Source organism: Xiphias gladius, chromosome 4, assembly GCF_016859285.1.
Source record: "Xiphias gladius isolate SHS-SW01 ecotype Sanya breed wild chromosome 4, ASM1685928v1, whole genome shotgun sequence".
Taxonomy (NCBI): Eukaryota; Metazoa; Chordata; class Actinopteri; order Istiophoriformes; family Xiphiidae; genus Xiphias; species Xiphias gladius.
Window position 1 is genome coordinate 23,714,750 of NC_053403.1, and position 72,089 is coordinate 23,786,838.

Below are 72,089 nucleotides of genomic sequence, written 5' to 3' on the forward strand. Positions count from 1 at the left end.
GAATAGCTGGAACCAGAGACGTCTGGCTGTCTTTTTACTTAAAAAAAAAAAAGAAAGCTAAACAAACTCAAAGTGATTATTGAGTTACAATAGGGGATTGAGATCAATTTTCTGTTCATCAACTAATCAGCTAATCCATGAATTGACTAATCATTGCACTTCTACTGTCTCTGCTTATTCAAAATGGAAAATACATGGAAAGTACCAGTCGCTCAAAACTGTACCACTTGAGTAATCATATTCATTTTAGGTGAAAACATGTTATAATGCCATAAATGAGTCCGTATTAATAACATTTGGCCCCAGTGAGAATCTGCCATATGAAAGCAGTCAAGCTTATTCACACTCTCCCAATTATATTATCCAGGACTCATACAGTCAATTTATTCCAGTTTTATCCAGTATATAATTGATGTTGTTTATGTAAAACCCTACAACCCCCTTATAAATTCATTTGTACACCATGTACTAATGATTACAGGGACACTGGGTGACTCTGGTTCCCTTGGCAGTGCATGCAACAACATTATGTATAAAAGCATTTCTAAAAATCCCGTGTTAGCCTGAGCAATCGCAGTGCTTATATTGATTCAGGGGCTAATAGACCATTGTTCAAGCAGTACAATCTTCCATTTTCTTGACCCTTTAGTTCTCCCCTTGCAAGATCATTTGCGTACTGCGTGAATATCAATGCAGGCGACAAGACGATGCCTTGATCCTCTTTAAACTGAAAATGCATTCCAATGCATCCACTGTGCACTTCAAAGAGTAAGGAGAAAAACTCACACAGAAGATTTAAGATTCTCAGAAAACATGCTCAGGCTACCAGGAAATCCCAGCGCTTGTTCCCGTTAGGAAGCTTATAAGCCCAGTTTCACAACACGGCAGGTGTGAATGCAAAAATCTGCTCCTTTTTTGCGAAACACCCGAGCCTTGGGAGACTGCAGTTACACAGTATCTCGTGTTAAATTAGTTCAACTGGCTGTGAAATGAGTGGGAAAATAAACATGGCTGTAAATTTCTAACTCTCAACGGTGCAGTGGGCTGTGCCAACATCAGTTACCTGCTCAGTTTAATTTCAGTGTCATGAAATTCACTTATGCCATGAAAAAATGTACGTCATTTGCATAAATCTTCCTAGTCTGGACGTAATTAGCATATGATTTTAGTACGCCAACAGTACCGACTCCATATTATTCCATTTTCAAAGTGATCATACTTAAGGAAATCAAGCTTTTACCAAAAGGCAACTCAATCCTTCTTTAAACCCTCCCTACCTGTCTGTAGCGCACACCATACATTTTGAATTTGTACTTTCCAAATAAAAATATGTAGTTATTTGGCTATTATTCTATGTGGCTCTTAATTTCTTGGACTTGACAAGCTCCCTCAGTTCCCTTTAAAATTTTCCAAATGTCTGCCCAGCTGTCTAATAAAGTCCCATCAGTTTTTGTGAATTTATATTTTTTTCCAAAAACCAGAAAGCAAAGAATTAATAATACAAATCTGTGATGGTTAAAATCAAACGACAGATCAGTGAGGAATTGTTTAGGGCAAAACTAACTATGGGTACAATACCTTTATTTTTGGGTTCAGAAACACAAAAGAAACACAAAACACACAACTGGCATCTGTTAATGTCAGTCGCAAATTTTTTGTCTGTGCCGAAGCTCCAAATTTTCCACCTGCATGACCGATGACCGCTGATTTGAGTCGTTTGTTCTCTGGTCTCTAGCTTTAGGGGGATTTGTTACCCTAAAAAAAACAATGAACAATCATGGACCATGAAACAGTGAGTGACACTGAAATGATATAGTAAGAACGCCAGATTGGTACACACAGTAATATAAGCACAAATGGCTCTCTGACTTTATCTTTTCTCCTTAGATGAACATCACTTCATCCACCATCACCAAGCATCCTCCTGAGACATCTGCAAGTTCCTGTTGCTTAGTAATAGTCTTCAGTGCTATGATTAAAGTGAACTTCAAAGGTCTGGGCATGCTCATCACTCACTGGCTGCATAATGAATCCCAGGGTGGAAGCTGATTAAGAACACCATCTTTTATAATCACACGTCTGGAGCAAATCAAACTCGAGCGGTCTCAGCGCTCACCGGATGTATCCGTAGCTGACCCAGCTGCAACAGGTCACTGAGGTCACTGCCGGTGCAGCCAGGCCCATATCTGCGTAGAAAAACGACCTGCTGACCTTTTCTTGACAGGCGGTGATGCTACAAGCTGCCAGCAACCTCATTTGCTCTGCTTTCATGTCTCACTCTCCGCACAGATTAACTTCTCTTTGATGTGTCTTTTGGGCTGACATAAAGGTGGGCAGCTCTTAGAGGCATACTGTTTCACATTAAATACTGACTTACAATCATAGTCATTTCACATGCAACATAACATGGGCAGGTAGTTGTGCCAGCAGGTGTCATTGTAGACTAAATGTAAATTGTATTTCATACCATCGATAAAAGTATTGAAGTTTAATTTTTTCGTTTTTTTTTAAAATAATTTGCATTCCGTATTAAACATTTGTATTTAGAGGTACACTCTGGAGTTGTGCTGTAATCAAGCACATACTGTATCTTTACATTCACTGGAGCTACCAAAACGCATTGCGTGTCTCCTGCAGGCCTAACAAGCACGTGGAATGCATTTCCTCCCTTACATAACATTTGCAAGCCACTTTTAAAGATCTGAAAACCTGACTTTCTTTGAATCAGCTGTTAAATGCTCTTCCCGCTTCCCCCCCTCGTTCTAAAATCTATTTCTAAAGCATCAACCAAATCTAGGATTCGTTCAGCGACTCAAACAGGTCTGATGCTGTGCACATTAGATGCTATTAAGGTGGACAAACAGTTGGCTAATCAGAGTTTTGTAGGCTGGATTAAAAATGGGTAAATCATCTTCCTAGCTAATTACATCCATGAAAAATAGTGAAAGAAAAGTGGTGACGGGCATGGATGAGACTGACACAGGCTTACAGAAAAGACTTTTCAATTGTTGTGAAAGACATTGAGTTAATTGCTCCTAGCTACCGCAACCACTGCTTCTGTTTTGACTGCTAATTAGTCAGATGACAGATACATTACTTGCCACTGATTGGTTAGGCCAAAACAAAACAGCATAGGCTAGTACCCTGAGTAATGACGTGAAAATAAGTGGCAGTTAAGTATGTTTATTAGGCTAACTTCTTATTGGTGCATAGCTATGTTTCTCATCATATCACTGGGACCAACTGGGAAGGAATGTGTGTCCTAGCACCTAAATGCTTGTGCACGTACAATACGTTTAGGACTAGGTTCAGGTTTATTGTCATCTCCCATCTCTGCACAGCATCTCTGGATCTCAGCCAGAGTGACCATCGGGTTCTTTGTCACCAAGGCCCCAATTGATTAGTTTGGCTGGGCAGCCTGCTCAAGGAAGAGTCCTGGTTGTTCCAGACTTCTTCCATTGAAGAATTATTGAGGCCACTGTGCTCTTGGGAACCATAAACGCTGCAGAAATTTTTTGTAGCCTTCCCCGGATCTATGCCTCGACACGATCCTGTCTCCAAGCTCTGCAGGCAGTTCCTTCGACCTGATGGCTTGGGTTTTGATCTGATATACATTGTCAGCTGTGAGACCTTATATAGACCAGTGTGTGCTTTTCCAAATCATGTCCAATCAATTGAATGTACCCCAGGTGGACTCCAATCAAGGTAGAAACATCTCAAAGATGATCAAGAGAAATGGGAGCCACCCGAGCTACATTTCAGGTGTCATAGCGAAGGGTCTGAATATTTAGGTCAATGTGATATTTCAGTTTTTCACTTTTAATACATTTGCAAAAATTTCTGTTTTTGCTATGTCATTATGGGATATTAAGTGCAGATTGATGAGGGAAAAATGAATTTAAACGATACTAGCATACAGCTGCAACATAACAATGTGAAAAAAGTGAAGCGGGCTGAATACTTTCTGAATGCACTGTATGCATGTTACAACAGCAGTGAACTTCTTCAACAGATATTTAGCTGGTCGTGTGTCAAAGTCTGTTCCCCCGTCTGAATGGTGTTTCCCATAGCCCCCCAGGGTAACGTTGAAGTGGCAAAGTGTATTTCAAATTCCTTTCTCCAAAATTTAGATTCAATTTACAAAAAACAAAAATGGTGATACAGTAGCAAGTGCTTTACTGTATAAAATACCGTCGGAAATTGATTGTAGCTCAGGAGTCTGCGGCGTATGCACAGAGCTGATCCACAGAGTAATGTGGAAATACGTGTTTATTGAATTTTTCAAATGTCATTTTCAATGATCATCAGATACAGAAACCCATTCAATTCCACTGTATTGACGTGGAGGTGGAAATCTCAGAGACAGATTCATCACTGGATGCTGGGCTGGACGTATAAAGCCAAAACCATCTGCATGGCTAAGTGTGAAAATGTTTTTCAGAATTACAGTGAACTAACCCTTAAAGTTCCTTTACCTGAATCTGTTCTAGCACAATCTGAAATTGAATTTAGGATCTTTGAATTTTCTAGAGAAAATTACAGGGTCCCAGGTTTATCGCACAGTAGCCTGTTTAACATAAAATAATTTATGAATATGCACAATATAAGCACAATAGCCACAAACTACCAGAAATGAATTACCACAATACATGGAGCTTTTGGGGGTCTGGGGGACATGGTCAGTTGCCCACTTTGCACAGCTAGTAACCCAGCCAGGAAAATATAGAATACACATTCAAAAAAAAAACAATCATTGGAAACAGAGATCAGAGCTAAAGCTTCCTGCACAAAAAAAACAAAAACAAAACTGTGAGACTGTGCACAGATTTGAGGGTGGTTGTCAGGCACAGCACCTAAAACAGCTCCCTGGCATTTCTATTATCAGTACATTCCAAAACACACTGTTGACTTGACCGAAGAGTATGACTGGCAGGCCAAGTCAAAGTGCAAGCAGGCTTAGGGGAAAATCATCGTATGCAGGAGTAATGCATAAATGCACAGCAGGCGTCTGTTGCCCTCGCGAAAGTATTCAGCGGAGAAGATGACAGGAAGTGGAGTCCCTGAGTGGAAAAAGGAGACACAGATGACGCATTGGGAGGAGGATAATTAACGCAGAGGTTGGACAGAGGCATCACAGGAAAACTGGGCTCCCAAATGTGATGCCTTACATATACACTGATGTTTTTTACATGCACAGTGAATGCCATATGCTATCACACCCCAAACCAAAATTCATCAAAAATTAAATTTGCAGTTGATGACTTCCATTGGGTACATGAGCATTAAAACTCTTAATGATTGCTTGGGAACTCATCAAAACTAAAAATATAAGAGTATATGAATCCAACAAGAAATATCCTATAGTCTTGTGTCATACTAAAATAACAGAATTGCCTCTTATTAAAGTTGGGAACACTGATATGGATCGTCAACAACATGAGCTTCTTACATGACTCAGAATCCCGGTTTCTAGAGGTACGGGTTTAACCAAATATTTAGGTATCCCAATTATATTGAGAAATTAATGTTCAAGTAAACACATTCAGCGTTGTATGGAAAATGAGGACACGCAGCAGGATAAACATTTGCCTTTAACAAGGGACTACATTACATACAGGTTATAATACTAGCTGCAAGCCAGCATTCTTTGTCCTGACCTTGAGAAGCTGTTTCAGCTGTATTCACCTGAACGGCCAACACTTCTTTCATTCAAGTAAACTTTAAACGAAGATATAAAAAATGTCTTTAAAAACATGAACTAGGGGTGAGAATCCTTCTATCACAGTTAATTTTACAAATGATGATATGGTACATTTTTCCCCGAAAGAGGCTGTTTTTCCTAAGACATTTTGACATGTCATAGTAGGAAAAGCACAGGTGTAAATTATTAAATGAATGAAGGCTGAATTCCATTTAGCTGCTGTTGAAGTCCTGGTATCTTCCTTGCTGGCGCATTACCGTACTGTCAAGGCTTACTGAGGCACTGGAATAGAACAGAACCATGATGATGAATGATTGAAGCACAATAACGCATACAAACAAAAAACCCACTTCAAACAGGTTACCAAGGTAAGAAATGTCTATTTCTTTATTACATTCAACAGTACAGTACACTGAAATTGCACATTTTCACCAGATATAGCAGCTTTCTGACTGGCAAAGGAACTAATCATTAGGCACATCCAAGACATATAAATTGAAACACACATGTTCAAATGTGTCTCTGCCACTTTTTGACCACATTCACATTCCATTTAAGCCGTTAATTTACATGCCTTCTACACAGCTAAAACAAATTGTCCTTCCCCGACAACTCGTGATTCCAGTGGCAAGAAAAGACATACGGTCAAGTCAAACCCAGCAGCGCCTGGCTCCTTAGCACAATATTAAAAGGAAAAATTAATCCGTGGATACTCTCGCATGGTATGCGCCATTCAGTGTATTCCAGTAGTTATAAAGTGTTTTCATTTATTTTTATGATTTCCTTCAGTTGACAACTTCACTTGAAAGGTTTCTTTTATTATCCAGAATGACACTGTAATGTATAAACCTCAGAAAAGAAGTGTGTACTGTCGGTTGTTTAGGTGGAAAAAGAGCCATAGCTAGAGTGATGATACAATAGCAAGAAAACAATTTTATCCATGTTTGTGTTTCTTGGCATTAAATGCAATGTTGCTGCACTGCATTCTGGTCTAATGAGTAGGCCTTGGTATCCAATTTTAATATCTTTTGTACCAAAAGAAATATGCTGGCTGAACCAAGTACTACAAACAGTCAAGTATTGTCAATAATGGAATATGGAATATCTAACGGTGAGTCCGGTTGCATTTTATGCGTTAGATATTCCATGACCTACTCAGAATCTTCACATGCACCCTGACAGTTTCTGAACCTCAGTGAAAAATGGTAAGTCAGACTGACATTAGCCCTGAATTAAACATTGTGGGGGTTCCTACAAAAAAAATGAAAAAAAGTTGACCATGACTCAATTTTTGCTGCAACACAACATCATCTGGCAATGTACTGCACTGGCCAATCAAATATGTAGCACACACTGGTGGATTACTCTGTAATGAGAATGGCATAACACTACTGTTTACCTCATAACTGTCAAGATACAGGAGATGATTGCTGTTGTGATAACGTTCCAGAGTAGGGACAGGTAATGAACCTGATAACCTTTCAAGACCTACTATATTGTCTCCGTAGCAATGTTATTAAAAACTGGTAAAAAGAACTGGAATGTCTGGTAAGGCTCGTAATGTTGTTTACTTATTCTTTGATCAAATAGTACCTTCAGCTTGGAGAACACATTTGTGATGAAATATTCTAACCTCAAGGTCCGATTCTGACTGCATCCCAAAGTCTGAACAGAGAAAGCGATCAAAGTCGCTCCGCCATATACAGTATAACCACTTGTTACAGAAGTTCCATTTACAGGTCACGAGATTACACCTGAGCAAGTTCCGCTCACTGAAAATGGCCATGGGATACACTGAAAGTTCCAAAAAAGGTTAGTAAGTAAACCTTGAGTTTAGAATATTTTATCCCAAACAGAAAGTTCCTGATTTAGATTTAACACCTGCCAACATGATGGCTTCTTTTGTTAAATGAAAACAGGCTTTTGTAGAAAAACATGTATATTCCTCAAAGTAAGGTATCAAATGAAGTATTGTTTTGGTAGAGTAACTCAGGTACTGTAACAGAACTAGTATCAACCAATTTTGATTAATACCCAGCCCTATTTCAAAGTTGTAAAATCCTGGCTTCTGGCATTATGAACCAGAATAGTGCAGTGTTTTGGTATCTTTTAAGCCTTAAAACTTATGGATGGATGACTTTCTGGGTTGTTTTTCATCTTCAAACTGGTCCCTGTAGCAACACGCCCACATCGAAACTGCTCCTTGCCATTTTTAATGCAGTGCTACTTTTAGTCTGAACACTTGCTAAGAGAAGTATACCGTCACACAGCAAAACAGGCCCACAAATGCAAAGTACATTATGTAAAGATGCGCTTTTTAAAAAAAATATTGTTTAAGTGTTTGAGGATGGATTTTTCCTTTAAACCACAGAACGATGCTCTCCACACACATACACTGCACTCGGCTGTATGCGCCTCTTCGTGTTTCCTGGCAGCTGAGGAAGAAACTTGAAGTACTTGGGCATCAGATCCAGACAGGCATCGCGGAACTTCTTGATCCGCCAGTAGTAAATGAGAGGGTTGAGGGCTGACTTGAGGTAGCACAACCACAGGACCCATGTGCTGATTTGAAAAAAGCTGTCTTTATGGTAGAACCCATCGCTAAAGGTAGTTACCAGACTGTAGGCAGTGAAAGGTGCCCAGCACACTGTAAACACAGAAAAGAGGATGAGGATGGTGGTGAAGGCACGGGTCTTGAAGCTCATGTCTATGTTCATTTGGAAGGGCCTCTGGAGGCTCAGCAGGCCCAGTTTGCTGGCCTGGCTCAGACAGATGCCGTCTGGGTGGCTGTGGATGCGGATCGCATTGTGTCGGATGGTGTTCAGGATCCCCATGAATGTGTACAGCATAACCATGAAAGGCATAAAGAAGAAGACTAGCATTAGGATCAATACATAGGCATGGTAGCCTGACTCAATGCTGTAGCCAAATACACACTGAGGGGCCCGGGGAGGGATCTCTAGGGGGGGGGAACCAACAGCCAGGGGGAAAGAGAAAATGAAAGACAGTCCCCATGTGACCACTATAAGCACTTTAGCTCTCTGTGGGCTCAGCTTATCTTGCTTCTGGACAATAATAAGAAAACGATCTATGCTTATTATAAGCAGCACAGCCACACCTTCCATCACAAAGAACCAGAAGAGCATGGCTGACACTCGACAGAAAAGGTCTCCAAAAATCCAGTTGGTGGTCACGACGGTAACCAGAGCGAAGGGCATGTTCAGGATGGCCAGCATCATGTCTGCAAATGCCAGGCTTGCCAGGAGGATGTTGATGGCTGAGCGCATGGCAGATCTCTGGTACACCATAAGGCACACCACCATGTTTCCCAACAGAGCCACCAGCAGGATGGCAACCATGATGAAGCAAAAGAAGACCTGCAGAGGTAGGCTCACACCCTGCAGACTCTCCGGGGCCTCCGCTGTTGGCGTGACTGGCTCCGGGGGCGATTGGGAGCCCAGGGAAACATTCGCCATGGAGATGTTCTCCATCGATGGCCTCTCAAAAAGGTTCAGCAGGCCAGTAAAGAGGCAGCAGAGACTGGCGTTAATGTCCCTGGCCTCTGGAAGGGGAACAGTAGTGGAGTGAACCATTCTTCCCCAAGGTGAGCAGGCATTGTTGCTGGTGAGATCACTCTGAACATGATGCTGTGGATGCAGGTATTCCCAGCTCAATGCAACGTGGCGTTGTCTTCATGGCTGCGAGACCCTATGACGTACACAAAAATGTAGTGAATGCTAAGAAAATAAAAAAGGGTATGTGAAAGGGCATTATGAAAGCAGATCAAACCGGCATTATTTCCATCAAAATTCCCCTTGAAGTTGCAATGACAGCAAGGTGTAATCCACTCAGTTACACGCCTGCACCTCCCCAATTAATTCACACCACCATATCACAAACCTGCACCAGAGTCCACCAGAATGAAACAAAAAATTGTTTTAATTTACATTTTGTAATTTTCCAATGGATTTACATGAAAACTACTGCCCTTCCTTTCACAGAAGCGAATCACAATTTGTTCCACTTACAGCTACAATTTTGTATGTATGAAAGCATGACGGATTCAATTACAGTGTTATGATTAAAGATCAAATGAACCGTGGAACCTGCGCACTAAAGTCTTCCCTTCCTATCTGCAGACTTCTCTACAACCCTGTACCTGAGAAAACATGGAAATGATGACCTGAGCAACTTGGTCCAAAATTCTACATAAACGTGAATGCTACACACACTGAAAGTAAATTAGGCCGAGGGAATAGTTCAGCATTTTGTAAAACATGCTTTACTTTCTTTCTGACAGTGACATGAAAATATCAATACCAATCATATGTCTGTGTGTTAAAGGCCAATTCATGGTTTCTCTGTTTGTTGTTGAAATAAAATGAAAAAAATGAAAGTAGAGAATAAAAACAAAACGTTTGTCGAAAATAATCTTGTATTTGCCTGAAATGTGAAAAGATCATGTTCAAGTGCTTTACTTACCTGCTGCCAGTAACCAACAGCCAGCGTTCAACGGGGGACAAGTCAAATACTGCAATAAAACCCCTTATCACTTGTATAAACATGGGACACTGTTTATTTCAGACTGCCTGCTATCATTTACAATGACTAAGCGACAAATGCCAAGTAATAAATGTCCTGTAGAAAAGAGTCCATTTGCAAGTACTTAAAATAATGTCCATGTGAATTAAGCTGTTTCATTCATTAAAAAAATAATAATAATAAATAATCAAGCAAATACAATCACAAGCAATTATTATGAGAACAGTGCATGTCAGCCTTTTATGCAGCCATGCTAAAACACAGGTTGGCTGCTGCTTTGATACCCGGATATGTAGCTATTCAACAGACAGTATTATCACGTCACCAGGACAGTCAAGAGAGAAAAGCCGTAGTAAGGAGTAAAACAGGCTGGCAGCAACTAAGCTGGGAAGACTTTGCTTTATTCATTTGGTGATGACAGCTATTGTCTTCTGCTCATCGCTTCATTATAATGAAGACCTAGTGAAAGAGCAAATAAAAAACTAGTCTAATTTTGGCCTACTTCCTGCTCCGCTCACTTCACACACATACACAGTTCCTTTTCTAAAGGACGTGGGCTTTGTGGATAACAGTTCTCAACATACTGTGCAGCAGACTGCCATAATCGGGAAGGTAAGGCCACATCTCTTTCTCTTACTTTAGGGGCGGCGAGACCTAAAAAGTTAAAATAGCCGCTTAAGCCCTCCAAGCAATGGAATAAACCTGCAGTAAAAATGGGTGATCGGGTACTTGGCGTTCTGAAAGACGGGGAGTTGTTCAGGTAATCTATGTTGCAATGCAATTATGCAATAGAGAACTGTAGAGAGAAAATGCTGACACCTTTTCAGCCACATCTTGTGACCTCGAATTGCAAGTAAGAACAATTAGGAGACAAAGGGTTCCGGCCTACTATGCCATTGATGGTGTATAAAAATACTAGTTTATGTCAAAAACAACCTGTCAGTGTGCCGTGTTTATTTGAGGTGCCACTGATGAGTGCCACTGATGAACAGCACTGATGTGTCTGTGAGAGAAATACCTATGTCTGTCACTCTAAATGACACGATTTCTACATATTAAACAGTGTAAGCTTTGATGGAGATGAACGAATATATCATATACTCTAACAAAGTATCTGTGGAAAGAAAATGCTTTTGTAACATGTCATGCACTGACGACTGAATCTGCCATAACACTTACATACAGGCATGGAGAGGTCTTAGTTTCAAGACTTCAGTAATATGGAAGTAGAAGAACTCAACAACTGAATACCTGAGTGTGAAACTAGGAATCTCCCTTTTTATTCAAAATTTAATCCACTGCGTAAAAAAAGGAAAAAAGTAAATAAATATTTGATTAGTAATCATCTGTTTGAATTCAAAATTCCAAGTGTATGAGTGCAACGTGACATGGCCGTTCATCCAGGGAGAAGTGTTTGTAAAATACACTGTCTGACCCAGTGCACGTCCCGTTTCCTTATCAGTATACAAGGCTGCTGTTGTTCTCTCTGCTAACACAAAATGGACAAAAGCAGCAAGCGAGCTGAACAGATAATCATAACCCCAAACCTTTTGAGAAGTACTGAGAGGAAGCATCTGGATTAAAAAAAAAAAAAAAAAGGGATAGAGGCAAGTCTGTTTGCTGACTCTTCAAAATGCAACTGCCTTAAAGCGATGTTAGCTTTTCATTCCAGTGAGTCAGCGGAGGCACAGGGCAACTGTAATTCTACAACCTGTAGTTCAAGATAGGTTATGTGAGTTATGCATTAATTTGACTTTGTTCAGAGTCCGTTTTTTGAAAAAGTGATGGTCCTAGTTGCAACTAACAAGTCTGATCAGTTTTTAACACCAATGAATTTATAGGACTCAGCTATTTGAATTTTTAATCTTTGAATTGTGCTGTCAAAATTGAATCAAATCCAACATTAGCAACAGACGCTTTCCACTAAAAGCGCGAGCTTTTAGGTCCAAAAAGGAACTTGAATACATAGAATTTTGGAAAACCCCATGTTTGAATTTGACAACCCTTGTCAAAAATACTTAAAACCATTTTTTGGAATTTGCAAAACTTATGTTCTGGAGTTTTCGAAAGGGGGTGGTTGAAAGCACACAAATTCAGATAGATGGTTCAAAGTAAAACATATCAGTGCTATAGATCCAGTGGCATTTAAACGTCAACATTTAGTATTAGGTGGTGATTATTCCACAATTAGGTATCCAGCTGTTTCTAAGACCTAAATCCCAACAGCCTGCCTTTGTTTGAATAACAGTCACTTCATTCTCGTGGTTTCTTTTCCATTTGTGTTACCTAGCTAGCCTAGTTATTGCTCACTTTTGGTATTAAGCTTGGTATGTGTTGATATACATTAAAAATATGTCAATAAGTGCATTTTTCTGACTACAAGTTTTACACAATAAGCTAGCTGGTGGCCATATGTTAGACAAATGGGGAAGTGGTCCCTGAGAGAGAGACTCAGACTGCGTTCTACTCAGAAGGCAAATCACATCCAAGCATTTCAAGAGCTGACTGATGGATGCGTCTGTGAGATGAGCTCAGAGGTGCTCAGGAAAATGGATCCAAATGCCAGGCAAATCAATGCCAAGTTAAATGACACTTGACTCCAGATAAGAGCAGTACGTGACAAGTGTGGTGGCTGCTTTCGGGACCGATTCAGTGATTTGAACAGCCTCGACTGCTCCGTTGTTATGCCACCAAAATGGGTGAGTGTTCACGGAGAGTCCGCGGAGAGTTTACATCTCTGTGGACGACGAAAGCCGCGGGTGTTTATGACCAAGCGCCCACTGAGTACGGCGTAATGTCGGGATTTAGCACACGTTTTTGAAAAAGTAATATCTGAATTGCGTTGTCGGCCGCTCCTGGTCGGGTTCGAATGGTTTCCACTGATTATTACCTGCTTCAGTCTCCCATGTTGAAGCTCAGTCCTCCAGACGGTGCATCCCGCCGCTCAAAATGCTTTCGCCTCCTCGTTGCAGTCAAGACATAGAACCGTCGCTTTTTTTTTTGCCAGTGACGCTTTTCTTCTTTTCTTTTTTTTTCTGAAATGTAGACCTGCGGTTGTGTATTGTATCAACAGTGCCACAGCCGACGATGCCACCACCTACACAAGTGAAGCCGTAGAAAAAGTGAAATCCGCATTTGGTTGGTCTCGCTTTGTTTCCAGGAGAGCACGGGAGAGACGGCGGCGATTGTTCACCTTTTTTTGGAGTGGATAAACACTAAGCTCGCGTTTTCCAGACTTCTGTTCCTCCCGATTCTTTCCGGCGTGAGATGCGAGCTGCACATCCTCCACTACCGGACGTATCAGGCTATCTACTGCGAGTCGCAGATATTATCGCTACACTGTTGCAAACTACACTCACTGTGAGCTACCTGCGGCAAGGCAACCATAGTAACGGAGACCACTTCCTATCTGGGTTTTCAAAATTATTGCCCTTAAAAATTGTTCGTTTTTGTGTGTGTGTGGTTCTTTCAGTAACAGACACGGGAGACTGATGCCTAAATGGACATTATTACATATAAGATAAATGGCCACCCACTCTCTGTCAAGGGTAGACTCAAAATGCAATATGAAATGCTTAATTTGAAGAAAGAAGGAGCCTACATGTGGATAAAACTAAGCCACTAAACAAATATATAAAAGTATCTGTTTTTCTGAATATTGGGAGCATATTGTCACAATGAGGGGCCAGTGTAGTATGTATGTATGTAACCGTTATTGTGCTATCAACGGCATGTGGAGGCTACTTGACTGACTGTGCAGAGAACTGAATTCGGATTACAGAGTGTACTTGTAATTGAACATGCTTATCAGAAACTTATATAATTTGATTTTTTTTTAATTCTTACTGTGAAAAAAAATAAATATAACTGTGTACAAGAAATTTCCCACATACACCAACATGCATCGTTTTAAAAATATTTTTATATGGCCTAGCTAGTGTAATTTTTTTATTGAATACTCTAATTTCGAGCTATTTCGATCCTACTTTCTGCGGTTTCTACCTATGTAAAGCATCTGCTTTATTTTGAAAGCGGAACGGCGCAGCTTCCGGCGGCAGTCGCGCGCTCTCTGGCTAGCTTGACTCAGGCTTGTCTCCAGCAATAACTGACACCCAGAGAAGCCAGTTACGTGGGCAAAAGTGGACTTTCTCTCGTCTCATTCCCAGCGTCGTCCGATTAACAGGCTGGACAAGGTGGGACAAGTGGGCGTGGCTTGACTGGAGGAAGTACTGTTTTGGGCGGTGATAAAGATGACAAATGGAGCTTGTTATTGCAAAGTAGGCCCACTGTCTTCAATATAATTTTTACTGTGTTTTTAAAGTGCGGCTAGGATATGACAATTATTTTACTATGATTCCAACACGACATCGATAACACTAGTTACAGTGCATAAAGATTGAGTTGTGGGGCTCTCGGTCGACTCAACAAGACTCAACAAGAAGGAATGAGAAGACAGAATACATTTTATTCTCAAAAAGTGTGCGTATATGCAGCGAAACTGGTGCAAGTGCCACAAGGTCATCCTTATCATTTATGAGTGTACTTCATGTTGTCCGGGTACATCATTCCCATTCCATCCCATTGCTCCGGCTATGCCAGCACTGTCAAAATTCACAGACTGCTTCTGCGACCATATTAATGAATGCATTTCCCAACTACCACATTAATGGCATTATAACATAAATAACAGAACTCTACTGATAGGGGCTGCTTTTCTAACTGACAGCTGTTTGAAAAGAAGGCTCCCAATATTTGAAAGAAAATGAAATTTAAATTCAAAGTAAAACCTGAATGATCATTGGTTGATCACGAGCTGCCCGATCAAAAGCTCCTGTATTCTTGCTATGTAAAGTTGGAGGCATACGGTAAGTATGACATTTGGGCTCATTTGCAAGACTCACAATGCTTTTTTTCACCTGGCTTTTCATTTTATGCAGAAAATAAGGCAATTGTTTCACATGAGCCTGAAAATATTTCACATTTGTTCAACATAATTTTCAGCGGTTAACATCTCAATTGAGATACTGGTCAATATTCTTTTTTTTTTCTTTTAATTTTATTCTATTTTATTTTTTTCATTCAACGTGTAATAGGCCTTCTGTATCAGAGGACATTGTGAGATGTCACAGTGGGCAGAACAGCTGCAGTCTGAATGCTCTCTTCACATGGGGGCAGACCCTATGTATTGGGATTTACACAAGCCTCGTATTTACACTGTCATCTACAGTAGATTTATGACTAATCATATAAAGGTTTTGATGTACACTATGAAAGACAACTTTCTCCAGGGGACCAAATCAATTTGCGAGGAGGCCGGATTTGGCCCAGGAGCCATTATTTGCCAACCTCTGCATTATGTAATAGCTATTTAGATTAGTGGAATAGTATAATCAGTCTGCGTTTACTACAGATCTAATTTCTTTTCTTTATCAGAAACCCAGTGCAGCATATCTATTAGAAATCTGCCATGGGAACCCTGCGTAGAGCTACAGTAGCGTCTGTGTTAGCCTACACAAACGCATCAACACTGGATGAACAGCACACGTCACAGTAACGTGTACAGATGAAACAAAGGGCATAGTTGTTCATTACAAAGCCTTAGAGGTGTTGCTAGGCAAACTTTAGACAGAGCTAGGCAAAATGTTTCCCTCTGCTTCCAGCCTTTATGCTCAACTAGGCTAACCACATCTTGACTCCAGCTCTGTACTCTACGCACAAACACGAGATTAATATCCATCTTTTCATCTCACAAATCTAATAAGTGTTTTTGACAAAATGATGAAGAATTCCTTCAAACTAGGGTTTCTCAACCTTTTTTGGAACTCTCGCATACAGGAATGGGAAAGGGATGATAAAGAAACAATGCTATATCTAAAGATCAAATATTTGTTAAATATAGTTATTAATTCATTTTATTGTTTACATTTTTCCTAGATTGTTTCACAATTACCAATAATTCAACCTTGGGAATATGCCAGGGTATCAAGCAACCCGACATTGGGTCCAAACCCCAAGCTTGAGAAACTCTGCCTTATCAGTTCCAATCAGGTCACTCTGCCACTGCCAATATATTAACGTACATAGATATATCTGGAGATGTTTTGTCTTTTATTTACCATTCACCAACAATCTAGTCCTAAGAAGCCTTTATCTGCTTGGCATCTTCAGTCTTGGGCGGTATGATCTGAACCTGGAAGGGGATGAAGAACTCTAGAAGAGCCTTTGTGTCTTTCAAGTCAAGAGAGTACTCCTGAGCGATCTTCTCCGGCGTCCACATCTGAGGTTGACGCTGGTGGCTGCTGAGGGCCTTCAGCGCCTCAGCGATGGTCAGTTTGCCTTTAGGGACATCTGTGAGCTCCACGTGGCCAAATGGGTCCCCCGGTAAACTGAACTTGAGCGGCCGGCGCTCATCTTCTTCTTTACCCTGTGTCACTTCCTTTGATGCCTGAGGGAGTATCAAGGGTAAGGAAATGAGTCTAGAAGACTTAAAACAACAAATTTAAGGCTTCACTGATCAATATTTTTACAAAAGCAACGGGTCAGCTGACTAAGTAATCAGTAAAAGTGGCTGCTTGTAGTGATGAACCCACAGGTCAGGTGGACTGAAACATGGCTCAGAAAGAATCCTAATGTTGCTCTGTGTCTGCTGGATGTGTACACAGGCAACTGTTTAATAACAAATCAGCTATATCAACATTTTGGGGCCATAATATGTCAAATGTGTACTCGAGGGTCCTGATGTTTTGGCTGCAAACAACAAAAAGCAAAACGGTTCTATCACTGTTACACACACTTCAAGTCAGTGTCTTCAGTTCCTACGCGCAGCCACAGACTCCAGTGCTTTTTATTACTTAAAATTTTTTTTGAGGTAACCGTCTAGAGTTCAGCGTAAGTGAGGTGGGAATGCGTTTTATTTGGAATAGCTAGTTTCATACGAAATGAAAAGCATCGACTCACCCTCACACCGCTGGACCTAGAGGCTCAATGAGGGTTAGCTACTAGCTCTGTCTCCCTCTGTAATGGGAAGGGCTTGGGTAAAGTGACTAGACACGACTGAAATGTTCGTATTGTCACTATAGTCTAATACGTAAATAGCCTTGTAATTCAAATAATTCCGATTGAAATCAAATAAAGTCACTGATTTAAATGGACACAGTCAGCGTCCCAGTCTGACCTCTGCTGGTGCTGATGCTGGTGCTGGTGCTGGATCTTTCGACTCCACATACACAGACTTGAGGAGCCTCAGCAGCGGGTCGTTCTTCTTGCTGACTGAATCCACTGCTGCCTCCGCTGCAGAAACACACACAACATGCTCGTCGACAGGGAACCGGAGGTTTCCTTGGAAAACTAAACCAGTAGGTCGGAGTCTGACGGATCAACCAGACACGACCCCTGAGGAGACAGTTACACAAGACGGCGCAGGTTTCGGACACTCACCTTCGGAGCCGCCGGTAGAGGCCGGGAGGTTGGCTGCGTGTCGGGGTGCAGCCTGCGGCTTTTCCTTGGAGATTTCTCGGAACACCCGGTTTTCTAGGTTGACATTTCTGAACATACGCGCTACTCGTGCCCCCATGTTGACAAGATACCAGCACCGCTAGCAATAAAGTTTATTCAAACCATCGACGGTGAGCGAGAAGGTTCATGTGCCCGTGAAAGGCGAACTCAGAAAATACCAGCGGCACGATGAGCTTGTTGTTGTTCTTCTTCTTCGTCTGGTTTTAACGGCAGCTGGCGTCCTCCATGTTGCTCTACCGCCATCTTCTGGAGCTAGTTAGCTCCTACCGCGTCCGGCCCGTCGGTACGCTCTCCACTCCTTCTCCCGCCGATCCTAAGCGTTTCATTCCTTCCTTCACGTCCTTTCTCTCGGCCACGTGTGTCCTGCAGCGGACAAGAACACGCTCTAAGGTTTCTGACTCCTGGCAATGACCGCAACTAACGGTCCGACGCTTCCCAGTACTGTGAAGTGTGCTGTTCGGAACACGGTGTCCCATTCTTAACCTCCTCATGACTGACTCCCGTTTTCGAATTCCTTCCCTGCTCCTCACAATATCAACTCTATTTTGAATGGAATGCAGATGTCTTCCCCATGTCTCCACATCCCAGGGCTGCTGCCACTCTTTATTCATTTCTTTCAGTACAATGCCCTTTCCTTCTGATTTTGAGAGACGAATGCTTGCGTCTATGTTTTTTTAATAGCTTGCTTGGCCGGTTTAATAATGGATCACTGCGTGTCTGAGCGGGAACCCGAATGAACATGACCTCAGCGCCTTGTTTACGTATTCCTGTGTGTACTGGCATTATTCCATAAAGTAAACCCTGACGGTTACTGGCCTGTAACCTGACATGAGACTGTAGAGGGCAGAGCCGGAATCACGGAATCGTTTTGCCTTAATCTGCCGCCGTAGTTTCTAGCATCCACTCGGGGATTATAGGCCATATTACAGCTGGACAAAACTCCCTTCCGCGCACTCCCACGTCTCGTGGTGTGGCACCTCCTTTTCAGCCAAAACTTAAATTAGTGCGCTCTCTCCCTTCCCCAGCTGGCCTGTAACACTCTTTCGGTTGGTTTGACGATCTCCATGCGCCCTCAGATTTATCCAACAGTTTACAAGCAGCTGTCTCCGACGGGGACTCAGCGGCGTTTCTACTGCCTCCGTTTGAGGTGCACACACTGGCGATGTTCTCACCGCCTCTGAACACACTCTCAAAGCCTGAGCCTGCATTACGTCCAGCCTCGCAAGTACAGATTTTGCTGCTGATCCATATACCACACTCCTGCAGTCGATATATATATATATATATATATACTTTCAACTCTCTCTACCTCACTTACAAATCATTTCAGGTTATTACCTCCCTAAATTTCTTTCTCGTGAGGAGGATAACTTTTGTCCTCCACTGAAAATTAAAATCCCCATTCGGTCTCCCACATGTCAACCTGATGAATCACATTTCTCCCTCTTTTCCGCAGAGCTCCATCCTCTGCAAACGGTGATCTTTCCGTATCCATTTGTATATTTATAAATATATCATTTATCGTCACAGAAAATAAAGCGGGACTTACAACACTCCCTCGGTGTGTTCCAGTCTCTGCAACATGTTTGCTTGATAGTTCTGACCCTATTTTAACCTGGATGGATCTTCCACTCATGAAGTCCATAATCCAGTTGAAAACTCTCCCTCCGACTCCCGTAACGTGTCATTTGATAAACAGCCCCTCTCTCCTTAACATATCACACACTTTTTGCCACATCCAAAAACACTGCACTCTCCCTTTAATCACTTGAGCTTTTCTTACTTCATCTTGCAGACACAACACTGGGTCCGTAGTGCCCTTCCTCTCCTAAATCCTCTTTGATATGTAGCCATCATACCTCTTTCCTCCAAGAAATACATTAGCCCCTCGTTGACCCTTTGTTCCATCAATTTACAGACATGCGATGTCAAAGCAATGCGCCTGTAGTTTGTTGGCTTACTGGCATCCGTCCCAAGTTTCCTTGCTGGAATAAATATTGCTTCATTCCAGCTCAACAACTCCTTCAGTCCCTCCATACTTAAATGTCTCAACATGATGTAGCATAATTCATCTTTCCCTGGTTCTGTCTTCCCAGTTTTAGCCTTACTTAGTTCTTCCATGCTAAATGGGACATTTGGTTCATCCTCCGCTAAAACCCCCACACCCTACAACATTATTTCTATCCTGTCCAGCCTTTCACATGTTGTTGTAACTTCTTCCTCTCACCCAACACTTCCAGTACCACGTATTCCTGTTTATTCCCTATGTCTAGTACTCTGTAGGGAATCCCCTGCCTTACAAACGTGACACACCCTCCGCCATCTCTCCTACCTTGCCTAACTGCCAAATATCCACATAGGACAAAATCCAAGTAAGGCTTTAGCCAGGGTTCGTGAATACATGGAATAGTTGGTTTTTCTCTTCTACTGGCTCTAAACTGTTCAAATTCTTTTCTATGTGTAATCAGGCTTCTTGTATTCCACTGAAGGAGTAAATTATTAATAGTAGCAACCCACACATGCTGCTCATCCCTTACTTTTTCCCCATTTCAGCCCTATCATATCCAAGTGGTGCACTGCTGCTTTGACAATAATCTGGATCCTTTCTTTTTTAGATTTGGATTTATCACACCTGCTGCAAATCTCACCAGTTTCCTCTATTTTCTCCATATGTTTCTCCGCTCTTGTTGTTGTTCTTCTGCATTTCTCCTCGTGTCACATTCTCTGCCCTTAATCAGTTTTTTTCTGCCCAGCCCTCTTTACTACTGCTACCAAAGTCAGGATGGCCGCAAATCCAAAATCAATGTCGTTCAGTCAAAATAAGCCAAGTCAACCTTGGGCAAAACGGCCGTAGCAACATACAAAAGTTCAGATCCGCTCTCCAACAACCAACCCTGCCCCAGGACGACGCATTGCGGTTGATTTGTATACATCGCTTTCATCCTTCACGGTGTTCCATCCCAACAGTGGAGTCCCAGAGACTTATAGAATCTATGCCGAGGCGCACTGAAGTTTTTTTGATGGTGGCTCGTCGGGGCACAACACCTTAGTAAGACAACTGGCCTTTTGAGCCTCTGAAAATGGGGGGTCTATGTATAAAAATGTCTGTAATTCCCAAACAGGTAGTGTGATATTTTTGTTGAGGTTTTATTCTAAAGAATAAAACAAGGTGGGCAGTTGCATGGCCAGCAGGTGGCAGTCTTTCATATTTGAACACATTCAGAGAGGCTCCAAGTTTAAAAAAAAAAAAGAATGCCTGGCCTCTTTCTGGCTGGGGTTCATGTTTTATCAGTGAAGGTTCAGATACAAACAGGGCCTCCGCCTCGTTTGTCAAAATAAGGTTTTATTTCTCAGTGAAACCAAGCAAATAAATCAGCTATCCCTTCCACCCTCAAGTCTTAAGACTAGGCCAAACATCCCTTTGCATTGTAAAGGAAGCAGTATTGGGCACATCTGGAGGTGATTATCTGTTCAATCATAACAAAACAACCCGCAGCATTTTTGTGAGGATAGGAATGGAAAGATATTCTTTTCATTTTCCTTGTTCCGTGGAGCAGGGCCGCTGAGTTAGGAGCTGATGAAAGTAACAAAGTCAACAAAAGGCCAGAGCTTCTCAGCCAATGGTGCTTTGTTACATCACGGCTCTGCGCACAGCTGTTTCAAATCGAAATAAGAGTAATTTTAATAATAGAAACAAAGTGTTGAGAAAATGAATTTATTCTGTTGATGGTGAAAATACAGTACTTTATACAGTGCTTGGCGTCTTGCATCAGAGTATTTTTGATAACTGTTTACAATTTCTGTACAGTGTTTTTATTCACTGTGTGGAATGCTCAGCTAAGGCCGCTCTGAGGTGCGCTGATGCATGTGACCTGATGGGGGATGAGGAGGAGTCGGGTGTCTAGACTGTGTCTACTTGGAGAGTTACACCAGATGTGTTTCAGCATTGTCAGTAAACAAATAAAACCTTCCACTCCAGAAACTCATCAATCCTAACAAAATACTCAAGAAAGTCTGGGCTTCTGCAGCGGATTTTGTACAACAGAGACACCAATTATTATTTCTTTTTTTACAATGTGGCACTGATTCCACCAGTAAATTGTTAGTGTTTACCAAAAACAAGGTTAAGGCCATGTTTATATAAGATAAAACAAATACTTCAAAGCCAGTATGACTACTCAATGACTGCTGAGCTATGCTTAATAACCATTATAACTTTAGCTTACTGTAGTATAGCGTTACACATTATACTGTGGTGGCCAAGAGAGCTCAACACACTACAAATTAAATAGACATGGCTTGTGATATTTTGTTCTTATTGTCAACAAATCCCATGTGCAGACCCGAACCAACACGAATGTATTCTACTAACAAGTATGGTGTGTGTAGCCAAAGCCTGATGTATCTTATTCCTCTGTGCCACACAGCTCCATTGTTTCCAAAAACTATTCAACACGAAACAGTGAGCCACACTGTTGCACTGGGTGACATGTTCCTTTATTACCACAAACACGCACACTGTAGTTGATTTTGACTCAGTCCCACATACCCACAGTAAATTCTCACCACAGCACAAATGTGGATTCATCCACCTCTGAAAATAGTCCCCAACAAATGTACTCCTGTCGGAGTAATGTTTGCTAACAACTACACTCTCCAGCTGTTTAGGAAAACTACTGAGCTTTTTTAAAAATGAGACTGTATATTTGGGAACGTTTTTAAAGATTTATGTTTCTGGTAGGAACGAATGAAAGAATGGAAGTTTTGAGAGAAAGACTAACACATCGGTGGTTTTGGTGTGTTCACTGGACAGAAAAATATAGAAAAACACATTTAAACCTTTGACAGAACACAGTGAAATTAACGAGACCACTTGGACAACACATGTAGCACTCAGAAATGAATGCTGTAAATACGCAAAGCAAATTTTGAAAAACATTCTCAATTGAGACAAAGAAACGTGCTGAAACGCTGAAAACACAAGAAAATTAATAAATGTGACTTGCATTTGCAAGTTGTTACACTTGCAACCACTGAAGTAAAAGACAACACAACAGAAGTTTCCAAGGGTCACTAATGCTGCGTTCCTGTCATATCGGAGTAGTCGTATTTACACGTTTCCGACTTGTAAATGGCATCACATCAGCATCCAACTCATTATCACAACTGTGAAACTTGGACTTTTCTGTAGGCTCTAATATATTTGACTTGACGTTTCATAATGCAGAAGTAGCCTCACAGCTCTAAAACCCGAATTTAATAGATATGGTGTTATATTGTCAATTCACAGTATTTCCAAGGCTCACACAACCGACTCTGTAATACAAGTTTTCTGATGATGTACACACTAGTGTAACTCATCGCTAGTCAACATGGCAGTCTTTCCCAGCACTACCATTCATCTCACTTGATGTGAACATGGGCATGCTAGTAATTATAGAATAGACTAATGCTAGGTGTTCATGTCTCCAGTAATATCAGAATCATGCATTAAAAATGTAAAAACTGTGGAAAAAATTGTCCTTCATTTTGGAACGTCAAAGTACTTTTTCACAGCTGACATTTTGACTTGTCATAGTTGGAAGGTCACAGGTGGAATTCAGCCATCATTCACTTTACCTTTTTCAGCTTCCTACTCTAACTTGTCAAAATGTCGTCTTTGAAAAAGGCCTATAAGCGAGGGGTCAACATATTTTTCAGATTTTAGTGTCACTCCGAAATTTGCCTTTGTGTTCTGCTGGACTTTGCAGTTTTTCTTTGACCTTTGACCTTGTTCAGACTGCCAGCACAAATCCGTTTTTTGGCATATCAAGATTGATTTAAGAATGTCTGGACTGGAACAAAAAACCACATGAAATGCGAGTTTTACAATACGCATCCAAACTACATTTGGAGGTGGTTAGAAACTGGATTCTGATTGGATCTTGACAGATGTGTCTCAGTCTGAACGCTCTGTCTGCTCAAATTTGATTTCAAAGTGTCTTTTGAGTCAATCACAACACGACACACAGCGTCAACGTCAAATCCAGAGTAACGGTAGCTACGTAGTTACTGATGTCTACGTCATTACTACAGAATCCCTTGTGGATAGGTTGTTAACGTCTGGACACACAAATCCGATCTTACCACTTGCAAATAACAGTTCTGACAGTCTGTCCTAAAGATCTGGTTTGAGAAAAAAATCTGATTTTCCTGCAGTCTGAACAAAGCCAAAGTTGGATTTTCAAGATTTGTTTATAGATATAATGTATGTGTTATCAAGGTGGTGCAGATTTTCATTTGTTTGTTTTAGGTAAAGTTGCAGTACGCTCTTGGCCTCTGTATTATCCATATATTTTACCTACATTTTTGAGTTCACACATTCACTAGACACAATACACAATGAATGCACAACTACGCATGTGGTAATTTTATTCACAAATGGTAAAAAAGAGACCATAAAAATATATCTTGCTTTCACATATATACATTTAAATGTATTTCTATGAACTACGTAGACAGGACAAATCTCAAGTACAGCTGTGGCGACTGCATTATAGTGGCTAACCTTGAGATCTTTGATACAAGGCAGGACTTCTGAACACTACAAACAACAAACTTCACACAGACTCAGTTCTAAAGCTCCACAGAAGCTTATTACATCAGAGGTGATCTGGTTTCATCTATGCAATTCATCAATTCCTATTTGGAATTAGTTGCTTTTCCTGAACACCCATTAGGTAGATTTTACAAGTATCAGAGCCACTGTTAGAAAAAGAAAATCTGAGATTTCAAGAATAAAATCATAATATTTTGAGCAAAAAACTGATGATATTATGGGAATAAAGTTGGGATTTCTAGAAAAATCATGAAATTACGAGAATAGAAGTCAGAACGTTATGAGAATAGAGATCATAATTTTACAAGAGTAAAGTTGGAATTTTTAAATTACTATCCATAAGCCCAAATTTGGGCCATAAGAGGCAAATTTATGATTTTGTGCTTTATAATTAAAACTGAGTTGACAAGAAAATGTCATAATACTAGGAGAATAAAAGTCATAATATTACGAGAATAAAGGTTATATACTGAGAAATCAAGTCACATCATTATGAGCTGTAATTAAAAGAAAGTCATAATGTTAAACAAAAAGTCAAAATGAAGAATTAAAACGTCATAAAATTCAGAGATTAAAAGGTCATAATGTTTTAAGAACAAAATTTATATCATGAAAATAAAATTCATCATATTATGAGTATAACGTCATAACTTTGGGGGAAAAAATTCAAAATATTACAGGAATAATATTATAATTTTTTGAGAAAATTGTCACATCCTGGCACATGATGTAACTGGTTTCATATGACAATAACGTGTTTGTAGAGGAAACCTATGAGCTCAGGTCCTTTGCATCTCTCACTTGACAAGCTGACAGACTGCGTACAAATAAGATAAAAAAAGTCCATAAAGAAGCATCTTGTAACATTACGACTTTATTGTTGAAATATTGTCTTTTTTCTTTTATAATCACAGATTTATCAACATTAACATTTTTTCTTGTAAATGTAGAACTTTAGTCTTGAAATATAATAACTTTTTCTTGTAAAATTATGACTTTATTGTTCTAACATTTCAACCCTTTCTCCAAATTATTTCAAATTCTTCTTTTTCATGAAATCTCAGATTTTTTTCTACTAGAGGACTTAATATTCTGTCGTAAGATCTGGCTCAGACTGAGGTGTGGGGTGCATTTAGTTCACCATGAACAACGGGTCATTCGATCTGTAGCTAGACAACCCCTCACCCGCTCACGATGTTAACACTGTGTGTGAGAGCAGGAGGAGTAGAGGTACAGTAAGATGAAGCAGTCGATCAGAAGGATGGTGTAGAAACACCTCTGTGTGTGTAAGCTTCGACCCCTCTGAAAGCGAGTTAGTAACACAGCCAGCAGTAAAAAGAAGGTGGCAGTGTTCAGAAGGAGGAAGAGTCTTATGTAGGAGGCTGTGCTGGGGAGACCCTCGCTCCCTGCTGTGGCCACCATGTGAACCTCTTTGTATTTGCGGCCCTTGACAAAGCCGCCCTTTCTGTATTTGCGACCGTCTGTATAATCTATAAAAGCCCTTGAGTCTGCGTCTCCCTCCTCTGGACTATCCTCATATGTACGCTTTGAAGTTTTCTGTCTCACCTTCTTTTCATTCACTTCAATCTGTGCAAAAATGTCAGGTAGACTCTCAGAAAGCTTCTCCCCAAGGTTCATTTTCTTCCCCCCTTTACCCTTGCCCTGCTTCTTGGACATAGCAAACATCTTCTCAATGACCTCCTCTGACTTCTTTTTGTCAGAGAACTGGAGGAGGCGTTCTGCAGTCTTATGGAAGCTGGCAGTGTTGAGAACCCGTCCAAGGATGTGTCTCTCCATCTGCTGGAATACAGGCTTGACGTGCTGGAGGTTGTCCTCCATTGTGTTGACGTACTCCTCTACTTCCTCTGGCGAGCTGTCCACCGCAACTGCTGCCTTCTCGAATACGATCTTCTTGTGGTCCACCAGCACCATGGAGAATAGAGGCTTACTGGTGACCTCTCCGGTCAGCAGGTAGATGGTGTAAGTGTGATCCTTGGTGGCCAGGTAAATATCCACTCTCTGGTTGTCACCACGCAGGCTGAAGCTCTGTACATCCACCCCTGGTCCAAAAAAAATGTAGGCCACCCTTGTGTGAGGATACCTCAATGGCATTGTGACATTCACATAGTTAGAGCCATTATATGGGTACCCTCGAGGATAATTCCAGTAACCTATCACTCCTTTGTTACTGTAGCCAGTGTCATCCATCCAGAACATCTTATACTTTTCCTCACCGTGTGATACAAATGCTCCATGAACACCATCTACTTTTGTGCCCTGGAATGGCAGGTCTGTGTTGTGAAAGAAGGCACTCATTGCCCTGGTTTGGCTGTCAGGATCCAGGTGGATGTGGTCCACAAGGAGTAGGAGCTGTGGGTGAAGAAGGAGCAGGTTCCTCTGAAAGTTCCTGATCTTCAGCTCTGGATTATAAGCAGAACGTCCCTCTCCACGGATGAAGACAATTCCCTGTCTCTCCATCGCAGCTTCTACTCTGCCCTGGGCATCAGCTGCCAGCCCCACCTTGTACTTCAACCACTTAGAGTCGCAGGCTTCTGTAACCTGTCCAGCCCACGGCTTAAAGCAACTCCCTGAGACAGCTGAGCCAAACAACACAGCATTGTTCAACAACGTGTACTTGGGTCCATATAGTGCCTCTGTGATGAATGGGACACCATTGGGTGCAAAGGTGAAAGTGTTCTGATCTGGGTGCTCGTGGCCAGCGTTAAAGTTCCTCCACCCTTTGATCCACTCTTTGTACTTGTTCCTGTGAACAATGTCGAAGATGGCGCGTCCTCCCAGCTTCCCTGACTTGAACGAGACAAAGGTGTGGTTGGTGCCTGCAGGTAAAGCACTGCCGTACGTGACTACACCCCAGTCTTCAAAGTAGTGGAGTTGGGATGTTCCAAAATCTGAAGGTGGTTTGGGGATCAGGCTTGGGTCATACCTTCACAAAACAATGAGAAAACTTATATCAGATGAATAAAATACTTGTACTATGTCCATTAGATTCAAAAGCAAAATCCACTTACAGGTATTCTCATCATTTTGAAGATATTCTGGAAGTTAGGTTGTGATAACATGTTGCCGTTTACTTTTTTGTGTACCCACTTTTTATCAGCTTGCCTCCTCTAGTTGCCTTTTAACAACTCCCAGAGATCAGCTGTGTAGCTGGTCTTTTAATGTTGTGGATAGAGGGGGAATTCAAGCACTGATGAAATAAATGTTGGATTAATAGACTATTTGGGTTGAGACGAGAATTTTGATAATCATTTTTCATGTAATTCATTTATCAAGGACATACCCCAAACATTTGAAGCTTCCAACATTTCAAATGTGAGCTTTACAGTGTTTTATATCATTGTAAACTGAATAACCTTGTGTTTTGAAGTGTTGGTCTGACAAAACAACATTTGAAGACATCTTGGGAAATAGTGATGGCTGTAAGATGTCCGTATGCTCTAAACAAACTAGTTAGTATGACGTATCATTGACCACCTCTGAGCCAAAACTGTTTATAGCTGTTGCAAACAGCCACACTCAAAAGCATCCTGAAAAGCCTGCTGTCACAGAGAAGGGTATATCCGATGAATAGTCTAAATGGGGATAGTGCTACACGCTTTCGGGCAATCGTTCCTCAAAGGCATTCTTAATGTTTCACGCATCGGAACATACGAAAAACCGATGGGTCAAAGAAATGTCCCCCTTGGTCTGGTTTGTATATGGTCATAAATATATGTTATCAGCATGAATTTAGAAGCTAAAGTAGTATTAAATCCATCTGGTGTTCATGGGAACTGTCAACGAACAGATATGCATAATTAAGCTACTGTATAGAACAAATCAGGATGTAATAAGATGGAGTTAAGTGGTGTGTGGCTTGCTCCTTGCCTCAGAAGTTTAATTTTCCCTCATGTAGGCATTGAGGATACAGGATGATGGAAACTAAAACTGCCCAAAGAATGATGTACCTGTGAGGACAAATTACTTGGTATTTACTACTCCTGGTAAGTTTGTAATAAGTCACTGTGAACACTAAATGCACCAGAACTAAAAAGCAACAATGTATCAATTTTTTCCTGGTTCTGGAACAACTGAACACAACTACAGGTGAGAAAGTGGCCAAAGGATTAATTAAAAAAATAATGGACAAATCAAAAATGAAAATGATGGTTGCATCTCTGGATTAAAATATCTGGACCTCGGTAAATCCTTGTATTTAAGAAATGTAGACCCTGAGCAACACATATAGAAGTGCAAGGTACATCACCAATAGATTGTAATGTTTTTTGGGTGGATTTCCTCTTTTTTAATAGCTCTACATAGAGAAACTGCAGTAAGATATTTCCCATTATTAAACTAAATTCAACAGCTTACCAGATAAACTCTGTATGGAGAGTACACCATCGCTGGCCCTTTCCAGCCTGCCCTGGCCCTTCCATCACCCTGTTCTGATGAATCAGATCTGCCAGCCAGTTTCCACTGCCATTACGCAACACATAGCGGTCCAAGAAGACCAGCTGGCTTTCTGGCCCATAGAACCAGTTGTAGTTGGAATCTGCAATGGCTACAGTCCGCTGAAATCCTGGTGAGAAAATGAAAACACATAGTGGCAAAACTTCAGTGGTGGCCGGGCATAGTGGTGTCATGCAGAAATTATATAGAAATTTCAGCTCCTTTCAGTGGTCTTCAACTATGTTAGTGCCACTCTTATTACCATTTGCTTCCTGTCATCTGTATGGCAAAACACAAGCATACACAAGCAGATACACACTGGCAGGGAGAGGAGAGTAATCATACAGCGGACACTTCAACTCTATTCAGTACTTGCACTTCAACTGACACCTGAATAGACAGTACTGACTTTCAGTTTGACTGACATTTGACTGTTTTTTTAACCTGTTTTAGTGCTTACACGACATTTTTTGCTTGACATTCTTTCAGCTGTCATTTCAATTGCCACTTCAACTTCTTTTAGTGCTTCAACTTCAGCTTCAATTCCATTAAGTGCTTCAATGTAAGCTACTACTTCAATGTTCATAAACATTTCTATACATTTAAGTTGTTTTAAATTCATTTTTTTGCATAAGTGAGAACACGTTATTTTTCTTAAGAAAATTTAGCCTTTTCTATTGTTAGTTTAATTCTCATTACCATTTGCTTTCCATCAACTGTATAAACACCATCTATATAACCATGAACACACACAGACAGTGAAGGGACAGCAATCATCCGAGCTGCTAAGGGGGCAGCTGAGGATAATCTGGCCTTGTCTTCCAGTCTGGTGGAGAGAGAAAGCTGCTATTGTGGCTCTGGGTCTGAGGCTCTCCTGGCTGCTGTAATTAGACGTGCTGTCTGAGTGCAGCAGTGCCATTTAGACACAATACAGAAACTGTTGGCGGGGGGCTGTGAAATGTCAGAGCCTGACCTAGGGGCCCCTCCTCTGCTGCTGCCCTCCTCTTGACCTTCAGATGAAACTTCCAGGATACCACAGATCCCTGCAGGTCTCAGCTCAGCTTTGAAAGGCATCCAGGAAGGTAATAACTACATGCATGCATACCCCCTATCAGCTGAGAGGAGACGCTACTCTCCAATGCGGCAGTCGATGATAATTTTCATGCTTAATCTAATACATCCAATTTATGGCATAGAACATGTATTCATGTAAGTAGGGACTAGCTGGATGTGTCATTCACAGCTAAGTAATCACTCACCCACGGATTGTGTGCCCTCTCTTTGGCAGCCTAAATATATCCATTCAGTTGAAAAGTGTATCTCATACATTTCTCAGCCATTTAAAAAGTAAACAAATGTGCTGGTCATAGCAGGTGATGTGACAGTTACCGGGCAGAATAGTCCTGTAGAGGAAGGCAAAGTGTTTAAGGAGCCAGGGGTGGTCAAAGTGGCTGATGGCAAAGTGGCGCTGCACCAGGAACATGTACTGGAACAGAGAGCGGGTGGTGTAAGTCCCATAGGCCACTCCTTCATATAGGGAGCCATCTGTCACGTCTTGCAGAAGGACCATGGACTTCTCCATGATGGACAGGACCTGCTTGGTCCACAGGTAGGCCTCCTGAAGGTAACCTGGAACACAGGAAGTTGAGAGAGTTTCACAGGTTAAATATAGTCGGAGACACCGAGTCCCTCTATTGTTTTTGCCTTTTCCGTTGTGTTTTAGATTTTTGCCTGTGAGTAGTGTTACTTAATTTCAGTTTCATATGAAAGTCAACTTGTAAAGAGTGGAAACTTACTTACTTACATCAGGTCTACTTATATTTATTTATTCATTTATTTATTTATTATTTTCGGGGCATTTTATGCCTTTGTTTGATAGGGATAATGAAGACAGACAGGAAATGTGGGGAAAAAGAGTAGGGGAATGACATGCAGCAAATGGTCCGGCCGGCCAGGAGTCCAACTGGGGACTCAGGGTATATACACCCATTAGGTATGTGCCCTAACCGCTTCACAATTGGGTTGCCCCTCACTTACAAATTCATTAAAACACTCAAGTGTCAGGTCTATGTAAGTAGACATTGATTTACACAGGGAAATGGATGTCTGGAAGGTGAAAAATTTCCGTCAAGGAAAAAAAGGGTGTTTTAGGGTGAACTGTGTACCACATTTGGTGAGGACTTGGCTGAAGTTGCGGAGAGGAGGTGATAAGCCAGATTTGAAAAAAAGTTAAATTATGGACAGTCTAGTTTGGTGAAAATTGACCTAAATGATCTAAAGAATCTATCGAAAAAACAATCTTGTCTCTTATGAGTTATGGTTCAAGAGTTATGAGCAGAAAGGTAAGGTTAGCTACTAGCCACATAGTGGTGCTAGTTATCTCATTTTTGAATCAGAGAGGCAGAAAACCAGTGGGCACATATTTTCCAAAAATGTCTCCTGTGGCATGTACAATCACTGAGGTACTGTTCGTTTTTATGCGTTTTAGCTAATCCACATTGAAAAGTTGTTGACAAGTATGTACAACATACTGTATATGGCCAATAACAGATTTCTACTGCTTTGCACAAACAGGGAGAGCAGTTATCCTCTTTGGAAGCAGGACCCTTGAAAGTCTCTAAATTATTTAGAATATGTTCACAGCAGGACTTGAAGTGAGAGTTGGTGCATTACAAAGTGAGCAGGGCCTCGTCTTATAGAGTATGAGTGTATATGTTACGTCACTAATGGAATTAATGGAATAACAGCATTACAGCAAACAATATCTTCTTAGTCTGTTACCTAAAGAAACCTTCCACACACAACATTTAGCTGGGGCTATGGAAATCATGACACCACTATGGCACACTACACCTTGTATACTCTCTCACACACACTGGATCACACACATAGAGTTTACTATGAGAACAAATGACCACATAAACACTCCAGCCACAGCTCTTTGAAGAATCCCGGGCCATTAGCAGCAAGCGGTTGGGTAGGTGCAGGCCCGGGTCCGCCCACTGGAGCCATCCCCGATAGTGTTTGGTTTGGGCTTGGTGTGATGGCAAAATGTTTATTTCTCATTTGATTATGGTCTGTTTTTCCTTTAATGTGTGTTTCCCCTTCCTGTGTAGACGGTTGACCCATGTCCTGTCAACTGACGCTGATGTTCTGTCTTTTGAGCTAAGGGTGTTTGAATGAACTGTACGAACTCATTCTGGCAGACAGATGCAGGCTTGAACTTGTGGATTATTGAGCTGTTTGCCTAAAATTATGCAGTGCCTACGTGACCACAACTGTATATAAAGACAGGATTCTCCTATTGACAGCGTCCACCCTATTTGGCCAAATAGTATTGAAGAGCTTGTCTCTGTCTTTGTTTGATGATCATTGCTGATTATTGCTGGTTGTTCACTTTAATTCATTTAATATTCTGTAATAAATTCTTAGAATCGCAGTAGATTCATTGTTGTCTTTACTTCCTCACCATAGAGGAGATTTTTGCCTCTACACTTGGCGACCGCTGGCCTACACAGAGCAGGTATTTACCATCAAACAGGAACTCCTGGGAGGCACAAGTCCACATTTACACAAACACAGCTTCACCAGCGCTCACACAGTCCAGGGCCACATTCAGAGCTACATAGGCTTCGAGATGCTTCAGTCACTTTCCTCAAAAGTAAAAACATTTATATGCTCTGCTTTCAAGTCTATTTTGGTCTTCACCAAATCCTAAGAAAAATACCTTGCTTTTTAGCTTGTTTGCCTAAGCTAGCTAGTCTCTAACTGTGTCTGTCTGCTGTTTGGAGCTGGGCATGTAGTGTTCTGTGGATTTATCTACTTTTTCACTGAAGCTTTTCAGCATTAGCAGGTTTTGGTGGCGGGTTTCGCATCACATACATGTACAGGTGAGTCATGAATGTATTATAAGAACTGTATACCACATTCAATGATGGCGCCTAGCCAATTGAAAGGTAATTACACACCTGGTGCATAAGCCAAAAAAGTTTTGTAGCTTCCAGGTTTGCTTCCACATTTTGTGGCCCACTGCACATTCGCATTAGTGTTTCCCCCGCTGGTCCCGCCCGCACGTTCCTGCTTGGCCCACAGACTTTACATTGTGATGACGTCACAAAAATAAAACTCACTTTTATAGTCTCTAAGATTTCACAAATATAAAACCTTCGTGGATTAAAAATTCATGATAGAAAGAGTTGCAGTTGGAGGTCTCCTGTAAACAGTTTTATAGACATTTCAGCTCATAATAAGTACAGTTCAGTAACTCTAGTTTTGTGTCTAGTTTCTTTTCAAGCTGAAGGTTTGTTGGCCAAGGTGCTGATCCTCATGCCTCCAAGGTTAAAGTGCTGGGAACCAAGACAGTCAGTTAACTCTTCGGAGCAGTGTAGCCCCACTGTCCAAAGCAATGTAACAGGTCCAAGGATTTATTTCCAATAATGCTCTTTTACTCGACCTGTACTCCTTTAGTTTGTCTGCACATCAGAATGTCTGATACTGTTGGTGGAGGGCAATCGCAAGAATCTTGTGTACATTTGTCCATTGGAGGTGCTAATTATTTTCTAAGCTATTTTAAATTAGTTGTGGGACAGAGTCAGTATTGAAATACAATGTTTCCCCACAGGCTGACAGCTCAATTGTGAAGGTTTTGCATCCAAGTGGTTTGCTATAGTTTTGTCTTTATTGCAAGAATCCATCAAATTCACATAAACCTTTTCACACTGTCCAATATGTTTTCTGTCCTAGTTTGACTGTCCAGCAAAAAAAAGTGTTCAACTTCTAAAAGCAAGATCATTTAACCTCATCTTTATAGTAGCCTCTCTTACCTCACGTGACAATTATGGGATAATGGTACAGTAAATGCTAAAAAGTAGAGAAGATTCATAGTTAGTGGACTCGACAATTAATACGATAAAGTCTGTTGACCTTAGCCACCATGAGCTACGGGTCACACAAGACCAAGTAAAGCTGTAGCAGCTGTTCAGTGACAGTCTCACCTGTATGTTACTTTGACTTTTGAAATAAAAACAATAAATACAAAAACTGGAAGAATCTTTTCAGTGGTGGGAATATAAAAGTATTTGGTTGGGTTGTCCATATCAACATATTCTTTAGGGAGCATTGGGCAGGATATCACAATCACATAAACACAATCTTGTGATTTGTTACTGAACCACTAGCACCAAAATCATAAGTACTGTTGGAACATTGAGGCAGATGGTGTTTCTGTCTTTTACTGCAACATAAAGTCTTTGGTGTGCTTTAAGCCAGTTTGGCAATTTACTAGTTCATTACTTTTTCAATTTATAGTACCCGTGTAGGCGTCATGCTGTTGTTCATACATTATGGAAGCTCAGATTTACTGTACTGTTACCTGTTACACACAATTTTATCTCAATTGCCTAGAAAATTCTGTTAACCTAGAAACACTTCAGGAAAGCACTGATCCCTGGACAGGGATTAGTAATGTTTTTTCATAACTCACTGACTCTGAAATGATTAACTCTCAGCATCTCTGACTTCTTTCCGACCACTGAAATATATTTAGTTTAGTTTTCAACCTGTTAATGTTGTTACCCATGGTAACTTGGTCACAATTACAGGATCATAGTCAATGGTAAAACATAGCCTAATAGTAGCTATAGTAGAGAAGAGTTCTAAAGTCAGTTACCTGACTCAGTAATGTCAGTTTGCATATCTATATAAAGTTTGCTAATATTAGCTTACATTAGCCAGCATTAGCTTCTTCATACCAGACGGCTGTAGCAGCAAAACCCCTGAGTGTAATTATAGAACAAGGGTGCATTTAAGTACCAGCCGCGAAAGCGGGGCTGGTATTGTTTTCACCTTGTGAATCTGCATGTGTGTGTGTGTGTGTGTGTGTGTGTGTGTCATCATGGCGTAATGTGGTCCTGGAGACACCCCCTGTAGCGGGAACTACCACAGAGACAGTTTTGAGTACTTAGGCAGGTGTCTGTCTGTATGTCCGTCTCTCTGTCTGTCTATTGGCAGATTTTGTCACCACGATAGCGTTGCTTTACAGGTGTGTAGTTGAGATGAAAATGAAGGCCGAGTTCGAAGATGGGCGTGGTCTGACCCATCCGACCCATGTTGACAGGCGTTGCGGTCGGTCTGATCAAATCACAAGATGGTCTCTAGTGTTGATGATTTCAACTTTCTACTTGCAAGATCAAGATCGTGTTACTGCTTCTTTCAAAAGTTACATAGACTATCTTAAGATTAGAAAGCAGTGATAGCTTCTGTTCACGGAAAGTAGTTAAGCTACGGCAACACTCCACTTTTCTTCCAAGCAGCAGCAATACTTTAAGTTTCTCATAATAGGTAGCTTAACAAACTGAAGCTATTTCACATTAAGAAACACCTACAGTTAAAGTAATACTACAAATACATGCTATTATTATTATTGTTATTATTATTATTAGACAACACAACAAATTAATCTGATTGCCACTTAAATGTGATTCAGTACTTTTCACTGCTAAATGTTACAGAATTACGTTTCATAATTACTAAATCAAGTCAGGTTTCATTTTCATTTCTCTCCCTTATTCCGCTGAGTCAGTTAAAAGAAACTTCTAAACATCAATATCAATCATTGAATTTATGTGATTTAACTGTATGTGCGTTATGTAATGTACAGCTAGTTTTTGGCTAGCTGTACAGCCTTAGCTAGCTATTTTTTTTCTTTCAATAAAAAACACTACCATGCTACTTACTGGGAAAAATAGCTTTATACAGGAAACACAATTACACAATTTTGCTATGTTACTTCAATGTAGTTGAACTAGTAGAATCACTACATGTACGTTGCACTGCTGCTCTCCATTGGAAACCTGAGCAAGTAAGAGCATCAGCTTTGTTGAATTTTGATATTTCAATATATTCTTACTCTTCAATTTAATTAGACACATGGCATAAGGGAGCATGATATTACAGTCTTTTCTTAACTTTTCTTAACCAAATTTCTAACTGGACGCCAAGCTGTTTCATTACAAGCACCTAAGACCACATGTACATTGATAGTAACTTATGCATTATTCTGACACACATTACAGTGTGGGTGGTCAGTGCAAAGGGTGTGACAGACAGGGGAGCTGGGGTTCACTACAGATGAGCTGTTTTTAGACTCTGCACCGGTCTTGTGCTTCAAGGCACCAACAAGCAAACACCTGCATCTGGAATGCACGTCTGCTCCAAGCCGTTGCTTCATTCTTATCTGGTTATCTAAATGACACAAGTCAGTCAGAGCTCTAGAAGAACCAAACACGCGTGACAGCACAAATATTTTTCATGTCAGTGAGTGGCACGAACTGTATGAGCATGCTATTTTAGGGCACAAAATAATGAAAAAATGCTAACTTTGTTTGAAGTGTCATCAGTGGGTTTAAATCTTGTTTCAGGTAAGAGGTAAAGAGGAAGAAAAAATACAGGGTTTGCGCTTGATTTTTGGCTGTACTTACTGGAAAATTTCCATTTATTCACAGCCATTTTGACAGAATAATATCTGGACATAATGCCATCCCTTTGCACAGGAAATGAATGACATATATACGAAAATGGAATACAGTCGGGCCTCTGCACAGTGTTAGATGTGACGCCTGGGTGAGGCTGCTAAATGAAACAGCTGAAATAGGAGTTCTTTTTTTTTGATAATTGCAAATGTACCATGTGTTAGCAATCCATCACGAAGCTATTCTCTCACCACTGCTAGGTATGATACTATCATCTCTCTGCATGAGGTCTCCAGTAAAGTGCACTTTGACAAATAAAATCTGTCATAAACAAAGCGCCCGAGCAGTGGTTAAACAGAATCCTTTCCCCAGGTAACACAGACCGGAGAAAACTCACTTTTTCCTGGGCTCGACACAAAATGAAACGAAGCAAAAAGAGGTCAGGCTATAACTCTCCTGAGTGTTCACAGGGCTTTGTGCCCGTTGTTACCCTCTACAAAAAAGCCTCAAATAAAACCACTGTGACCACAGCAGTTCTCAGTAAGCCAGCTGTCATTTGGTTCACATCAGGACGGGATCTTTTGTACCAGAAATCAAATCCCCGTAAGCAAAACAAGTTGCACGGCAGGAATTCACCTTTTGATCGCCCATCTCTGCTGCTAGACACAATATTTGGTGAAGGATACTGAGGCAAAAAAAAGGAATAAAAAAGAATAAGCAGGGAATCAGGTCCCACAAAGGAAATGCTGGAGAAAATAAGGTCCAAATTTTAAAGGAGAATGTGACAGTTATGTGGAGAACCTCATCTGGAGAACAGCGACAAAGGGTTAACAGCAGCTATAGCAGATAACCTCAGGATCAGAGCACTGAAATTCCAGTCAGTTCCTCTCATAAGCAAACTGAAGCTGACAGGTCTCACCCTGACAATAATTAATTAATGTCGGTCATTATGAGACACAACTTCATTCAAAGCATATGAACCATGGCTTAACAAATGAAGAAAAAAAAGAACAAATATTCATTGGGATTAAAAAACTGAACTGAACTAAATACTGCCTGACAGAGTAAACATAATTTCCAACTTTTTTTTAAACAAAATATCGGAGTTGGTTAAATTGTCTGATTCCTATCCTCTACACAGAAAATCCTTTTAAACCACTGGATGGCACACACAGCAAATAATGTACAAACTTTAACCTGGAAATCAGTCTCACAGTAGTTTGCAGTAGAGATGTTTTTAAGATGATTTCTTTTGGACCAGGTCCCAGTTCGAGTCCTTTAATAGTGGGTATCTGCTTAGGTGAGATCCGATCACAAGTGGTCTCCACATGTAGTGTGCACTGACGTACTTAGAGCTGTCCACTTGTGTTCGGATCACCCGAGACGCATGTTAATGGCAGGTATGAACAGGGGCTTTGACTCCTGACACTGATGTGACACGGTCAGCAAGAGAGAGGACGTATCACTCTCCTGAATTTGTTGGGACAACAGAAACATTCAGTCACAGTCCTCTTGCGGTCTTACAGTGGTGATACGGAGTGATGCTTCTTCCCTCAGAAAAGATTTCTGACGAGCACAGACACAAACCAACAACAGACAAGCTTCATAATCATTGTTATCAAGTTACTCACGGAATTAGCATTAGTGACAGCTCATATGACCTGGTGAAGTCATCATTTAAACCAATGAAAGGGATGGCTGAGAATGAGAAGCTGCTAGCTGAATGCAAACTGCGACCAAAAATCTGTCAAGTGCGACTCAACATTTTCATTGGTCGAACCGGTGCACCTGACATTTAACAGGTCAATCTCTGTGTGTGTATAGGCTCATTCGATTTAGGGGGGTCACTGTTTTTTGATAGTATTCATAAGCCTATGGTTCTCAATGAAACAGACAGAATCTACAATGCCGCTCATTAGAGCGCAGACCTCCACCCAGGCCAATGTCTGAGAACATACACCAGAATATGCAGAGAAAAATTCTAATTGATAGTAAATGTTCCAGATCTGCCGCAAAACTGAATGGGTTCTTCCCTGGCCCATGCCCCGTCCCTCCACCAAGTCTGGTGCAAATCAGTTCAGTACCTTTTTTTGCATAATCCTGCTGACAAATACACCAACAGACAAACCAACAGACAGACATGGGTGATTACATAACCTCCTTAGTGGAGGTAATTAGTGTTGCTCCTTCGGGTATTCATGTGCGACTTCACCTCATACACCTTAATCCATCACCCTAGATTTTTCCATAAAATATTACTTAGATTTAATTTCACATCTGTCAAAAGACTAATGTAACTTATGTCTGGTCTGCAAACGTTTTGGAATAACATATTTTTGGATGAGTAAACAGTGTTTATAGGTTTTGCACAACAGTCAGACACTCACATTTTATAAATAAAAACCACAGAGCAGCTGTTCACACCACGAGAAAACAGCATTTCAGTTTCTGTATTTAAATTGACTATATGTTGAAATATAGTTATTAAATGCTAATGAGTAAGATTTTATGACATCTTAAAATACACACACAATTTTAACCTAGACACGTTTTCAAATGCAAATCACCAAAATCATTAGGATAGAACTGGATCAGACACTGAGGTTACAATCATAGGTTTATAAAGTTACGTCTGTTTGATCTATATTTTATCTTCTACTGCCAGCAGCACTTTGTCCCCATCAGGTTACAGATGAGTACATATATATAAGATTTTAATCTAAGAAACAGTAGGATTTCAGCACTTTAGTATCCATTAAGGAAATTAAAGTCTGCTAAATAGTGTGGTCTAGTGGACTATTTGAATACAGTGTAATAGTGTTAACTTACTGACTCTTTTCTCCAACTCAGGCTCTTTCACTGCTGCTGTGTTTTTAAAAAATAATTTGCATTGCCACATGTTAATCTTTCTGGCTCCACTGGATTAGAATGGAAGCTCTGCTCTTTAATTACCCGTTGCAGCGGTGAATCTTAGTATCGGCACTTCATTGATGATGGGTTCTTTTCATTCACCATGCACACGCTTAACTCAGAGTGAACATACTCAGAGCTGCTAAACTAAGTCAGATCTGCTGCTCTGGAACCGGAAACTTGGGAGTTTCCCATCTCAGGGTTCATCAACTCGAGAGTTCAGGGCAAAAAAAAATGTGTGCATCAAAAATATGTGCTGGTGCACCTAAATGAAAAAGTTACCCGCAACAGTGCAAACAATGTAAAGTTAGTCTGGAGCCCTGGAATGTTTCCTACACTAATCTTTGCTATCTTTAATACCCCAACACTGCAATAAACCATATAATGAGTAAACTCTTTTAAGTAAGATAGTGAATCCAAGTGAACGAAATAAAATCAACTTAAATAGTCAAACTACATCGTTAAGAAATGGGTAAATTCTATTGTAACCTAATATTCTAAAAGAAAACATTTCATATCTTAAAATCTGGCATTCATGTAAAAAAAATAGGATTTTTTACTGTATCCTTCTCACAACTCTACCCTTAACCTGGTCACAATCCTCTGAGTCAGCCTTCAGACCGTGTGAGACTAAACCTCTCCAGTGAAAACCACACTAATGAAACACCTGTAGCTGAGCTGCATTTTCAGTTTCCTGGTAGGTTTTAACTTTACCTGTAAAATGTTTGAGGAAAAGTATTCCAGAGCTGGAATGAGTTCTCTGGCTGAGTGAAGGTCGGTCAAAAAACCTCATATCAGAGACACGAGACCTATCTGATTTTGAAGTGGGAATTTTGGTTCATTTAGTGGTCAGGGGGTGGCTCAAAACACTGGAATTCGTCCTCTGAGGACCATGATCATCTATAGCAAATTTCTCGGAACTCTGAAAGTTGTTTGCTAAACATCCTTAAGCCCTGCGACAGCAAAAACAAAATCACATTATGAAGACATGAATCACTAACCTTGGGTCATGTAAACCAGGCTTCCTGTGAGCAGAGCCACACAGTTGGTGGGCTGGTGGTTGTGCAGGTACTGGAACCCCCAGCCTCGGATGTAAGACTTCTCGTACATCAGGCGTGATGCGTTGCCGATTACCTGGAGGAAACGCTCCTGTTGGCCCTTGTTCAAGTACTCATACAGGAAGTCGTAAGCGGTGGCAAACCCAACCAAAGAGTGCGCTAAAGGAACTTCATCCCACGGGGCATCTTTGACCAGCCTGCAACGCAGACAATAACACAAGACTGAAGGAAAGGCTGACACACGTTGATCTTAAAAATAAAAAAAACATGCAATGGTAAGTAGGTGTGAAATTTTCACTTTTTAAATAAAAGTCAAATGCTATGTCATGAACAAGAAGCCTTTCCTGTGTAAAGCCTTTTAATTAGCCTAAACACAGCTGTAAAAGGTCTGTTCACTTTGAAAGCAAAAATTAAGATGCTTAGTAGCATTTTAAACCACAAAGCTGCACCAATAAAGAGATGTATGAAGAGAAGATAAAAGCGTAGGATTTGCCATTTCTCTCTTGGTTAACAGGCACTAGGATTTAAGAATGCTGACATCTTGGAATTTTAAGAGTGGAAAAAGTTAGTGTTGTAAAAAAGTGAGAGGTACCGTGTTCTCCAATCATTGTGGTTGCTTTAATTAAAGAGGAATGAACTTCAGATGTGGTGATGAAACCAAGCACTGTATTTTAAACTGCCATGATTTCACTCACTGAAACACACTCATATATGCACAAGGATTCTGCTGCCATCTAACAAGGCAACAAAGTCATGACGTCAGCTCCAGTCTAGCCGCTGTTCAGTGAGGCTTTCGTTCAAAGAAGTTTATTAAAAATTGAAGCACGATCTCCTGGTTCAGTCTGTGTTGTAAGTCAAATTAGTATCTGCTACAACGCTTGACATTGGATGTTGAAATCTTCACGATCTTGACAAAGTTAAGCCATGATTAAATTGTCAACATTCAAAAAATGCTAACACTCTCCCTAGTTGTTAACAAAAATGCAGCGAAAGATAAACAGTGGCAGTTGTCAGGCCATGGAGAATGTGATCTAAATGAACTGTTTGGATCCATGCAGTTTTGTATGTTTTGATCAATGCTACTTTTTTTTTTTCTGCAATCCCTTAAACATGTTAAAATGTAAACAATTCCATTTAACATCATGTTCCTTGAAAGCAAGAGCCGAAATGAACAAATTGAGAGCCCAGATTATTAACTTGAGAGCACATGTGAGGGAGCTGTGAGACATCCCCTCACTGCAAAGGTGCAGCACACACTATTACTACTACTATTACTCATAACGTTATTACTATTATTACTATTACTGCACATCTGTTTTATATTTCTTAGATACCTTATGTTAAATAATTAATCAGTGATTGCTATAAGTATCTAATTTAGCTGATTCTAATTTGCAGAATATAGTTAACCTTTTTGTGATTTCGTCTGTTTGGCTGCTTTTATTAATCCCTCTCTCTCTGAGGTCCGCTTCCGCTCGGAGGGTGGCAGTGTTTTCATAAAGTGCTCATGTGAGAATGCACCAGGAGACTTCCGCTTGCAATCAGCTTCATCTGACTGTGCCAAAACTGACCTGCTTTGGATTTGGTTTGATTTAGTTTGTTTACTGCTTAGTTCACAGTTATTGTTCTTGTTTTTTGTAATAGTAATATTTATATGATTTATTCTATAGTTTATATTATAAAGTTATGGTATATTGTAGATATCTGTAAATACAGTGGGGTCCCATTGAATGGGAAAGTGTTTCTCAGACTTTTGGAACCCACTTTATATTGTAGATAATTATTTTTGTTCACACCTACGCTTGTTGAACGAGTAGTTTGGTGATACCCTTTATATGGAGAGTGCTCCGGGCTTTGTTTTCTGCCTTGTCTGTGGGCTGGAGTCAACATTTCTCGATGCTGTAACATCCATGCTGCTGCTTCCGTCAAGAATGCTGGCCATCTGTAAGTTGAGTGTGCCTTGATTCCGCTAACACGATTTCAGAGCTCTGAAACCTGTTGGGACTGATGCTACTCTTCATTTCTCCACTCTATACACTTCTGAACTACTGGTTGTCATCCTGTGAAAAGGTTTTTCCAACAACAACCCTACAGCACAATTTATTAATTTGTGTGCACAAATTTAATTTTTTTTTCTCCATGACACCTGCCAGATTCCGTACTAGACAAATGGGGTGAACAATGATGTTGTAGGGCTGATGCTTTGTAATTTGTGTATTGTTATTAGGTTGTGATTTTTAGCAAGTTTTTTTCTTCCATCTGGAATGAAACCCTTTAGTTCTAGTTTCATTTCAGCTGTCGATAGTCCGTAACTCCTAAGCATCTCCCTGAAACTACCAGCTGCCCCATTATGTCTGACACATAATTAAACATATGATAGAGTATATCTGTGATATTTGGACAGGTTCATCCATTTGATTTGGGCAATACATTGGTTCCCCTTGTTAAGTGGCAGCTGCTTAGTCATGCAAACGAACACCAAAGGGATTTAAAAACGTCTTTATGTTGCTGTTTGTCGTTATTGCAAAAGGAAAACTGTAACAAAATTACTGCCAAGTCACTGTTAGATTGTATATTGAATTATGCCAAAGAACACAAAATCTCACCTATGTGTGTCTGCAGACTAAATAAAAAAAAAGGGGGAAAAAGGAGAAGGCACCAGTATGCCACAAAATAGAAGTTCCCCATTGGAACATGGTTCGTGGAGTTGCTGCAGACATAATTGAAGGTCATGAATACCACAGCTGACTGATTCCTGGAGCCACTTTGCAAAAGCCCTCAGAGATTCAGTGACCATAATAAAAGTGCGGCCAAGGAGAAAACTCTGTTTTTTCTTAAGACGTGAAAACACATGCTCAGCGGCTTCTTGTTTCTGCACTGTGGCACACATACCGATGTTGTGAAAAATGTTTAATACCATGCATCTAAAACCCCCAGAAATGAGCTAGTGGAAAATCCCCTTCCTTCTGTTCAATGGCTAGAGGGAACACAGCAGCCATGCTGCAAAATGAGAAGGATTAGGCTGCTCGACTCCCCTCCTTCTCCACACGAAGGGGGGGGGGCATGCACTTGTAAGAGAGGGGATCGTCCCACAGTTAAGCCAAAACAGAGTTAATTTGGTACCTGACAGTCAATTCAAAATGAACACATTTATCTGTCCTTCTGCTGCTGTTACATTCTGTCTAACACAGAATGCAACACAGAATAGGACTTGCCAGTTGATAAGAGCAAGGGAAAACTGTGCGTTCATACTGTGAGAAACATAAGGGGTTAGCCTATCCAGACCACTGGGAATGAACACTTTGAGTTGCATTTGTGTAGTGGTCAGGTACAGCTATTCAATTTTCATATGTTCTCTCTCTAATACCTGTTTCAGATAGGAGAACACGGTGTCGGAAATTAAATTCGATAATGAAATGAAAAATAACTAACGACGAGTTGATTGAATCTTACAGAAACTTCTATAGCTTCAACAAAAAAAATGTTGTAATCAGGATTTATGGAGAAAAATACTATATGAATATGAAGTCACTATATCTGGGATTATTGAAAATGTATTAAAATATGTAGTAGAGAAGATTCGTAAAGGAAAGTTTGCTAAATAACATTAGCTAACATTAGTCATCATACAGAAGCTAACCGTTATACCAGACCAAGTAATGCTGTAGCAGCAAAGCTGTGTTTTATTGCCTATTAATTCAACTTTTCATGCATTTATTCCTCTCATTCATACCATATCTATCATTTCAGCTGATCAACTTAACAGTTTTGAACCAGGACCTTCAGTATCCAGATCAAGAAGCTTGTGAAATATAAGGTGTGCCAAATAAATTATTGTTATTGTTGTATTTAAAGCTGGAGTGCGGGACTTTTACATACAAATCAATGTCTGTTACATTCAAGCCCTTGCCAAACGAGTTCACACATTGCTCATAAAGCCTATCAGCGCCGGGTAATTCTGTATTTCACAGTATACTGGAGTTTTAAATCTGTTGTCTGTTGCGACATTCCCATGCTGCACACCGGTAGCAACACGTTTAACGTCAACCAGAAAGTTTGCCAGAGCTGATGAGGGGAGCAAACTCAGATTACCATTGGTGTGGCTTTTCCTCGTTGGAGAGCGCTGAAAGAAGGGACTGAGGGCAGACATGAATGTAACCTTACTGCTTTTGGACAGGTTGGCATTTGTAAAATGTTTGGAGTAGGCTTCACTCTGACTAAATTATGAGTTATTGTCTTGGAATTGTGGAAATTTCTCTGTATTCGGCAGTATTTTGTGTAATTACTCTCACTGCCAGGAGGGGGAGACAAAAGTTCTGCCCTGCAGGTTTAATCAATATTTAGGTTAAGTATCAGTATCCATTGATATAAGGATCAGAGTCAGTGTCTGCAGATGCCAAATGTTAAAGGGCTTGGAGCAGGATTTGGATTTTTTTTTGTGTTTTTTAAATGTTGGTGGTTTTTGTTATTGGATGAATTTTGTTTGTACATAACTGAACGTACATGTTTTAAAAATCAAATTAAAGTATTACTTAAGAGAAAATTGGGTAATTTTGGTAGTTGAGTGCTAATTCTGCGAGTTTATGTGAATGTATGTAAATCAACTATAGAAGGTTACCATGGATCCCAACACTGGATTCAACCATTCTCCAAGCATCATTTCTGAGACCTTCACTCCTTTACTCTGTTGAATAAAAGCTGTGGAGAACTTGGAAGCAGTGAATGGCTGTAATCCTCTTCTCAGCCATTTTGTACTTGCCAGCCAGAACTAATGTTCACTGAGCTTAATCAAATTGTAAGGGAAATACAGAAGCACTGTTGACGGCGGATGCTAGCATAAAGTTCAGCCATGGTTGACTCTGAAAAGCTTAAGGCTCATCCAGACATGGGCTGAACTGATGGAGTTAGCTGTCTTGTTGATTTTACTTCTCACAGTGTAAAGTGTGGTTAAGGCTGATTTATTTTATTTATTTTCTAATGATTCCTACAGATTTTTTTTTTAAATATCTGTGATTAAAATCTATGTAACAAAGCTGTAGTGTTCTACTGCAGCTAAGAATTATGAGTATTTCAGGGAATACTCTAAATCTAGATAGACAGTACTCTATCCTGTTACTTTTGCAATCAGTTCAAACAGGATGTATGGTATTTACATACATATTATTTTGAAGTAACAGTGGAAGAGATGGGACCTTTGATTATGAGCTACACTGAAAGAAGACCCAGGGATAATCTACCACCCCAGCCCCAAAGTTAACTGCCAAAATCCTGGGTTTTGCCTCATCTGTCAAAAAACCTCCTCTAATACCTATGAATTTACACAAATAGCAGTTCAATTTCAATGAATAAAGAGCTTTTTAATATGAGGAAAAATACTGCTATTCCAAAGCCTTCAGCTCAAATGGCTTATGTATTGCAAAAGCTGCTGTCTACAAATAAGGTCATGTTTACTGTGTTCATAACTCCATATTAACTACTCACTATTGTGGTGCTCCCAATTGCAGTAATGGAAATTTTCCACACCTGAAATTTATCTCAGAGGTCAAGAGTTGTGACACTAATCTTATCACAGTAAAGCCTTTGCAACTTAGTCCCATTTAATTCCCACTTTTGTTTTTCATTACGGTTTGAAATGCATACGTATGCATTTATGTTTGTATGCAGTTGTTTGAGACCGCAATGTGATTTATGTAAATAATTTTGTAGCTATTCAGCTGTGTTGCACAACAAACTTAACTCGCTCAAAAGCGCAAACTCACAAATTCCATATGAAGACAGCTAATGAAAAAATACTAAACGGTTTAGTGAGCCATGTGTAAGCTGTCAGCTGTTACGTTCTGTCAGCCCACAAGATTAAGTCCAGTTAAAATGACAATTCATTTTCTCACTTACCTTTCTAGTGGTATCTAGCCATGCCAAGCCATCTGTCTCACAGATTTCAGTTCCCAACCCAGTATTAAGGAGGTAAAAGAAATGTTTCTGATGCTTGCAGTTGAAAAATGATATATTGTTTTTGCTTGATTATTGGCTGTCCTGAGTCCCAAAACCCCTGGACCCCCAAAGGTCCCATGTTCACTGTGTGGCCATTGGTTTTTGGCAAAATTGTGAGTTGTAATGTTGTTTATAATGTTATGCATGACTAAAGAATAATATTAACTGACATAAGTGCCTGAAGGCAGGTCCTGCTTTAGTACCTAAACATAAAACCCTGCGTGAAAATCTAACCTCAACATCATATAGAACTTCATATTTTAGATAATGTCATGCTTATGTGGTGCATATTTCTAAATTAAATCTTGTTTAAATCAGATGACTGCACAGCAATCCTGGGGTTATTCAACTTTACAGCATAGGAATACTGTACACCAGTGGTTCCCATCCTCAGGTCGGGAGCCTTCCAAGAGGAAGAGGGGACATTCCAAGGGTCGTGAGATGATTTTTAGGATAGGAAAACAGAACCATTTTTTTTGCATCACATCTATGTTTCTGGATTCTTTGCTTTGCTCTGATTTTAAATTGCTGGATCATTTCAGTTCCATGTGCCTCTAAAATCTATTCAAATAAATCAACCTGAGAGGGAGAGCAATTCTTTGGCTCACTGTTCACAACTTGTAAACATCTGCAATGTGTAACCAGTACGTGCACAAATAGACATTGCTTAGTTTTAAGAGGTCATAAGATGATAATGTCGGAATTCACTATAGACAATTCAGATAGCGATGGAGGAAGTGAGAGTTACTTTATCAACTGAAGCCATTTATGAAGCAAAACACTGTTTTCTTCTCACCTGTTAGGATTAGCTGCTTTTTAATTTATAGAGTTTTAAAAGTAATTTAAAAACTAAACTGATGGGCGTTGTTTAGTATTGTCTGAAATTTTGTAGACTTAATTAAAAAAATGAACTGACAGATCAATCAACATCGAAAATAACTGTTAGTTGCAATCCAACGTAAAAATATACAAACTTAAATTTACCCCGGTCAAATCTAAGCTCTAAACTCCTAAAAATTACACACTTATAAAGACATTTCTAGACAGTTAATTAAGATAAAATAAGACTATTAAGTGACAGGAGCAAATCCCTGTCTGGTGTTCAGCTCAAATCTGAACATTTCATTTCCTTTCATCGGGGGTGCATGTTCAGCAGACAGCTGCTACACATATTTCCTGGAACACAGACTTATCGTACCACAATGCCTCTTTACCAGAGCACTTCCTACAGAGAAAAATGAGAACTCTCTAGTAATGGGACTGGCTAGAAACCCTCTGAGGCGGAGGATTTAGCATAATACCAGTTGGTGCACACATGGGCGTGGAAAGAGATATCAGGTACCATCTGTAAACTCAATTGACTAGATTTATATTTTTCTTAGTAAAAAGAAAAACAGAGGAGGCTGGTTCAAATTTCTCTTGTAGAACTTTTCACAACAAGCAGGCAGTTGAACATGGCCCCATTTGTCGTTGTATCATATTAAATAGATGAAATAATAAAAAGACAGAAAATCTACCAACTAGGCTGAGCCGCCATCCTCTCCATGTAGTCCTTGGCTAGGTCGAGCGCCCCGGCCCTGTGAGGGTACAGTAGGCAGAACATGGAGAGCACGCCCAAGTTGTTTCCGTACACCTCGTTCCAGCGAGCGCTGAACTCTGTGGGGCTCCAGGGGGGCAGGTACTCCTCTGGGTGATCCAGCATGGTTTCCCCAGCTTCACGGATCCTCCTCGCCATGTCCCGATGAGTTCCTGTAGCTGCATACTGCAGCTCCTCCACATCCCCCCGACTGAAGTACAACATGGGATGCCCATCATAGTTGCCTCCCATGAAGGCGATTTCTCCATTGGGGTCCACTTCCGTTGCTACTGCCACCACCGGGACAAGCAGGGGCCACAGCAGACTTATGAAGAAGACTGTGGGGGCCCCACGGGTGTGGGTTCTCATCGTCTCATCAGAGAGGAGACTGTGGCATTGCCGAAGGAGCTCAGCTGAGAGGGAACAGAGGGGGAAGAAAAGGATTTCAGAAAGCCAGCCCATATTCTGCACAGCCTTTTTTACAAAAGCCCTGCATTCCTAGAATAATTAGATACAGCTGTAGTTCGGATGATACAGGCTTTCCATACTGATGCAGGCCATTATTGAGCAGCACAGTTAAAAAGCACTGTACACTGCACAGTACTGTCAGATAAAATAGAGTCATTTTTGTTAAAACATAGACAGGTTTACGTTTCTTCAAAATTCTAATTTCTTCATAATTTCAGAGAATTCAGTGATAACCTTCTGCTATTTATCATAAGCACATTGGAAATCTGGAGAATGTGTTACACCTCTGCACCCGGTGTTAGCTAATATTCACTTGTCAAGATTTATTTCTGAGTTGCTAATGTGAGACAAGTCTAGCCATGCACAACCAGATGTCCAGACGAGCAGACCCGGAGGTCATAAATGGCCCATTACTCTGGTCAACTGAAACAAGCTCTAAACCAAACTGCTGTGCTTCACAGAAAGACAAGAGTTGGCCCAATGTCTCTGCTCTGAACATGAGGGTACATTCCATGACCTTAGTGGAGCTTTTGGCAAAGGCCTGGTGGAAAACCATTTGGTAGTGATTTAAACGACGTCTAGACTGGAGTCCATTCTAAGGCCTTGTTCAGACTGCCATCCCATACCCGTTTTTTGGAATATCCAGATTGTATACAGATTGATTTTAGAAATTCTGGACGGCGAAAAAACATGATATCTGATTTTTGCAAATCAGATCCAAAACACACTTTGAGCTCTGACCGCTGAAATCAGATTTCAAAGTGTCTTTTGTGTCACTCGCAACACGATACACAGTGACGACTTCAAATCAAGAGTGACGGAGTGAGCAGAATCCAAACTGCTACTAGCAGAGCACCATCAGGGAGTATAGTTTTTTGACACTTTGGAGGACAATTTGACATCACGATTGTTTGGAGGGCGAGAAGATGTACGTCCATTTCGCATGCTTTTGCGTTGGAAAGCCGCGTCACCAGCATAGCTACGCCTACGTCGTTACCACAGCAACCAATGCAGATAGGTTGGTGATGTGTGGAGAAACAAATCCGATCTGACCACTTGCAAATAACAGTGTGGACAGTCTGTCCTAAAGATCTGATTTGAGTAACAAACAATATTTGCCTGCAGTCTGAACAAAGCCTAATAGGTGTGTGCTGTCCGCGGTGTGCATGTACAGAAGTTTGGGTTCTGTTTGATAAACAAGGAAAGGTACATAAAAGTGGTTCTTCTCCTTAAGTTAATGTTGAGGTTTGGCCTTATGAGGTGAACAGGAGGATGGTCAACTTGAAGCCAAGACGAAACCGTCGAGACAACTCTGGACTAAATTTTAACAGGGAAGCGGTAACTGTGGCGTGAGCCAAGGACCTAATTTTAAAGAAGATGCCTGTAAGCCTGAATTAGAATTATCCAAAACTAACTTGCTTTAAGCTATTTCACTAAATTAAGTGGATAATATTTAGGTAGGGACTCACACTAGGTCTGAGCTACTCAATCTACTATATCATTACAGTAAAAAGCCACACCTTTAGAAATACTTTGGCTCCAAGTTTTATATTGTATTTAGTCAATCAAACATTATATTATTTTTTCTCTAAATTATAAAGTGGTGACAGCATAAGTCATTTCATTGAATACTCATCTGACAGATCATTAAAAGTAAACATTATTATTCTTTTGCTGGTCTACTTTCAGTTGGCCCAACAGTAGTCACATTTAAGAATACTGAGCACGTAAAAACATAGAAGAATCGGCTTGTAAAATAATTAACAGTTACTATCAATGAACAGCTTTTAACTGAAGAATAAGCTCCTCCATAGTTTAAAACCCACCAACTCCAAGAAAAAATAAAGAACATGACCTCAGAGTCCCTTAACCTTAGCTATGGTCCTGCTCCAAGTGCGTCTGTGCTACTCGGTTACAGACATTACTCACCATATGGTACTGGTGTCATGGCATAGTCACTCTTCTGAGTCTGAACTGTAATATTAGTGAAGGGACCTCTGAGTTTGTCCTTCGAGTTTTTCCATAAAAGCTATTCTTCTTTTTATTAGTCAGGGAATGAGAACACTAAAATAGCAAAAAAAGACAACTACATCAAACTGTCTCATCAGTGTAAAAACAGGCAAGGCGATACAAATTCAAAACAAGATTTGCACCTTCCCCTGGACCTCAACCGTTGCCATGTCGAACTTCCTGTGGTTAGACACTGTGAAATACTCAAATAAATACTTATGACTGATTTATATCTGTCACTCAACATCGTCCTACAATTAAAGAGGTACAGCAGCAGAGATTTCACTGTCAGCCACCAGAAATTGTTATGGTTCTACCCATACTGCCCCCCCCCCCGCTTAATTTGCCCTTTCAAACTTTAAGCTAAGTTTTCCTTCTTGTCAGTCTTTCAGTTACATTGCGAAGCCACATGTCACAGGACTGAATCTGTTTTAGTTTTGTGAATCGCTCTCCGCCAAACGGTTAAGTCTTTCTTTCCTTTTTTTTTTAATAATTATTATATGGTATATGGGTATTGGTATTGGTATTGATAATCCAAATCTGCGCACAAAAGTACCCTTGTTCCTGCCGACCACGAAAAGCCTTGGGAGCAGTGAAGGGAGGAGAGGTTTACCTTACCCGTCAGAAGCGGTGCTCAAAGATCCGTCTACCCGTCCTTAGAAGAGTCATTTCTTCCCGTCGCAGCGGTGGTTTTAGAAAGATTATCAATATGGTTGAAAAGTTTTAGGGTTTTGTTTTTTTTTTTCAGGGACGAAGCAAAGTTAGAGAGCGGAGGGGAGGAATGTGTGAGTGAGGAGGGAGCGTCATGCTGGCGAATGAGGAGGGGCAGCAGGGGAGAGGGCTTAAAGGAGACCTAATGAATTAAGTGGCCGCCCTTCTCCCACTCTGCTAGATTAACAGGCAATAGATAAAAACGCCTCCTGACTTGTCTCGGTCGTCATAAATCCCCCAGCATCAACATTAGACTACATAGACATTTGGCCATGTAGGTTGAGTCATGGCTCTTTGTTAGCCCCAGTTTGTACCTTTTGGCTAATCAGTGTCTTTCATATCTGAAAATCTCACACTGATGAATGTAGTGACAAGAGTAAATAGAAATGAAAATGTGACAAACCAAGCAGGTCACTTGATGACCGTTCTGTCTTATCACATCCACATTCAAAATCCTTAAACTGAGACAGTGTAACTTTTGAAAGAGGACTGAACACATTCTACCTTTTATAAGTAGGATATGTATTTATAAGCAATAGAGAAAAGCCTTTCTCACCTCAATACACCCGGAGGTTTTGCTGCTTCCCTCCAGTTACATGATTAATTCATGCAGATATTTCAGTTTGACATCCTCCCTCCGGCTGCAAACTGCCAGCAGTGTTTCAATCCAACTCAGGTGTGGTTTATTACGTAAATGAGCAGTCAAGGGGTCAGTGACACGGTTGCACATCAAGCAGTCAATGATAAGTATAACAACGTAGCCAAGTGGTTGATTTGTGCGGTTCTACTTGTTTCTACTCTAGATCAGTGAAACATTGTTTATATCATTGTGGTAGAAGAGTCTCTGGATTTCTGAAATGTCTTCAGACAGTCATAAGGCTCAACAAACCCCCTGACAAAAGGCCCCTGCCTCCCCTCCATATACAAGGGCCTTTTTTCATGCAAGGGCAATTTGTCATCATGTGTCTAGGTTATGAGGGTTTTTTTATTTTTTATTCTTAGGAAAACTATAACAATGGAAGTCTGATAGGTTCAACATTAATAATCAATCATATTCAGATAGCAAATAGGTTTTGCTATCAAATCACAACACCTGGTAACTACACTGCCCTACAACCCCAGGAGAAAGAAACACATATTTGGTCAGGATTGAGACCAGAATCCAACTTTTTGACCAGTTTTACCAGATACAAAATATTATGCTATAATTTCAGTCAAAACAGTATGCAATTACTCCGAAATAAATCTACAACCACACCACAGCTCTTCAGAGAGACAGCCAACTAGAGGATTAAGAGAATAATGGTATATCAAGAGAAGCCACTGCTAGCCCTAGCTAATGCTAAACTGACTTTTTCCTGAGCTCATTTTGTAGTTGAAAAACATTAGATTTGATGAACAAACATCTTGGTAACTTAGGCAGTAGCTGCCTAAGTTTCCTTCAATCTAACGATGAAGGAAAAAAAAAAAAGAGCTAAACTAGTTTGGCTAAAAGATAACTAACCTAGCTTGGAAGCCGGAACTCCTGTTTCAGCTTTTGACTATAGTGGAATTCCTGTGATTTAGTATGATTAAGTTGCCTTAATGTGAACAAATGAAGGCATCACAACCTTTCTATCTGTTACACAATTTGTCGGCCAACCAGAAAATTTTAAACCCTTTTTTTCCTCATTTTGACTGTTTGTATAGGTACCGCTTTCTACCTTCGCAGGGCAGTACAGCTGAACCCTAATGGGGGACTGGGGTGAGACAGAGCTTTGACACTGCACAGTGCTTTCCCATAGAGAAATGCTGTAGAGCAGTTCAATGGCTTGTGTTGTCGAACTGCTTTGGAGACATGAGGGGAAAAAAATTGAATAAAATACATACTTAAGCTGTATTAAAAAATACATTGATGCTTCTCCTCCCATTTTACATTAGCCGTGGTCATAAATGGGAGTAAATTAGCTCATGTTTCCGTCTTGGCTTAATTTGTTCCCCTTTAAACCTGTTCAACTTAAGTGCACACAGTCACAGTACAAGTCAATTTAAGTCAAGTCAGTTTTATTTATATAGTGTCAAATCCTTACAGAAGTTATCTCAGGGCAGTTTTCATATAGACCAGGTCTAGACTGTACTCCTTACAGTATTATTTACAGAGACCCAACATTCCCCCGTGAGCGAGCAGGACGAAAGAGAAGATAGCAGAATACATGTTCATAATACAGACGACTACTACTACTACTGCTACTACTACAACTACTACTACTACTACCGGGGTGGTGCGGTGGTGGTACGGTGGTGCATTGGTTAACGCTGTCACATCATAGCAAGAAGGTTCTGTGTTTGAAGCTGCCAGCTGGCCGGGGCCTTTCTGTGTCGAGTTTGCATGTTCTCCCTGTGCCTGTGTGGGTTTCCTACGGGCAGGTTAGGTTAATTGGCGACTCTGAATTGCCTGTAGGTGTGAATGACAGTGAATGGTTGCTTGTCTCTATACATATGTCAGCCCTCTGATAGACTGGCAACCTGTTCAGGGTGTACCCTGCCTCTCACCCAATGTCACCTTGAATTGGCTCAAGCCCCCCACGACCCTCGAAAGGATAAGTGGTATAGTTATGGATGGATGTAATAATAACAATAATAATAATAATAATAGTTATTATAGCAGTGGGTGTTGAGCAGGATCATGGGGGCAGTAGGTGGTTTGCAGTTATAGATCCAGACTCTGCAGCTCTGGAGGCAGAAATACTGCAGAAAGCAACAGGAGGAGAGAGGAGAGAGAGGAGAAAGCGCAAAACTACGGGAGACAGAAGATACCGAGTTAGTAACATTGGATATGAATGCATAAAGTTGGGAAGAAAAGGAGAGAGGAGCTCAGTGCATCATGGGTTAGTCCCCTGGCAGTCTAGATAAATAGCAGCATAACTCGGGGATGTTATGCTGGCATTAACTATAAGATTTATCAAAAAGGAATCTTTTAAGCCTACTCTTAAACATGTTGAGGTGCCTGACCATTAACAACTTTGAGGCGAATGAGTAAATTCTATTCTGGATTTTACAGGGAGCCAATGCAGAGAAACTAACACACGAAAAATATTATCTCTTTTCCTAGTTCCTGTCAGTACTGGATCAGCTGGAGAGTATTTAGAGATTTGTTGGGACCGCCTGATAATTAGTAGTTTTTCTGCATCTTTTTGAGAAAGGATGTGCCTGATTTTTGCAATGTTATGTAGGTGAAAAAAGGCTGTCCTTGAAGTTTGTTTTATGTGGGAGTTAAAGGACATATCCCTTATCAAAGATAATTTCGACATTCCTAATGGTGGTGCTGGAGTCCAGGACAGTGCCATGTAGGGTAACTATATCTGTGTTTCTGAGGTGTTTTGGGCCAGGTGCAATAACTTCAGTTTTATCTGAGTTTAACAGCAGAAAGTTGCTGGTCATCCAGGTCTTTATGAAGTTTATGGAGATTTTTCTAATAGTATTGCCTAAAGGAAGCATATATAAGGGGAATAGATCTGGTCCAAGCACAGAACCTTGTGTAACTCCGTGACTAACTCTTTTGTACATGGAGGATTTATCATTAATGTGAACAAACTGAAATTGATCTGATAAATAGGACTTAAACCAGTTTCGAGCGGTTCCCTTAATGCCAATTAAATGTTTCAGTCTCTGTAATAAGAGGTGATGGTCAGTGTTGTCAAATGCAACATAAAATCTAACAAGACAAGTACAGAGACAAGTCCTATGTCCAATGCATTTGTAACTTTCACCAGTGCGTTCCCTGTGCTATGATGCACTCTAACTCGTGAATGAACTAATGTTTGGTAGAAAGTCACACAACTGATTGGAGGCAGCTTCTCAAGGATCTTAGAGACAAAGGGAAGGTTAGATATGGGTCTATAGTTGGCTGAAACACCTGGATCAAGACTAGGCTTTTTAAGAAGAGATTCAATTACTGCTACTTTAAAGGAGGATCTACTTGAGGATAAATCAGTGCCGGTTGAGGGCAGGAGGTGGTGAATTTTGTCATTAAAGAAGCTCATGAAGTCTTTAATACTGAGAGCGATAGGAATACATGGATCAATAGGGCTATGAGTCTGTCAGTCTGGCTACAGTACTGAAAAGAAACCTAGGGTTGTTTTTATTTTACTCTGTTAATGATGAGGAATAGGCTGCTCTGGCATTACAGAGGGCCTTCCTACTTGTTTTAAGACTGTCTTGCCAGGCTATGCGGTTGTCTTCCAGATTGGTGGAATGCAATTTCCTTTCAGGTTTTCACAATGTTTGCTTAACCCGCAGGTTTGGGAGTTACAAGGTGTAAGGTCTTTGTTTGCTGAAGTTCGTAAAGAAAACTCAAAAACAGAAAGCGTTATGTAAGAAAATTGTAGAACATTTTATTTGATTGACAGTCTTCAACACTTTAACACAGAATTTAACTTTCCCTGTGTTTTCAAGGACTTAAGACCACAAATTAATCCAACATAAGGCAAAAGTGCATGTCAAATTTTCTAGGTCAGATGAGAAAACAAGAGTACAATCACTACAGCTGTATGCATAAAACACTTGCATACACAGCACATGTAATAATTCACTTTGGATGACCAATCTTGCATACCTGCTGAATGCTGTTTATTGTCAAAATATTCTCTCTTCATTTGTGAGATGATGGCCCTCTTAAAGGAACACTTCAACATTTGGGAAATCTTCTTGTTTAATGATTTACTCTGAGCCAAATGAGAAGAATGAAACCAGTATCATCTCTGTGTGCCTAGCATAGAGATAGGTATTGGCTTAGCACAAAGACTGAGTAACTAGCAACGGCCAAAGACATGGTCAGGCTGTGTCACACTCTAAAGCACTTTTATTTACACATTGAATCTTGTTTAACTAAAACTTGAACGTTAAACAAAATAACTAACAGTTGTGGTTTTATGAGTGTAGAGCGATCTCATTTGTGAGCTAAGTCGTGCTGTTGAAATTTTATTGTAAGTTCAAACAGCAGCTCAGCAACTGAAAAAACGTTAAGTATTCAGTATGTAACAAACTCTCTGAAACTAACATTCACGGTGTATAAGCGCAACAGGCCTATCTTATGCTCCAGTGGGGGCTGCTTGTAAAACACACGGTCACTCTGTTCTGATGCCTTCCTCTTAGCAAACTAGGCTATTGTTGTTCCCTTTGCTAATGCAACATGGAATAAACCAGCTAACCGTGCTGAACAGATGACACCAAACAAAGTCGTATGAAAGAATTTTGGATTTGGCACTTTATTTTGAGAAGTCGTGGACAATGTTGCCGTTTGCTGGCTTTGTTCAAATTATTCAAAATAAATATTATTTGGTGGTGATCATTCGTTGTCCCTTTGCCAGGTTAACACCGGAATCTTAACGAAAAATTTTGGGCCCAAATCAAAAAGAACAAATATCTAACCTTCAAATCCAAACTTGATGTTTATAAATTAGAAGTCCACTGAACCAAGAACAGTGAGGCTTTTTTTTTTTTTCCCCGATCTGAGTAGACCCAAGGATCGACCCAAGAATGGTAGCTAATGAAAATGCTAACAGCGAGTATGCAGGGATCCACTCAGGCATTAAAAATTTGGACTAAGACTCGGAGAATGGAATGAGTAGACTATAGGTATAATTTGGACCTGGCACAACTGGTTTCACATGTTCGTTCTCAGTTAGCACCAACCAAGTGGATCAATGGAGAGTTGAAGTTTGCATACAGTCCCGACTCTGTTGTCAAATAAACCTAGGTAACTCGTGGAAGTGACTCTTGAATTGGTGACAAGCTTGCTAGCTACCAAGATGAAACATTTTGCTAGTTTTGACGCAAGTTGTATTTTTCTACTTTGGACTGAGGCTAACAGCTTTGCCATGCTTCCAGTCTTAGGGCTAAGTTATGGCACACACTTCCCGCATGCACCGAGATAAACTTCTACAGATTTTTCCCAAACTGAGTGTTCCTCAAATATTATGGCACAACTTGTCAATGCACACTGACAAAATAACCATTAAGAAGTCGGTTAAAGCATATCTCAATCTGGTACTGCATATAAATGAAGCACGAGTAGTCGACATTTTTACACAATCACTCAAAGAGCACATGTCACTGTTGCACCAAAAATAATAACAAGAACATTTAGCATAGTCCTTATCATCCATTATTATTATTGTTTCCCAAATCTGTGTTTTTTAAAACAGCCAACACAAAGGACAGAATTGTGCCAATTCTTTAGCAACAATGACCTGAAGATTAACACCTCCCACAAAAACTGACACGGGGGGAAACATTAGACCTTAAACCTCATTTTAAAGTTACTAAAATGCATACAATGAAAGTATATTTCAAAAAAGAAGACTTCACAATAACAGTGTTATACAGAAATACTGCCACAATGATTCCAATGGATTTTTAGGGACAAACACACTGTGACCATCTGGGTTCTGCTTACAGTCGATAATATTCTTGAGGTAATCACTTTAGGGAAAAAGAGGTGGTAAAATGTTCTCTTTATTTCGGAAAAGTCTGAAGAATTTGGATTTTTAAATAATCTACCATAGAAAACAATAGGGGGTTTCACACAAACAATAAAAACACTACATCTCTTATTATTACTGTATGCAGACACACACACGCCCACATATTTTGTCCTATTTCCACCTATATGGTACACTAAACCACGAAACAACGTTCAAATGTAGGCGTTATTACAGAGAGATACTGTGGCTTACATTCACATGGTTTCTCTGAATGGGTGAGGAGTGTATGCTTCCTGTGCTCCACAGATGGCAGTGGGGGTCATGTGGGAAACTACAGGCAAAAATGGAGGCACATTCCTCTCCTGAGGCAGAGGGGTAAGGGAGGACTTTTTTTTTCAAACTTTTTCCTTTTTTCTTTTTTATGACAGACTCTCGCACCTCTTCAGCAAAGACTCCGGGGGCCTGGGGTAGTAGCCAGTTGTGCAGGGCTTGTCAGGAGAAAACCTGGGGAACTTGTAATCCAGAGGGAGATCTAGAAAGTGCAAGATCAAACAGGAAGGTCAGCTGCAAGTTATGAAGTACATGTACAGGCTACCAGCACATTTTTTACGCTATTGCTGGTGAACAGCAAATGCTCAAGAGGGATGATTTATTATTCAGTGGAAAAGCTCACTTTGTTCTAAACAGCAGGTAGTAATCAGTCACCAGTGTTTGATCTTTTACCTCCAAAGAGAACTCTAGCATACAACAATCATAAATGACGGGCCTTCAAACTCAGGAAGGTTGAAAAAGATGCAACACAATCTTTGCGTGTGTGTGGAGGGGGGGGGGAATCCCCCTCCCCTCAAATCCAAGACATCAGAATTAAGATTTCTTGGCAACTGCATAAAACACTTGCACTTTGATGAGAGAAGCATTAGGCAAACAGATTGCAGCAACAGTAGATAGAGAGCAGACCGACAAGGTGAAACTGGGGAAACTTCAGCCAAATTCAGACTTAACAAATGATCCCATCCCAGTGTGAAAACAGCCCTAAATTCATCATTATACGGGAGACGGACATCATTTTCCCAGGAACCGCTCTGCAACAGCGTCAGCTGGAGCTAATTCTAACTTCGGCTCCATATCTGTGTCTGTCTCTGTGTCGAGAAACAAATACTGAGGTGATGTTTGATGTGGGAATAGAGAGTTTTAACTGGTAAAAGTTTAACATCTGAATGTTTTTTCTTGTTTTTACACCATGAATTTGATTCTCATGCATGTACTGTGTATCATTTGGGTGTATTTAAAAGAATACACTGCCAAACGTATTATCTCTGCCTCTTTCAAGAAAATCAAATGTGTCTTTTTGTTTCTGCCATAATGCTAATAAACGAAGGGCAGAAAGTATGTCATCTGCTTTATTTATCTCAACTGCAACTGCATGGGCCTTTATCAGGAAAAAGCTTGTGTTAGAGCAAGACTTTTATTCCTGATTTTTCCTGTTTTATAAGTATATTATATCAAATGTAGTGAAAAAGTCTTTTCGTTTTCTGGCCAGCTCTTGTTTTAATTTGCTGTTGATGCTGTTTGCGGTGAATACAAACTCAAAACTTCCCAAATTGTTTACCTGCTGTCTTGAAAAATTCAATACAGTGTAAATTTCACACAGCACAGTGACACACAGCTTTATCTTCCTGTAAACCCCACTGAAGACAAAATGCTGCGTTCACAACTGGACTGTCTTGCTCTTGTTAAAAACTGCACGCCAAATCATTTTCTTCCATTAAATTCTGACAAGACAGATACTCTAATTATTGATCAGTATATTTCTACAGTGGTACGACTTAATCTAGGATTTTGATCTTGCAACTTTAAAACCTGTAGCTATGAATCTGGAAAATTTGACTGCAACTTCGATTTGAATCACTACGTTAGTTCAGTCCTATTTTATCAACTTAGGAACACTGCAAATATATGACAGACACTTAGTTTTAAAGACAATGAAACTACACGTACATGCCTTCCTGCCATCATGTCTTCATTATTCATTATACTCTTTTAAGTTGCATCAATCAAAAAGCCTTAGGCTACAAACTGTACAAAATGAATTTAACTAGAACTAAAAGATGGGAACTCTTAGCTTTAGGCTTTAGCCTCCTTACACTTTCTTCCTGTTCATTTTAGATTGTTAGATTTTTATAAAATGTTATTGCTCACTTTGAGCCTTTAAATAATCTGAGATCCTTAAGCAATAGTCTCTTAGCTAACCAAAAGTGGAGGCTAAGGATCAGGGGACTGCACCTTTTCAGTCTTGGCCCTGAAAGTCAGGAATGATCTCCTGGAAGATCCACCTAGTTGAGTTGGTGTCTTCCTCTAAATCACTTCTCAAATCAATCTTCTATCCTATAGCTTGTGCTAATTTAAGATGCCTCTTTTTTAGCTAATTCCTTACCTTCTGCCTTGTTTTAAGCCTGTCTTGTATGTATTCTGTATTTTATCAGGTTTGTTGTCTTTGTCTTCTCAGTTTTTTTGTTGTAATGTACTTAGTAACATTTTGTTTGATTTCGCTTCTAAACTGTGAAGCGCTTTTCAGATAAAGTTTACTGTTATTATTATAGTTTGGATCTTGCTTTCTAATCTCCATCTTCATACATTATATACATTTTAGTCCTGCTTTTTTTCTCCGTGTACATACCTGCTATGTGCTCAACACTAGGGATGGCCATGGTGCTGTATTTGTGAATGCAGTGGCAGCACCAGGTCAGTTTCTGGCTCTCCTCGTCCCCTCCTCCACTTCTATGCACGTCAACAAAGTAAGAGCCCCATTGGTTGGACACGGCAGAGGGTGACTTCATGCCCTGCTCCTGTTGAGGCAATCGACACACAAACAAAACTATGTTACTGTGTGTTAAGATTCATTTTCAGGCAAGTGCAGACCTGAATAAAGGAAGTGGGAGTTCTGCCCTGAGCACGGGGAATATTGGGAAACTTCAAACGGACTTTAACCCAGGCAGGTTTGAGACTTATTTCAGAAACGCAATGAATCATTATTTCTGAGAAATCCACTGCTTGCTTATTCATACTCACTCATACAACATCAGTACATTTTATAGGCAGAAAGTGCTGATAAGCAGCAACTGTCATTACAACAGGATGTGGAAAGAAGGATGTGATAAGATACAAACCTCGTAGCTGTAAAGATAAATTAGTGCTTTGCACAATATCAGCTAATGTCATCAGGAGGTGTTGCATAATAGAGACACTGCAAAAGGATAAAAGAACTAAAAAGTTAGATATTGTCGTTATCGTTGTTATGGAAATTTTTACCAAATATTTGTAAATATAATAATTGTAAAGGAACCAAAAACAGAACAAAGTAGGATTGCCTGAGGTATCTTTGAAGATGGGGAAATGTAAAACGCTGAAGCACAAACTTCTGACCTAATTACCACAGATTACAGTGATCCAACAACAACCCTTAAGCAAAACATTCTACTTTTTTGTCTGCCTACCCACAGTACGTTCTCTGCAGTCTTCAGTGCCTACATGGGAATTAGACCGCTACTGTAATGTCCCGTCCCGACTCTTAAGTCATGTTTTCATTTATTCCATTGTTCATCATTTGTCCTGTTTTATTTTGGTTTCACTCACTGTCCCTCATTATAGATTCTACTTCCTGCCCTTGTGTGTTTTCCACCAGTGTGATTGTCTGCCCTGCCATAATATGTTGCACCCGTGTCTCATTGTCTCCCCTCTCCTACTGTATTTAGTCTCTGTGCTCCCTTCCCTCTGTGCCAGTTCATCTTTGTTCCCCTGTGACAAGCATTCCAACCTTTTTGCCTTGTGTATCGTCTTCCTGGTAGTTTTTGCCCTTGCTAGTTTTTGGACCTTGCGTACCGACCTGATTTTTTAATAAAGACCTTGATTTCTGGAACTCGGTTTTGGTCTTTCGATTTTTGCTTGTGAGCCCTTTGTCTGGTGGTTTCAGTTGTTAAAGTACGAACTGGCCACTTTGGACTCAGCCGACTTGGCCACGTTTCAAGCTGCCATTTGATCCCTGGGCAGAAGAATTCACCATCACGAAGAGCAACTTCCCTCTGTTTGCCATGGAGTGAGGGAGCTCAATGAGCATCATGAAAGCTTCCAGTCTTCCATCAGCAGCCAGGTGGGTCACACTGATGATCAGCTGCAGCAGCTGTTAGCGCCACCGATTCCTGCCCCCAATCTCCCGCTGCCTTCTGTCCTACAACTTTCCAGATCAGAGCTTTTTTCGGAAGATGATAACAACTGCCAGTCCTTCCTGGTCCAGTGCGGTTTACACTTTCAATTGCAGGCTGCTGCCTTCCCCACAGGACGTGCCTAGGTTGCGTACATCATCTCCAACCTTTCCTACCGTACCTTGACAGCGGACAGTGGCTGGAACACCCCTTCCCTTCTCGATGCTTTCCACCACAGACTTTCTGACTCCATTGAAGACCAGCTGGTGTCAATAGATTGTCTGTCGGACCTGGATTCTTTTATCGCCTTAAGGAACGAGAGAAAGACAGATGCATATACGCCAGTTCTCCACCTGTCCAGACGGGGCACATTTCTGGCAACAGGTATCCACCTCGACATTCGCCATCACAACACAGTCCACAGCTCCCCCAGTTGTCCCAGACGAGCACCATGCAGCTCGGCCGTGCCCGACTCACTCGACACCACCGCCTCTGGAGGGCCGATACATCTACAGCGCCCAGTTAAACCATTTTATGGCATTGTGTCCAGTAAAAGGCCAGGCTCGCCAGTGAAGAGGAGGGTGCTGATGCGCTGAACAAATTCCTCTGCTTTCCTTTTTCATCCTCTCCCACAAGTAAGGATAAACTTTTATTCTTATTCTCTGTGTCACTAGGTGAAAGTGGACTTTGGTGCGGACTGTTCCCTCTGTCTGTGCCCCTGGTCGGACATCTCCCTAGACTTTGTCACCAGACTCCCCCTTTCTGAAGATAACACTACTGTTCTTCTGGTGGTGGATTGATTTTCCAGAATGGTACACTTTGTTTGGTTGCCTGAGCTACCCTCGGCCAAGCAGATGGCAGACGGTTTTCCCTAAGGATGTAGTATCAGAACAGGGCCCACAGTTCAACTCCCAGTTTTTGAAGGCTTTCTGTTCCCTAACCTGAGCTACTGCTAGCCTCTCTTTCAATTACCACCCTCAATCCGATCGTCAGACAGAGAGATTGAATCAGGGCCTGGAGACCTGCCTATGCTGCCTGGTCTCTCACAACCCCACTTCATGCAATAATCACCTCATTTGGGCTGAGTATGCGCAAAACACCCTACCCCTGCTCTACCTCTGGTGTCTCACCTTACCAATGTGCTTATGGTTACCAGCCAATGGACCACCGGCAGGTTACAGCTCTTACTTACCAGCCAAGCCAGAAGGTTTGGCTCTGATCCTGGGACCTTCCTCTTCAGGTCTAGTCACATAAGTTGGCTCTTCGTTTTCTGGGTCCTTTCCCGATCTCCAAAGTTATCAATCCCGTGGCAAAGAGCGCATCATCAACTACATTAGTTTCTGAGGTTCCAGATTATATTAAAAAAAACAAAAAAACAAACACATCCACTGTGTAGTATTTCCACACTGTGAAGTTGATCTCTGAATGCTATCAGAAATTAGGCTAACACTAACTGCACACATTCTTTGTCAGTGTCCCTGGTGTCAAATCTGCCATGAAAAATGTCCAGATCATTTGCCAAAAAAATTTTTTTTAAATTGTTTTTTACTGTTCTTCCTAGCGATCATAAAATTAAGACTTTCACATGCCTATTAGACAGTACCCATGCAAAGCTGATTTATTTTCAAATCTATTTTTCTAATCTAGTTCACCTCTTTGATGAGATTTTATTTTTTTCTTACTTATTGTCCATTATTCTGGAATATTTTAGCAATTTTTGTTTGAACAGAGTTACTTTCACAAAGCATTACATAGGATGTGTTAACATAAGTCAGTTCATGTACACTTTAATTAAAAAACCCTTCCCAACTCCCAAAGAATGAGTGCTGCTTTATTCGGAGAGTGAGTAAGTGCATTAATGTAACGTTATGTTGTTTGTTGCTTTAACATTGTTATCTGGCCAGATTCCCTCAGTAAATGAAAAAGGTCTAAAAGACAAAGGAGTACACAAGGATGTTCAAGGATTCGAAACTGCGTCACCCAATTATTATCTTCACAAATACACAACCACACACAGACTTGTGTGATGTCAGTTCATCCCTGTCAGCCTGGATCCTGGGCTTGGTTCCTCTTTAAGCCAGATTTCCGTAAACATAGGAAGTTGCTTTGTTTTATGGCTCTATCATATTTAACATTTGCTGTCATCTCATCCATTTTATTATTTGGTAAATGCGCTTTATAAAAGGCAATTGCACTTTTTTTCTCCAAACATACCTTGGCTCATTGAGGCCAAAAAGTTCTATTCTAACGTCATCAGTCCACAGGAATTGTTTCCAAAATGCATCAGGCTTGTTTAGATTTTCCTTTGCAAACTCTTGATGCTGAATTTTGTGGTGAGGACACAGGAAAGGTTTTCTTCTGATGACTCTTCCATGAAGGTCATATTTGTACAGGTGTTGCTGCAGAGGAGAGCACTACACCACCACTCCAGAATCTGAATCTTCCTGAAAGTCTTTTTTACAGTCAAACGGGGGTTTTAATTGCCTTTCTAGCAATCCTATGAGCGGTTCTCTCGGAAAGTTTTCTTGATCTTCCAGACTTCAACTCGAGCGCCACCCTTCGTCTTAACTGCCATTTCTTAATTACATTACGAACAAAGGAAACAGCTACCTGAAAACACTTTGCTATTTTCTTATAGCCTTTGCCTACGTTGTGAGCATCAGTTATTTTAATTTTCAGCGTGCCAGGCAGCTGATTAGAGGAGCCCATGGCTGCTGATTGTTTGGACAAGGTTTGGGGAGTCAGACTATGTAGAAAGCTCTGAAATTTGCATCACTTGGCCTTTTCCTAACACCAACTATTTTGGTGAGAATAATGTTATTCTAGCTGATAGGAATAATGGTCAAGACTATGATAATGAAACCTAAGTTGTAATAAACTGGATTTATAATTATCCTTTAAGGTAGAGTCATTCAGTTGTCAAGTACTGTGTCTTCCCTGCATTGCATCATTTGGACTCCAGGCTGACAGACTGCACCCTATTCGGCCGAATAGTTAGACTCTGACTCTGTTTGCTGACTGTTGTTGGTTGTTCATTTTAATTTGACTCAATACTCTGTAATAAATTCTTTAAATCTGAGTTGAGCTCAGTGTCATTAATGCATCTGTAATTTCTTGTTCCTCACCATAGAGCAAGAGGGTTTTTCCTCAACAGGTGTTTATTGCTAAAAGATTTTCTGACTCACTTTTTGATTGTCAGGATTACAGCATCCTCCTGGTTAATATCCTCATCTGTTCTGTGAGGGAGAGGGCTGTGTACTCCACTGATTTAACATTGCTCTCTTACATCATTATCAGACTCACAATGGACAAATTAAAAGCATGGACCAAAAATGATGCAGTAGAACCAGGGATATCATCTTTTTTATTCCATACATTCTTTTTTCTTCTCAAAACCTATCACCTGCATTACCCACAATGCAACTCAACCACATACAGTTCAGCTGGAGATTAGGGTGTGTTATGTTAGTAGCTGCTAATGTAGCCTAGAGCCTCTATCCTAGAGCAGAGATGAGGAATGAGCTACAGACGTCTGGTAAACTTATTTCTATCTAAGTCCACGCCCCCAGATTTTTTAAATTTTCAAACTAGTAGTCTTCAGACCCAACTGATGCTGATTCAAGTGACATCACTTAAGGACATTTATCAGATTTCACACAGTTGGCTCTGGAGCCACAAAAGAATTTATAGCACTTTTTTTTACAAATGCAGTAGTATTCCACAACACCTGGAGCAGACTTTGATCTATAAAATCAACTGAGTCACCCTTTAATGTGTCTTTTCTACATGCTGGAAGTTAAATGCCTGATATGTTGCATGCACTACCTTCCAGCACATCTTTAACGTAAAGTTGTGTCAACATGCTTGATTTTACATGTGTCTTGTTCACATGTGACCGTCAAAACTTACCAATAATACTTTCTGGGAGGTAATATACACGTACAAACATGCACTTGATGATGCAAAAGAAGGTTATAGGCATGTATTGACTCACACAAAGGGTATGTGGTGGAAGTAGCTCAGAGGAAGGGGGAAAAGGGAATCAGAGGTGGGGGTGGGGGCTGGGGAGTGAGGATTGTGCCAGGTGGGGAACGGCTGCGAAACGGAAACAGCTGCTTCAGTGATCTTACCTCGAACTTTCCCTTTTTCTCCAGCGGCTCCACTTGGGCCTCATTAGACATTGCTGCGTCACTCTTCGGGATACCCTCCCCCTCCATTTCCTCCACTATCATCACAGTTTCCCACTTCCCAAAGCTGCTGGCAGGGAACATGTCTGACCTCATGCTATCTCCAAAATACACTACCTGCAGGGTAAAGAGAGGAAGATGACAGACAGAACAGCTTGTTTATTGTCGACTGCAACACATTGTTTAAATGCTCTGGTAAAATTGCACAGAATTCTTCTCTCAACAGCAGTCCAAGTCAGTAAAGCTGGCATATGTCTTATGCCCCCCCAGGGTGAACCAGACCAGAAATGATGAGTCTGTAAAACACATTACAACTTTTTTGACCATCACATCTCTTTTGTCCTTCACATCTGGAAAGAAAAGCATGTGGAGGCAGGCTTTACTGAGACGCATTCCAAAACTTAAGTGCAGGCACACACTGCTCAAAGCTTTCAATCCAATTTCAGCAGCCATTTCTTTCTATTCTCTTCAAAAGGGAAAGGAAAGGGAGTGAGGAGTGGAGATTGCTGGAGATTAAAATGAAAAGACGCAGAAGTCTTCCTGTGGATTGACACTCTAAACATGGGAAAAAAAGGTTTTACAGTCACAAAAGGATACAGAACTGAAAGACCAGAGGCCAGTTTAAAGGAATTCTAAAATTTTTTTAGGATAAACCTTTTATTAGCTTTTTACGCCATACAGGACAAAGGACTGTTTCTACAAATGAAAAATAAACAAAAACGAATGATCACATTTTAGTGATCAATAAATGAGTTGCCTATTGAAATGTATCATTACTGTTACTACTACACCTGAAAAAAAATGTACAACAGGTGCAGTGCCTTTAAAAATCCATACCGTTTATGCAAGGCTCTGATTTTCTGCCTGTCTGTCTTAATACCATATTTACATGCCAAGAGTGGACTGAAAGACTTGCTAACTGTAATAATTTTTCCTCTTCAGGTACACTACAAAAAATGGGGGGCTTCAGTAGTCTGACTTTCACAGATCAAGTGGGTACATTATCTTTGTCCAAGCTGTAATGTATGTGATTACCAAGGTGGTAAGCTTCCACCGTGGTTCAGCAAGGAAACACAACCATGGAACGCAAGGATGGCATTTTATACTAAAAAGACTATAACTCTAACTTTGGTAGATACCCATCAGATTTGGCAAACTCAACCTGTGAAACACTCTAACTTCAGAATGCATCTGTGCACAAAAGGAGGACTGTGGAGTTAGTCCCCGATTGTTTACAGTGAAGCTGCACTATAAACAAATCACTCCACAGCCCCTATGGAGAGGAGGAACAAGTCTTTCACTCTGCATATGACATGTGAGTGCGGCATGAAGGCAGGTTTGGAAAAAAAAAAAAAAAAAAAACGAAAAAAAAACACAAACCTATCCTTTAACTACAAGTTATCGAGCTATCTAAGTTTTGCTAACCATTTCTGAATGCAGATTCTACAGCTTTAGGTAATGGGTCTACAGTATTTGTTCTACTGTTATAGACACCCATTGTACTAAATTCATTTCTGTACAGCATGAAAATCAGCACAAAATTAGCACTCATAACTTATGACATAATCCATTACAGAGAAGAACAAGAAGTTTGAATAGATTTATTGCATTATCATTACATGGTAATGCAGATTAATTTGAACAGTCTGCACTACCTTTCGTCATAACATTAATAAAACACAAACTGATGCAGACGTTCGAAAATATAAATTTTTGATACATCATGTCTTCCACTACACTTGAATAAAGATTTATGAAGTTAGTAAAATTCACATAAATGAAAAATGGCATGCTCAAAAGTACAAACACTTCTAAAATAAACCTCCATTGTGTTAGTGAGGAATATTTGACCAAAGTTTTGTCTCTCTGCTGCTCAGAGCTCACATTTAGGCTGTTGTGCAAGGCTGAAAATTTTAATAATTCAAAAAACCAACATTTAATCTCAATGAAATCTGAAGACCCGAACCTTGCATTTAGGCTCACTAATTTTTGTGGAACTTAGCTGTGGGGGGAGAGTCATCCAATGAAAACATGGTCTTAATCATCATCTGAAATCCTTAGGGTTAAGTTTTATGGAAGTGGCATCATGTAAACCATTTCTAGACATCACATACAGAGATGACTCTACAGGAGTTAGAGGGCCATAAAGAGGATGTAAGGCATTCCAGTAGCTGCCTGTAAGTCCTTCCCCCTCACAGAGCTGAGCTGTGTCTCAGGCAGACCATACCACATGTAAACAAACAGTTGAGCTTATCGGGGCTGCTGTGGGCTGGGCCAAATGAGAGGGGGTCTCAGGAATCATATTTCCACTAGACTTTCCCAGAACTGTCCACAGCTGGACCTCATACCCCAAAAACCCTGCACCTCTCGTTGCTCAGCACTGCTGCTGCTAGAGTCATGGGATCACTATTATAAATATTTACAGAGGCCAAGGAATCCAGCACAGAGGCAACATATCATAACAGGGACTCATTGCGGATGGATAAAGTTACATTAGCCTGAACCATACTAAGCTCTGTATGAGTCAAAGCACCATATAGTGAATCAGACCGCAGGCTACAGTTCAATCTGCTGGCTGGAACCCCTCTCTGTTAATTCAGAGCACATCACATTACACTAATCATTGGTTCTAAATGCTTCCTTTAGTTGGTGTCTTCTATCCTTAAACCTGAACAAGACTTACTGTGCAACGGTGCAGCTTATACTGGCACCAGCTAAGAAAAGTCATCAATGTTATTAAAACTATCCTCAGCAGCCTCATGGCCCCATGCCAGGCCTGTTAAACACAAGGGAAAAAACACAACATAGATTTACTACTCCCAAGATTTTTTTTTGGAACACAGTAGAATATCTTGGATGAAGATCAGTCTCTCCAAGTTTTCCAAATATGATATACATTTGTATTAAGTCAAATGGTGTAACAGCTTATTGCAGTTTAAGATGGCATTTTATGTGGGTCTGTTGATTCCCATCTATAATCAATTCATCACTCAGAGGAGTAGTTAAAGCCAAGCTAGGCCCTGGTATACAGAGCTGCATGCAGACAAAGGGGCCTTAATGAGCCCATTGTACAGCACACTGTGTAGGACCCAGAGTACAGGCAGAGGAGCGGGCCCACAAGACAGCAGGGCAAAACCATTTTGTCTCATATTAAATCCTACAGCCCTGGTTGAAATTATAGGCAACCCTGAATTTAAGCTCAGAATTTAGAATATCTTCAGAAATAAACACAAAAAATGTAATAAAATGTCCAAAGTTACTGAACAACAACAAAAAATGCTTTCAAGACTACAAGGCGATCGCCAAAGATCAGGAAATCCCTGTTTCAACAGCTCATAATAATATCAAGAAGTTTCACAGTCATAAAACTGTTAAGACACTTTCAGGACGCGGTTACAGAGAAATCTACGAAGGTTGATGAGTATTGTGGGAAAAAAAACACCACGCAAGGCATCAAAAGAGCTTCAGGCTGACGTCGAGCAATCCGGTGGGATGGTTTCAGCCCGTACCATACACCGCACACTAAACCAAGAAGGGCTCCATGGGCAAAGGACAAGGAGGAGACCACTACTGAAAGAAAGGCACAAAAACGCATAGATAAGCCACAGTCGTTCTGGGATAATGTTCTATGGACAGATGAAACCAAAGTAGAGCTCTTTGGAAATGCAGTGCATCAGTTTGTTTATAGGTGATTAAATGAAGCCCCCAAGGAAGAGAAAACCCTACCTACAGTAAAACATGGTGGAGGTTCGATCAGGCTGTGGGGCTGCTTTGCTGCCTCTGGTGCTGGAGGCACTGAATGCAAAGGAAAGGCAAAGGAATGATGAAATCAGAAGATTACCACGTCATTTTAGAGTGAAATGTGTTTCCCAGTGTCAGAAAACCAGGTGTGAGGAGAAGGTCTTGGGTCTTTCAGCAGGACAATGACCTAAAGCAAACATCCAGCAGCACAAAAGAATGGCTGAAAAGGAAAAGATGGAGTGTTTTAAACTGGTCAGCAGTGAGTCCTGACCGAAATCCTTTTGAAAACCTTTAGAGAGAGCTGAAGTCTGCCATTCCGAAAAGGACTCCTGCAAACTTAAAAGAGCTTGAACGCAGAGGAAAGGCAGAGTGGCAGAAACCACCAGCAGACGGGTACAAGAAGCTTCTAGATGGCTACAAGAAGCGTTTAGAGGCTGTCATTGTTGCCAGAGGTTCTGCATCCAAACATTAGTGAAAGGTTCCAATAATTGCGTCTGGGGTACATTTTGTGTTTGCATTTTTTCACAATTATGCATGTTTTGTTTTTTATTTTCCATTATACAGTAACCTTAGACATTTTATTCAAATATTTTGACTATACATAATTGGTCATTTGTATTTATTTCCGAAGATATTTTTGATTCTGTACGTAAAATTCAGGGGGTGCCAATAATTTCAATGATTACTGCAAAATGTTGTATTCTTCTTAAGTTGTGAAATTCTGCTGACAGAATGACAGGTCATAACAGGTTTTCAATGCAGTTCAGTAGAGGTCAGTCCGAATAAGACAGATCTCCATCCTAGTTTTAAGGAAATAAGGAAAAAGTTATTTATGTTATTAAGTTACCTGCATTTAAAACAAGTTCAGTCTTGTCATAAATCTAATATTGTTTGACTTGGTTTATAATATAGGATCAGTACTGGGAAATAATTTTTAAAAAGATAAGACATGAGATAGGGACTGAAAGATCCAGCACCACATGACATTTTGAGGTCTAATTTATCTGGCCTTCTAAGATGGCAGCAGATTAAGCTTTTTTTCAAAATGACTATGACTCATTGTAAAAGTGCAATATCCTGGGAAACTCTTAGGAAATCATTGACCTGTAAAATAAAGCTTTATTTGTTTTTTTTAATGGCTTGCTAAAGGACAATTTGGTCATCAACTGCAACAGTAGTGAATTCAAACTCCTCTGTGTCTGATAAAAACAGCACAGTCCCCTCTTAAGGATCACAACTAAACATACTCTGAGTCTGTATGATCACGTCCCGTCAGCCCAGCCATGACCCCATCAGGTTCAGCACTGTGCTGAGTGAGAATTGTAATCTTAGCTGAATGCCTCTATTCAGCCCACTTGCATTAAGGCTTATCAGGTGAAAGTAGAGAAAACTGAAAACACAGAGTGCCTCAGGTCACAATGAAGGAGTGTTTAAAACAGCTATAAATGCCAGTTGATATTGAATTCCACGAGAGCTTTCTCCACGTGGCCATGGAACAGAGGGGCATTGAGCAGAAGGGAAGGGGGGGGGGGCAGTGGATGTGGATGATGACGAGTATTGTTGGGTGGACTCGGGGGTAGGCTGAAACAGCTCCGCTTGTGCCTGATCTGTCAGGTTTCTCTAACCATCATCATTTGTTTTTTTTTTATTGTACTCTGAGATACTACAATAGCCACAAGCTTTACAGAGTTTGAAATTTCACTGTCACCAGACATATTACCTGCTACAAACCTGGTTATGACTGGTAGCTAGACCAAAGTGAAATAAAATTAACTGGCAACTTCCCGGCTAAATGCTCTGTCAAATCAGAAAGTGGCACAGCAAAGTAATTTAAAACTCAATTTAAACTCAAACTTAAACTAGGTGGAGCCAAGTTAATCGTTAAAAGTTAATCATCAGATTGTAAATTAATCTGCCAATTAACTTTTCAATTTTTGGCTTAGTCTATTGAATATACAGTAATAACTTTTTTGTCCAACCAACACTCTAAAACTCAAAGCACAGAGAAAAGCAGCAAATCCTTACATTGGAGAAACTACAACAAGAGAATGAATATAGTTTTTGACTGAAAAATGACTCAAACAATTAATTGATATCAAAACCGTTGCCGATTATTATTCTGTTGATCGAATAATCGATAAATCAACTAACTGTTTCAGCTCTTTTTTGTTAGTGATCTCTTGTTGGTTTAGTTGCCAAGCTATTGTGGCAGTCAAGCCAATGGTGACGTCTGAGCTAGCCAACAACAGGCTGACAGTAGCCTGCTAATTGCCCACCAGTCTAGCTGGCTTGCTAACTGCCATGTTAACAAGCTGGCTAGCATGGTCACTGACCATATGGACTTATAAGGAGTAGTACATGGTGTAAAATTTTGTGTTGAATTAATATGTTGCAATTTGCGTATAAGAAATGCACTGATTTACTTTCGTACCGTGAGCGAATTTACCGATCATGGCAATCCCAATGTTTGAACAGATTTCACACAAAATTCTGCTTA

General features: G+C 40.5%; 4 protein-coding genes across 6 annotated transcripts in view; all 4 read right to left on the reverse strand.

The window, feature by feature from the left end:
• Positions 1-6,065: 6,065 nt before the first annotated feature.
• gpr63 (G protein-coupled receptor 63) lies at positions 6,066-13,538 on the reverse strand. Its single transcript, XM_040125834.1, has 3 exons — positions 13,437-13,538; positions 13,134-13,340; positions 6,066-9,409 (listed from the first exon to the last, which is right to left on the reverse strand). Exon 3 carries the CDS (start codon positions 9,292-9,294, stop codon positions 8,062-8,064), a length of 1,233 nt encoding a protein of 410 aa, XP_039981768.1. The 5' UTR covers positions 9,295-9,409; positions 13,134-13,340; positions 13,437-13,538; the 3' UTR covers positions 6,066-8,061.
• Positions 13,539-14,709: 1,171 nt separating this feature from the next.
• On the reverse strand, positions 14,710-17,935 carry ndufaf4 (NADH:ubiquinone oxidoreductase complex assembly factor 4). Its single transcript, XM_040126194.1, has 3 exons — positions 17,681-17,935; positions 17,418-17,533; positions 14,710-16,688 (listed from the first exon to the last, which is right to left on the reverse strand). The coding sequence occupies exons 1-3, from the start codon at positions 17,814-17,816 to the stop codon at positions 16,380-16,382; spliced, it is 561 nt and encodes a 186-aa protein (XP_039982128.1). The 5' UTR covers positions 17,817-17,935; the 3' UTR covers positions 14,710-16,379.
• Positions 17,936-24,144: 6,209 nt separating this feature from the next.
• dse (dermatan sulfate epimerase) lies at positions 24,145-51,722 on the reverse strand. 3 transcript variants are annotated; one of them, XM_040125156.1, is made up of 6 exons: positions 51,558-51,722; positions 47,754-48,225; positions 40,189-40,442; positions 30,198-30,437; positions 28,731-28,938; positions 24,145-27,300 (listed from the first exon to the last, which is right to left on the reverse strand). In XM_040125156.1, the coding sequence occupies exons 2-6, from the start codon at positions 48,179-48,181 to the stop codon at positions 25,554-25,556; spliced, it is 2,877 nt and encodes a 958-aa protein (XP_039981090.1). In that variant the 5' UTR covers positions 48,182-48,225; positions 51,558-51,722; the 3' UTR covers positions 24,145-25,553. The 3 variants fall into 3 exon arrangements, with proteins under 3 accessions (XP_039981090.1, XP_039981091.1, XP_039981092.1); XM_040125157.1 differs by lacking the exon at positions 51,558-51,722 and adding an exon at positions 50,909-51,547; XM_040125158.1 differs by lacking the exon at positions 51,558-51,722 and having other exon boundaries at positions 47,758-47,864.
• Positions 51,723-56,470: 4,748 nt separating this feature from the next.
• nt5dc1 (5'-nucleotidase domain containing 1) overlaps positions 56,471-72,089 on the reverse strand; it is a 72,461-nt gene continuing 56,842 nt past the window's right edge. Inside the window, exons 10-12 of the mRNA XM_040126132.1 lie at positions 65,795-65,968; positions 60,143-60,311; positions 56,471-57,997 (exon numbers count right to left, since the gene is read on the reverse strand). Of these exons, the coding sequence (XP_039982066.1) occupies positions 57,885-57,997; positions 60,143-60,311; positions 65,795-65,968 (456 nt within the window). The 3' untranslated portion in view covers positions 56,471-57,884. The remainder of the gene's footprint in view (positions 57,998-60,142; positions 60,312-65,794; positions 65,969-72,089) is intronic.

Coding starts and splice junctions, on each gene's coding strand:
- gpr63 (XM_040125834.1), bottom strand. CDS start 9,294: ATGGTTCACTCCACTACTGTTCCCCTTCCAGAGGCCAGGGACATTAAC.
- dse (XM_040125156.1), bottom strand. CDS start 48,181: ATGAGAACCCACACCCGTGGGGCCCCCACAGTCTTCTTCATAAGTCTG. Junction 40,443..47,753: donor ATGGCGGCTCAGCCTAGTTG/GTAGATTTTCTG, acceptor TCTGCGTTGCAG/GCTGGTCAAAGATGCCCCGT. Junction 28,939..30,197: donor CTACAGGACTATTCTGCCCG/GTAACTGTCACA, acceptor TTTTCTCACCAG/GATTTCAGCGGACTGTAGCC.
- ndufaf4 (XM_040126194.1), bottom strand. CDS start 17,816: ATGGGGGCACGAGTAGCGCGTATGTTCAGAAATGTCAACCTAGAAAAC. Junction 17,534..17,680: donor CTCTACCGGCGGCTCCGAAG/GTGAGTGTCCGA, acceptor GTGTTTCTGCAG/CGGAGGCAGCAGTGGATTCA. Junction 16,689..17,417: donor CAGCATCAGCACCAGCAGAG/GTCAGACTGGGA, acceptor ATACTCCCTCAG/GCATCAAAGGAAGTGACACA.